General features: G+C 36.9%; 1 long non-coding RNA gene across 1 annotated transcript; it reads left to right on the top strand.

Moving 5' to 3' along the window:
* The first annotated feature begins 49,402 nt into the window (after positions 1-49,402).
* LOC121322537 lies at positions 49,403-60,448 on the top strand. Its single transcript, XR_005951049.1, has 3 exons — positions 49,403-49,437; positions 59,546-59,601; positions 60,347-60,448. It is a non-coding gene; the product is annotated as an uncharacterized LOC121322537 (long non-coding RNA).
* The last annotated feature ends 500 nt before the right edge of the window (positions 60,449-60,948 follow it).

Raw genomic sequence — 60,948 nt, forward strand, 5'->3', positions numbered from 1 at the left:
TATATCATATATATATCTATATATATATATATATACCCTGGACATCCTGGACCAGAAATTTCTGTAGATAGCAGAAAGGTGGTCAGTAAGATGAAATCAATTAAAATGTCTGGTTCTATTTTGTTACCTAAGGTGAAGTGTATGGATATTTTTTAATTGGATGACTCACTTAAGGATGTTCCCAGAGAAATTGGATGAAATGTGTCTAAAATCAATTAATTAGTCCTGTTTTCTTATTTCACTCTTTCCAAATACTGTTATATCAATTTTTGTATTAAATTTAGATTTCAAAATGAAGGCTAAAATTATTGCTCTCTTTTGACTTAAAGTGTTGCCTACATTAATACGCCAAGGCCAAACAAGAATAGAAATATACCAAACATCTCAATAAAATGAACAAATCTGATTTCTAGAGTAAAACTAGTTACCTTAACAGTGCTGTGTAGAGTTTATGTAGAAAAGGTTTTTAATCAGATTGAATATGACTATGATTTTAGCTGTCTATGATTTTATTACGCTTCACTTAAACCCTAAAGGTTTTCTAATGACCAATGGCCTAATGCCTTCTTAACTCCCACTGAAGAGAGGCACTAGACAGGGCTGTCTGCTTTTCTCTTCTCTCTTCAGCTGCACATTACAGTAGCACTAGCAAGCAAGATTAGAGCATCTTTCAGTATCCAAGGAATACGAATTAATAACAGTGTCTAAAGTGTATATATTATGCTAATGATATAATTAGCTTTTCCTCTGATGTACAGTCCTCAGTTGCCTAATACAACTACACTGATTGAACATTTAGGTAGCCTTCTGGATGCAAAGTAAACTGGGATAAAATTGAATTTACCCCAATAAATCATGTATCCAGTCCTCTGTAGCTGACTATAAAATCAAAATATAAAATTCATGTGTAAGAGATACTTTACTGTTATTATTGCATCCCCCAGGTGCATTGTGAGTCACGAGGTGATGGCATATTCATACTGACTTAGAATTACCAAAGCTTGACCCAAAGAATTGCCCTGGTGCTTTGGAGATTAATTAGAGGATTATTTCATTATATCAGGACCTTTACATTGAATCTATATCTATTAATTCACCATTATATTACTGCACACCATTCTTTGCTTGCCTACAAATGATAATTTTGAATCGTAAATGAATTGCAAACATCGGTTTGATTTTGGTTGGTAATATTCTATTTACTACTTATCTAAATAATGCAAGATCGTAACGTTTGTTTCTGAATTGATCCAACCCTGCACTCATAGAGGAAGAAAATGTATCTTTACTAGTTCATAGCAAACGTTACCATTTTAGTAAAGGTAGCTAAAAAAAACAAGACTGGGTGATTAAAAATGTTTTTTTTGTTTTTTTTCTCAGAGCAAGTCACAAAAAGCAACTTGCATTTTTTTTCACAATGTGTTACTTCATTTTAATTTATCACAGGTACTGTAATTTTCCATAATCTGTGGTCTTATTCTGACAGAGAAAGATTAAAATTATGCACTGCAAAGTTAGCATGTACCTCAGTTTTTTTGCCTTCATATGAAAACCAAACAGGTCTCAACCCCTTTTCTGCTAGTACAGAAGCATCTCTCAGCAAAGAAACAGCCACATTACACCAAAACCTTTGACACTCCCAGCACATCTAGCAGCGCACTAAAGGAATATAGTGTATTAGAGTTTTGCAAATCCAATAAAATGTTTGTGGGTGACACATTCAATCAGTCACCGTCTGATTGCATTTGGTGCAGTTTGCAGATTGAGGTCTAGCAGGAGGCTTAGCTTTGTCAAGTCAATAAGAGAAGGGAGAAAGCAGAACATTATTTATGCATTTCCAGACCTCTACTGTGGAACCTTTCTACACATCAAATACACTACAAAAGGGCAGGCCATGATTTTCTTAACCGATTAAATGTGAAGGAAAAAAATAGCAAACAAATTTTTATCCTGCACATGATGCACAGTGGGAACGAACAGTGGCTCTACTTTTTATCATGTCACCATATTGTATTGTCCACTGTTATTTCAATGAAGTAATTCTACTTCTGGTTGTGAAATTATAAAAAATACTACTGTACAGTATATTAAATAACTTTTTTTTCCAGCCGTACATGTAATCCGTGTTGAGTATATATAAACATATTAAAGCTGTTCTTGTAGTCTGTGGTGTGGCCTCTGAATATTGAACTCACATTGTTTAATTCTTTAAATACAAAGAAAAAAGGGTCAGCACACTTAATCAATATAGAAAAAGAAAGAAGCACACGCTCAATTGTGCTCCAGAACTGTATATATTTAATTCATAAAAAAACATATCACCAACATTTCAACATTGAAGTGCCTTCATCAGGGTGAAAACAATAACATTGCCTACTTAAATGTTCCTAATACATTTTCACAATAATAACTTTCCTTAAATAAATCTAGCACTGTACACTGTTGAGGCAATATGTTCTTCTTCTTATTTGAATGCAAATATATACCAAGCACTAACTCTTTCTTCATGCATAAAAACAGCAAAAAGCACTATGCATATTGGGTGCTCTGTAAATGCATTTTTCCATAGTATGTGGCATTTTCAAACATTCTTTCTAGCCACAGATCTAATCTAAAATGTTTGATTTTGAATCCTTCATTTTTATTATCTCTGTTGAAAGTCTTGGACCTATTGGAACAAAAAAATAACAGAATATATACTTTTTTTTATTATATAATTAAGAATGTAAACAAAAAGTATTTGCTCCTGCCTATTGTAAGTGCACGTTTTTCAGGGACCATTACCATTAAATAGACAGATGCAGAAGCAGGAGTTACATTAACAATGCATAAGTAAGTTTTAAATATTTAATGAAATAGGATTTTTTTTCAAATTAAGAGTACGTTTGTAAAGATACGGGTTATCAAGGTTATCAATGCGATTCAGTCTGGTTACAGGAAATACAAATTAATGCAATTGTATGTTAAAAGTTCAATTTTCCACAAGCTTAAATTTAGTTAAAGAAAACTAGCATAAAAATCAAAATGTAGCTGTTTCTCATCTAAAAGACTGATAAGTCAGTATTCGGGTCTCATAAGAAACCCATTGTCCTGTACTGTGCCCCTTATTGTCTGCAGTGCTTATGTTTTGATCTATGATTCAGGTAACTCAAGATGAAAGACAATTAGAAAGAGGCACTAAAACTGCAACCCACAATGTAAATGTAATAGAGAAAAGCTGGTGTCATTGATATAGGCAGATTTTGAAAGTATTATGTATTTGTTGTAATAATAAACTACCGACAGCATTGCATTGTATTTTAATCAGAACAAAGATAGATTTGTAATAGGAAGATTTAGGCAGGACACACAAAACAATCATCATAAAGAAATGTTCCTCACGGCAGGTGATCTTAGAGACTTATAATAATGGCTCATCTGGTGCTACTCGAAACTGCAAGTACTTTCATAAAAGTAACCCTGTAAGATAAGCTTATGTTCTCCTTTGCCTAAGAAGTATTCCCTAATGTGAAATCAAACATGAATTGTAATTGTGTTACATGCTCCTCATTCCTTTGTGAGTCCCAGCTGCACTTTTGAAATACTTTCCTCAAAGGAAAACCCCAGTAAGACGAATGGCTTCACTGCGACCATACACCCCAGTATACACCCCCCTTGGATGTTTTCACAGTTTGTTGTGTTACAACCTGAAATCTTGATGCATTTAAATTGGATTTTTTTTTCCCCTTTGATTTACACAACTACTCAACACTTTGAAGAGGCAAGACAATTTTTATTGTGAAACAACAGTTAATGAAAAAAAAAAAAACTGAAATGTCTTAGATAAGTATCCCCCCCCCCCCCCCCCCCCCCCCCCCCCAAGTCAAGACTTGGTAGTACCACCTTTGGCAGCAATTTCAGCTGTGAGTCTTTTGGAGTAAATCTCTACCAGGTTTGCTCATCTGGATCGTGCAATATTCATCCATTCCTCTTGACAAAATTGTTCAAGCTCTGTCAAGTTGGATTGGGATCATTGGTTAACAGCAATATTGAAGTATCCATCGGAATCAGGTCTGGGCTTTGACTGGGCCACTCTAGGACATTCACTTTCTTGTTTTTAAGCCACTCTAGTGTCGCTTTGGCCTTGCACTTGGGGTCATTGTCTTGCTGAATGGTGAATCTCCGTCCCAGTCTTAGGTCTTTTGCAGGCTGAAGCAGGTTTTCCTCAAGGATTTGCCTGTATTTAGCCCCATCCATTTTGCCCTCTACCCTGACAAGCTTCCTAGTCCCTGTTGATAAAAAGCATCCCCATAGCATGATGCTGCCACCACCATGCTTCACAGTAGGGGTGGTGTTACCTGGGTGGTGTGCTGTGCTGGATTTGCGCCAGACATAACGCTTTGCTTTTAGGCCAAATAGTTCAAATAGTTTTTGCTTCATTGGACCACAGACTCTTTTGCCACATCTTTTCAGAGTCTCCCACATGCCTTTTCACAAATACCAAGCAGGATTTTACATGGATTTTTTTCAGAAATGGTTTCCTTCTTGCCACTCTTCCATACAGGCCAGATTTGTGGAGTACCTCAGCTATTGTTGACACATGGACAGTTTCTCCCATCTCAGCCATGGAACGCTGTAGGTCTTTTAGAGTTGTCATTGGCCTCTTGGTGGCTTCTCTGACCAATGGTTACTCAGCTGCTCAGTTTGGGAGGACGGCCTGCTCTAAGCAGATTCTGGGAGGTGGCTATACCTTCCATTTCTTAATGATCGACTTGACAGTGCTCCAAGGGATAGTCAATGCCTTTGAAATCTTTTTATACCCCTCCCGGAGTTGTTTTGAGAGCTCCTTGGTCTTCATGGTAGTATCTTTGCTTTGAATGCAATACCCAACTGTGGGACCTTACAGAGACAGGTGTATTTAACCTGAAATCATGTGAACCACTTTTATTATACACAGATGGACTCCACTTAACTTATTGTGTGAATTATGAAGGCATTTGGTTGCACCTGAGCTTATTTAGGAGTGTCATAGCAAAGGGGGTGAATACTTATCTAATGAAGACTTTTCAGGTTTTAATTTTTAATTTGTTTTTTAACCCCCCCCCCCCATTCTTCAAACATTGAAAGTGTTGAGTAGGTTGTGTAAATCAAGGGGGAAAAAATCCCATTTAAATGCATCAAGATTTCAGGTGGTAATACAACAAACTGAAAATGTCCAAGGGGGGTGAATACTTCCTATGGGCACTGTATATCTGGTGTAATCCATATCACACGTGAGTGCCTTAACCACTATGCAAAAAATCCCGGCTCCATAAATTTCAGCAACCGGGTTCAGAACACTTTCTGTTACAATAGCTTTCTTTTATTAAAACAGCTGAAAAAGATGAGTGGCTTAACCTCTGGGTAAGCACAGTTCTAATTAAAGTGTCTCAGAGTGTTTAAAAAGGCATTCAAACAAACAAGTCTACTTGTATCACAAAATCATGAATCCATTTATATTTTAAACTACATATACATCTAGAAATTCATGCTAGGTTGAATCTGATTTCTAGAGCATAGTTTTAATTGAAGTGTGTATATATATAGTATATATATATATAGTGGTATAGTTGGATGTCAAGAGCAGTTTTGAGGTGAGTTAACCCTTTGCGGTCCATTTATTCAGCACTTGTCAGACGCATCAGGTCCAATTTATTTTCACACGCGCTGTTTATTTTACACGCACTATTTAATTTTTTCACATACCTCTCTATAGATGTGCCTACTGATAAATCCTCTCCTGATCACTCGTTTTATCACCAAACTCCTCAATAATGCAATCCAGGTCATTATTTTATTACTATAACGTCTCAAAAAGACCTGAAAATGTCTGTGATATTGGATGCAGAAGCAGCTATCTCCTTTGTTTATGTCCGTGTCCGTGTTATCTCACTCAGCCACTGAAAGGTTTAAACTGCTTTTTCTGGAGGAAGATCAACTGGAGACCTGTGCTCTATGTCTTTTTGATGATGTCAGACAAGGTCCGACATCAAACTGGAAAGGGAAAATTGTAATGTCGAACCTGGTCCAACGTAGGACCGTTAAGGGTTAAGAGAGTATGACTTAAGGGCAATAAATGGACAAAAAATCATAAACAAAGACAGGAAGCACAAACAGTAATATTGTTGTATAAGGAAGTTTACAGGGTGATTTAGGAGTTAACACACTTGGGTCATTAAAGAAACAATTTGATACAGCCCTGGAGGCAAACTGTATGCTAGCAAAGGACAAGGTTCAGTGTTCCAAACAGTCTCTTCTGCAGCCCAGCATGTTTCATAAAAAACTGAATCTCCTTTATGTCATTTCAAGTTCACATGACATAATGTTGTTAAATAATTCACCGATGTTCACAAGTTGTAGTGGGGAAAAAAAAAGTTGTTTAAAAAAAAATATTCAGACAATTAGAAAAAAAACTCCAAAAACTACCAATACTAGTAGATGCCTGGAGAAACACAATACATCTCAGCACTAATTCTTATTAGATGTAGAGCATGTCCGAATGTCTTTTGCGATCCAGAAATAATGGAGCAGGTGGTAGCATGATCCCAGGGCTCAAATCTGCTGCCTGCTCAAATGCATGCAAATGGTACACAGCACAGCAGTCAGCGACCACTGGTGTCTTTAATCCCTAGGCTCCCATTGGCAATCGCAAAGGTCATGCAGAGATTGCAAAAATCTGCCAGACACTCCAGAAATGGCGGAGGAATACAATGTTAAGATCACCATCTCAGTAATATCCTAAACTTGCCTTGTTATGTGTAGGAGGAAGGCTCGGTCAGTGACATTTTAGGTTTAAACCGCACTGACAGGGTGGAAAAGACCAAACCTATGTAAATTCTGTACTGTTTTATACCTGACCTTGAAAAAATCTCTTTAGCAGCTATCCAGCACCATTGTCTTACACTATAATGAGATCAGGGAAATCTCCACCTAGTCTGCAATGCAAATACATTCCCATCATGAAACACCTCTGAATATGCAACAACTGCTTAGTATGCTCCGAGAGCTCCCGGATTCACACCATATGAATATCTACTGTACTGTAGTCCCAAATGGTCCCAAACTCAATAGTGGAAATGATATGATAGCACAACAGAGGACAGTCTGCTAAAGTGAAATCTGACCCTGAGAATTGAAAACACAGAACGTACTTACCAGCACCGGTCAATACCCTGGATATGAAGATCTCCATTCTGATAGCAAGGAGATGAAAACATTTACTCACTGGCTGCCCTTTTCCTGCCACTGTCGGCCATTTACTGAATCTGATATAGTATAGAAAAGCTGGTAGAACATAATTAAGAATATAATATTGACGATTTTTGTGTTAAAGAGTTAGCCATACACTGTGCTTTACAACATCAGTGGGAATTATTTATAATCATATGAAGGAGGTGTATAAAAGCAGCTGATAGACTATAAAATACAATACCCAGATCATATATGTCTAATTGTAAAAGCTGATTTTCAAAGCAATAGACATTATTTTTTTTTTTTTTTTTTTTTTTTGCAAAGCACTGTCTAAATTGTAAAGCATTGCATTCTCATGTTTTTGCTGTTGAAACATTTGTCTCACTAAAATCTGTTATTACATGAGATTCATACAAGACAAATTATGGCAAAAATAATGTAAAAAGATAGTAATAAACAGATCCACAAGGAATTTGTTGAGAAAACAAGAGTCAAATCTATGAACTGCATTATAAATCCCATAGAAGAAAATTATCTAGGAGTTTTGTCTGGGAGGAGCAGTGATGATCTGATTAGCATAAATTAAATTCATAGCTAAACACCTTTCTAATTGATCAATTTTTTAGGTTGTATATTATTATTTGTTTATTTAGCGGACACCTTTATCCAAGGTGACTTACAGAGACTAAGGTGTGTGAACTATGCATACAACAACATCTCACCCAAAAGACGGTGAGCAAGGATGTTAAGTGACATGCTCAAGGTCACACAGTTAGTCAGTGGCTGAGCCAGTATTTGAAACAGGGACCTTCTGGTTACAAGCCCTTTTTGTAACCACACAGCCTCATTACATCTGGTATTCTATAAATTTTTAGTAAAGGGGGCTTTGTCTGTATTTAAATTGAGCATGGTTTATGGGTTTGGTAATGTCATTGCATATACTTCCCCCAGTTCCAAAACTTAAATCATAAAACTTTGTTTTGTAAATAATCTTTTTGCATTATTACTGAACTAGGTTTGGAGTAGAATACTGGTAATGAAAAAAAAAATCACTATATAACAGCAGTAGGTTATTTATTTTTCTGCCTACAGGCAGTACGACTCACGGGAAAACTAATTCTGTTTATCTTCAGTATAGGAAACAACAAGTGAAAAATGCTCATTATATTAGCCTGAAAATTGTGATTGTTTTAAAAATGATAACAATGTCATTATATTATTATAATTCATGTCGGGTAAATCCGGTTCAATCAGTTCTTTATTCACATTAAGAACTGCCTGATAAAGGTACACTTTATTACATATTTTAAAATATGTACCATACTTTGTGGATGGGGGATAAGGCTTCCATCTGCCAAAGCTAACTTTGAAGCTTACTTACACAGAAGGTTTGCTTTACTTCAATGAGGATTGGGCTTATAGGAATTTAGATCTAGATACGTTTGAGGCTCCATTTTGCTGCAGCATCAACACTACTGAAGCAGAAACTAATCAATTACTAAAGAAGCCCTGGAGGTAGGTATTCTTACAGCAATTAGCAGTTCCTGACTGCAAACACCAGTCCTGTTCTTTTATATACTAGGAAACATGATGCAATTGCAGATGCAAAGCCAGAAAGTTTATGTTCATTCTCCTGAGTTGCTTGTGTTCTGCACAGTGACAGGTTGTGTCAAAATGTGCTACAGTAAATGATGCTGAATTATCACTATGAATATTTTTAGTCAACCCTTTTTTCCTAACATTGCAGCATTTACTTTTTTTTGCTGTGGAAACGGTACAATTAAAGAAAATATTCTCCTTGTCTATAAACTGTGCTGATGTTCTTGTTTAAAAACTGTAACCCAATTGATTCTATTTTTATGTACAAGAGTAAGAGAAAGGCATTATCAGCTAGACAAGAATGAAGAGGGATTTCCCATCAGAATAGCTGCCTCCTTGTACAGTACCTAACAAAGTGTTACAAGCTTGACACTGTCGTAAAGTTCAGATTAATCACCTAACCGGAGTGAAACCAAGAAAGTCTGTGATATGTAAACAAAACATGTTTTACAATACACTGGTAATTCATATACAGCTTCAATGTAAAATTAAAAAAACAATAATGAAATCTAGAAAAAGCACTGTCATAACAACTCCATACATTCTCTATGTCAATTCATATTGTGGCACCACATATGAACCATTTACTGTGGCTACATATACACTGCTTGAGGGGATTTAATTGGAAATCTTGAATGAATACATAAATAGATGGGTGTGTTAGACATGGAAAAGTAAGTAGAATAAATATTTACTGTATATTTCACCAAATTATGTTATAATAGTAGTAATACTGTACACATTATCAGGCGCATTAAAAAGTCAGGAATGAAAATTTCAAACCCTTTAAGCTTTCATATTTATGAATCCAGCACCTGGGTAACAGTAGTTTAGCCCTTGACAACCTGTGTGAAGTAATCTTGCTTGACATTTATAGGAAACCAATTGCTATCAGTATATTTAATAAAATTAATATTTAACCTGTATTGTGTTGTGAGTTCTGCTCTGTTAATTAAAGTCACCTAAGTGCTAGGTCTGCAGAGCTGGAGGAATCATTTTGAAAACCAGATTACACAAATGGGACTTCAATACCTAGATTGGCTCAAGCCAGTGAGACAATTTCTACAACAGAAAAAAGACAGCAATAAAATGAACTGCAAGGGTTAAATCGATTGACAGACAGATCTTTACGGAGGAGTGTTTTGGAAAGCATTTATACTTAATTGTAGTTTATGACCAGCATGATAACATTCAGTGTGATTGCATTTAGTCCTGTTACACGGTGTAGAATGAATAAACCTATTACAAACTCAAAACATTATGCTCCTTTAAACAAAAAATACCATTCAGTACCCTTTGAAAACAATAATAAGCAGAACCCCAAATTTAACTGCCCAGTGCTATGTCATAAACAATTCATCTGTGTAGATAATATATGCAACACAGTTCATTCACCATCACTTTTAAAATCTGAACCCCAGTAATTTCCAAATTAAAACACTTATTTAAAATGGTACTTTGTCAAGTATTTTGCACCAGATCCTTAACCCTAAAACACAGCTTTTATCAAGGTGATGGCTAGCACAGGTCAATCACAACTTAGACCCTTCAGCTGTAATGACTGCTTTTCTGCAACTCGCTACTTTCTCTCTCATTCAAGAATGTAAAACAAAAACACACTGAATAGCTTTTGATTTATGTCTGCTATTCCTACCGAGGTAGAAAGATGTTTCGGCAATAAGCTTCCTTACCTGTGTATTAGCTGTCTGTTGTTAATATCACCAGTAAGTAGCCAGTTAATAAAAGGCAGCTGCAGCTCTGTAAGCAAGGCTCTCTCATTGCACTCTTTTTTACTGAGGGGATGCTAGAGCTCCTGGAGGTGGTACCTCTCAGTTTAATGACATCTGCTTCACTCTTTAAACTCATTGGTTAACAGGGCTGATTCCCATTTATCCAGCCCCTCTCTGTCTCTCAATGAATCTGCTCACTTTATTTAGATCTCTCTCTCTCTCTCTCTCTCTCTCTCTCTCTCTCTCTCTCTCTCTCTCTCTCTCTCTCTCTCTCTCTCAGGAGATGCCTTCCTTTCTCACTCCCTCATTCCTTCTTTCTGCACCCCTCTTTCACCTGCTCTTCCTCTCCTCTCTCCCTCTGTTTCGGTCTGTCACCTCTCTCTCTCCTTTGTTTCACTCTTTTTCCTTCTCTTTCCAAAAAAAAAAAAAAACGCGAAACAAATTGTACCATCTGCAGGAAGTCATTGAACCAATCTGAATTGCTAACCTCTTGGGTGATTTTGTGTACTTCTCTTCCCCTCTAAGTGCTCTTCACTTACCACTTTTTACGCTTTTAGACTATCCAAATTCACACCCCTCGTGCATTGTGTTAAAGCGTTGTGTCATGCATTTCCTGTACATTGTCATCTGCCCTCAGTGGACTCTTTAGCAGACTATTACTTTATAACAACAAAGGAAGGATTTAGGTCATGGTATTGTTATTCTTAGAGTGTACTACATAAGTGATTGTAAATGTAATATTGAACAACATCTTTATTTGTTTTTCTCTTGGCTTTTATTCTTGCCTGGGGGTGTTAAGGGTTTCACTTCTTCTCAATTTCCCTCATTTAATAGGAGCACTGCTTCTTTCTCTGATCAGTTAGCTACTGTTTCAGCAGGACATTTGATTTGTTGATGTTGATTAACTTTGGCTCTGTAGCCGTAAGGATGGTTCACTCCATTTAACAATTTCTTGTACGAAACATGTACCGCATGTTTTATAGTACTTCTGACCCTTATTCAGAGATGATTTGATTAGATGATTGCATATAAGTGAGCAATATTTCATGCAGGGTTCCAGCAGAAAGTAAAGGTATTTTCACAAGCTCATGTTGCACCAGTGGATCAGCTGTGGACCCCTGACCGGCCGGTGGGTGTACCCCAGCGGAGTGTCTCGCTATTAAAAAGTACCTGCTGACACACACTGATAAGCTGATAAGCCAGGAACAATGGTCCTAGAGACAACACCAGTCAACACATGTTCAACCAGGGTCACTCCTTCTTAAAAGACTAGAGAATAGTTAAGGGATAAAACATCCCGCAGCAGTATATTCGAGGGTGAGTTAGAGTAGAAGGTTCCTGTAGCAGGACCTCCCTTTAGCAGTGCTTAGGCGATTATAGAACACCTTTATTTTATAGCTTTTTTTTCCACATTGTGTTTTGATTCGCATTTTTTTATTTATTTTGTTTACACTCCACTTTGTGTACATGCGCCAGTAAAATACCATTGCTGATATAGTCACATGGTCCTTCTGTCTTACCCTGTCCTAGGAGTTGCCATGGCTGGTACCCTAGTGGTGGCTTCCTGTAATTGTTTAGATCAAGAAAAACCTGTAAATATTGTCAATAAATCTTGGGCTGCTGTGTGTTACAATGTCTCTTCTTGTGTACCTCTCCCTTCTGTGAGTGAATACCGAAAATCCCTTTTCACCCGCCTATATCCCCAGAATCGGATATTCTCAATACTGCAACTTATGCTAAATGATGCTAATAACAAGTTGACAATTATATAAGCGGTTCTCCAGATATATAGAATATGTGTGAAGTGTGACAACCATGCTCTTGTCTCAGGTTGTCAATCCGTCCAGTATTAAATACTCCTTCTTGCTGTTAAAATTGTGGTCAAAGGTTAGGATTAGATTGATGTTGACATATTCCTGGAATCATTGCTGGTCCTGGAGTTGTTGGCAGAGTGAGTTGTTGCCCGGCCCACACAACAATGCTGTTGGAACCCTACTCTTTTTCACCTTGATATATACTATATATTTATCAGCCCTTATATATATATATATATATATATATATATATATATATATATATATATATATATATATATATATATATATATTTTTTTTTTTTTTTAAACTTCAAAACTATCAATCAGGATTTCAAGGTAAAACTCTATGAAATTAAGTCATGTAACCAAAAGTTTTGGCTAGTGCCTATTTCAGAGTACAATGAACAAGGCACTCAACAAAACTTTTTTTTTTTTTTTTTTTTAAATCACAGAATAACTCATGAGCAAGTTGATTTTATACTTGGAACCATCGTGGGTTCTCCGTAATGCCCCCAACAATATTGGGGTTGATAGCCTCCACCAAGAAGTGACCCCAGTTCTCTATTCACTTACTCCATGCAAGGTCCGATTGTTCAGATTGTGGTGACTTCGGGGATGTCAATGAAAGAAAACTCAGTAGAAGGGGTAGAATGTTTTATACTTTTCATTTGGGTCTTTCGCTTAAACAGTGTTTACAGCAATATAATGGATTTTGCCTTTATCTCCTTTAGGTAGCAGCTTAGTAAGTGCTCTCATCATCTTCTAGCATTCAGTCAATTTCAGTTGAAACTATGCATATCAATTTGCAATATTTAGTTTAGATGGTTTGAGTGGCTACTCACAACCCATTTTCCACAATTTTAATATTTCTCATCTGTGAATCTGGTGAAGTGTGTTTGTGTCATTATTTAGTTCTGCATATTTGCATTTGCTTTCTTTCTTATAACGATTTTCAATGTTTGTGGAAATTCATTGGCATTCCCATTGTTTCTTGCCCTGTGTCTAGTGCTTGCTGGATATAGTGATAATCTCTTTGAACCTCTGCCACTGTTACTTGAGACCTATTTGTTCTTTCTTGTACTTTTGTGAAAAACATGTTGCTTAGCTGTATTTGGTACTGTATAACTGAAATTATTATTCTATAATTATTCATTCAGCAATATAACTTCATGGTTAAGGGTATATTACAGATGTGAGTTAGATTTGTGCTGTTGCTGAGAAATCAATGAATGGCTGTGCTCCGATTGGCTAAAAACGGCCTTAAGTGTTGTTTAAAAACTATTTATATATGTCAGCCTTTGAAACACTAATAAACTCTAATAAACTAATACTATAATTTATTAACCCTTGTATTTCTTTTTGTTTTACACAGGTAATTTTGGATGCCAGGGTACCACCAGGACCACGCACAGAACAAAGGCAGGCAGACCAGGTCAATTACACATTTTATTGTCATATAGGAAAGTATTCTATACATCAAAGACTTTCCATTGCCACCAAGGTTTCAATTATGAAAATGCCATCATTAAAAGACATAACACATCAAGCTAATTATAAAACGTGATGTCTAAAACAATAAGAACAAAGTAATAAACAAAAAGTATCTATAAAATAAAGTCTTGATTTCCAGGTCTTTACGGCTTTAAACAAAAGGTGCGTTTACACTAGTACAAATATTCCGGAACAAGCAGGCATATTCCGGAATATTTTAGTAGTGGAAACGCTACCAAACGCATTCCGGAATCCATCCTCTCTTCCTCTCAAACGTTGAGTTTGTATTCCAGACTGAAAGGACGGATTCCAGTATACTTTGCCAGTGTAAATGCGCAGAGAAAATATTCTGGCAAGATTGAAGAAAATACCCAACGGGCACTGCACACCAACCAGCAACATCATCACAATGTTGCCTTCATATACAATAATTCATAAACCCAAACAAGAAAACATTTTCAACTTCTACGTCATACCGTCTAAATAAAGTAATTGCAACTTATTTCTATACATTTGTATAACAGTTAGTGATATGTTTGGTATATCTGTTTTTTAAATGCATTTGTTTTAACATTTTGCGATGTGTAGCCTGTGTAACGTTTAGCAGTTACATTTTTAAGAACGTTTCCTGAAATTGAAAAACATTCAAATATTGCGAGAGAGAGAGAGCGAGAGAGAGAGCGAGAGAGAGAGAGAGAGAGAGAGAGAGAACACAGTTGCTTATCTACCAACTACTTGCAAGGCTACATCTACACCTCTACTCCTCTTCCACCCCAACTCTGGTAAAGAAGTATAACAAGTCATTAAGCACCATAGATCTGTGCCTCAGTCATGTAGTGCTCCCGAACCTAGGCTGGCTGGAATACCAGTACTTAACTCAAACCAGAGCAGGGTTAGCTTTGGCGGTAATCGCAGTGACGGCTAACTTTGGTCTCCTTGGCATCGTGTCCTCTTCCTCATTATCTCTTGATCCTATGGGTGGCCCTCTGGGTGTACTGCACAGTTCAAGTGGGTAATACAGAGCAACAGTACTTAGTCCAAATAATCTACAACTATCTAATGGCTATTTACAAACTTCCTAACAGTTTCTTGCTCGTTAGCATACCCTACCGAAGCAACTTTGTTTTAGTTCGTTTCTGCTGATATCAATTTACCAGTTATATTTCCAAACACAAAGACAGTATACTCCCCTGGTTAATTTCCAGTGTTCTTCGTCTCTTATTTCTGGATACTGGTGCTTCATCTGGCTTTATTCTTTGGTGCTGCACTCACTGTGCACTGGACTCTCCTGCTCAGTTTACTGATCACAATGCACCTGTTTCTCCCTTTTCTCTATGTCCAGTAGGTATAATACAATTTATCTCCTATAGGTGTGCTGGAATGTTGCACCTGGAGGTGATTGATGGTGGCTGGTTCCTTAGAAGCCACATCTGTATTCCAAATGTCCCTCGCTATCCCAGTGTCAAAAGTACAAAAACAACATTTAATATTACAATTAAAACAATCAAAAGAAAATAAATTAATGGTGCACAACAAATCATAATACACAAACAACCCAAAATAATACACAAGCCATTAATCAAACCAAATATTGTGTCAATTTGCTAATTAAGTAAAATAAATAAATAAACCCCCGATCCTTGGAAACAGTTGACATATACAAAGCAAAATGATAGACAGGTCCCGTTTCTAAATGTAGAAATGTAATAATAGGATTTGTTTTTCTATCATTTATGATGCAAATTGATCAAATAAAATGAAACTAGTTTAACATGCATTTATTACACAACATTAATAATACAGTACCTACACAATTGCATGTAATTCATTGCTTTTTACCTTTAAAGCATTAATTTGGTGTTGGCCACTAAATCACCCATAATGAAGAGAAAAATACAACTGATCACTGAGTCTAAATTTACACCCAGGATTTAATCAGGCTTGCTGCACAGAAGAGATTCACTTCCCATTCGCAGGCAGATAAATCTCTCAAATACCATCAGTTATATTTCTACTTCAATTGGTTGTTCTTTTTCAACAGACTAAGCAGGGAAAAGAAGTTGGCAACTGAGTGACATGATCAATCTCTTCTAAAATCAACAAGGAGACATTCATGACCTCAATTCTGTCTCACTGATATTGCTGGAGGAGCTGTTGTATTGTGAGGCTTCGACTTATGTGAGGTACCTTACAGAACAGATGTGCAACCTGGGACACAATTCTTAATATACTACTCCTGTGAAACAATCATTGGTTGTTTTAAGCATAATGTAGAATGGTTGTAATAAACTAGTACAAGTGTAATACACTTTTGCAAGCTGTGAATTTAAAGTTTCTGTGACAGAGTGAATTAATCCTAGTCAACAATCTCCCTCCCGATCGGTGAGGGTGCTGTAGAGCAGAGTGCCTCATACTGGTTGGTCTGGCAGTTCATTCCAGGGTCAGTCGGAAGGAAGCCAGCCAGCCAGGAAGGGGGCGGTCAATGCCTGAACTCCTTGCCCTAAAGCGGTACACGATTTGTCTGTCATGGATTGAAGGAGGCTTGACTGAACTAACTGTCTCAGGAGGCGTGAATAAGGGTATAATTTGGGATGTAACGATGCAATCTGTTCTTTTGATGTGGTTACGAAACTGACCGATAACGGAAAAGGACTGTGTAAACATATCTTGAGTGATACGTGTTTTGTTTTGCTTGTGGAATCTAACTGTCTGTTTGTCACTACTAGATGGCTAACACGAGCCGGGAAGCTGTCGCTACAGGCCAGCATCAAGCCCGCACTGCACATACACCACTTGTCACTGTATACCTTTCACCAGCACCCGCACGCAGAGCACTCAATGTCAGGAGAAGTGGCTGTGGCTGTGTTGTTTGTGATTATTATTTTGGGACTGAACCCCGTGGTTTAAAGCTGGCAATACACATTGGTGTGTTGAGCCAGCGTTTATTATTTAACGGTCTCTATTATTTAAAGGAGAAACAAAATAAATGTTTTGAACCATTAACTTTGTGTTTGCCATTTTTAAAGCACCTGCATCACCTGTACCCTTGACTGTAACCCACAAGTTCACAGTTTCACACTGAATTTCACTCACTAAAAGTTAACAAGCAAATCATTTTTGGAAGCGGTATTATATCAGAGGAGTACATGACATCAGTAAAATTGACAAGAGCTTTAATCAATGTATATGGTGCTAAAGGCTTAAAATATAATGCTACACTATTTTTAAAAAAAAAGACTAATATTATTAGTTCAGCAGTTTTTGGAAGCTCCGACAGCACACTACCAGGATATTTAACATTGCAGGTGACAATTTTGTTGCAGTACATTTTGGAATCCAAGAGCTGAGTAAAACTGCAGACACAGGGAAAGGATATATCTGCAGCTAAGCAGGAAGTAATGGTGCCTGGATAAAATTACCTGCTGAAATAAAATGCCTTTTAAACAGAAAACAAAATTATGTTCTATGGTAGATAATGATTTCCATTTAGTTATACCTAAAGTTAAATCAAATAGTTTTAACGAAAATTCTGACATATGTAACACTACATGTTTTTACAAAACAGAATAACAACTCTGTAAATTTACGTATGGATATAATATATATATATATATATATTATATATATATAATAGATATAATATATATATATATATATATATATATATATACTTTACATATGATATTTACAGCATGTATCAGGCAGAGTGGTCAACTACAAGATATCTATATGCAATAATTAGGCTACAAAACAAAATATTCTATGTAGCAGTCAGAAAAACAACAAAAAAACACAAAATACTGTTTTGAACTGAGAATCATATACAGAGGAGTGGCTGTATGTATATGTTGTAGGTATACTGTAACTATTTAATGCAATAATAAAACAACCCCTTAGGAAACATATATGGCACAATCATGCTGATAGAATTTCTATACCATTGGGTTAAAATCAGAACACCCTCGTTAACACATATTGTTAACTAAACTTTTTTTTTTTTTTTTTTTTTAAACTGTGAGACTATGGGAGAAATTACTTGTTAATGAGACAGGCAGAATTTAGAGAGATTAAAATAGGTCTGGACATAAAGAAAAAATACACTGGCATGTAATAGTTTTATATTCATGTATTATATTATTTGCTGTGGGGTGCAATGTATAAACAGGCAAATACATGTTAGAATAAACTAAAGCATGAAAATATTAAATCTGTTTAATCTCAGTAGAATGAGACCCATGTCTTCGTGACAATGTGCTAATTTCTTTTAACGTTGCGGTTATTTCCAGTGCAGCCCATTGATTTTCAACTGTATTATTTCCCAAGCACACGTAATAGTTATTATAAAACACGAGGCTGTCTCGTGGCATAATACCTTACTTATGTTTTTATCTTTATGTATTTATTATTATTATTATTATTATTATTATTATTATTATTATTATTATTATTATTATTATTATTATTATTATTATTATAAAATTTAAAAATTATCAGGACGCGAAATAATCGACGGCAATTGCCGTGCTGCCCGACAGTTTTTCCGCAATGCCTCTCCAAATTTAAAAAACATGTGGCAAAAGTTGCCTCCGTGCCCGCAGTGATTGCCAACGGCCGGTCACGAGCACATCTGTTCTACAACCCATTCACAAACTTGCTCAACGTCAGCTGGCCCCTTCTGTCATATTTAAATTCTCTCACGCCTAATCTCATCATGTGCGAAAATTATCATTATTATTGTTGCCATTGTTTTTACTATACACCTCCCAGCACTAAGCCACGAGAACGATGTATCATTAGTAAATAAAGGGCTAACAGAGGCAGGGGCGCTATTAGTTGTAAGACTGAGCTGAATTTGACCGCGCTTAAATTCCAGGGATTTCAGTCACAGAGTTGCTGTCTGGCACTGTCTCTGCAGTTGTGTGGTTTTTCCTGACCGTGAGCAATGCCAAACCAACAGCGAATTAAAAGAATGAAGGAAGCGTCAGCTACGTATTCCAGAATTGATGTGATGTTCAGGAAGGAAAGCCATCCCCCAATTAAAATAATAATAATAATAATAATAATTAATAATAATAATAATAATAATTAAATTTAATCTACAAATCTCACCCCCTCCCAGTCCCCTCTCAAATGTTTAAGTCCAAATGTTTGGTCCAATAGCTGTTTATTTATAGTGTACATTAAAAAAAAAATACATTTGTACAAAATACAAATACATTAATTTTAATGAATAGAGCAAATTACCACAGTGTATATAAATGAGAATGTTCCATAGGACCACATTATACTAACTGAAGTAAAGTGATCTGTATATGTATGGATTTGTGAATATGCTTCAAACATATGTACTGTATATATTTTAATTTACAGCTTAGTAAAAATCGCCTATCGTATATCGCATTATACAAATGTGTTCTATGATCATATGTGGTATAAGGAGATCTGTTTCTATGCTTCAAATTTAAATACTTTCAAACACAATGTGCAATATGCATTATAACTTCTTTTGGGTCTTCAGCATATATAAATTGCTCATTTACAGTATATGGACACTTCAATGACCTTTGCTGGGTTATTCCTCAGAAAACACCCACACTAAATATGAACACAATAAGTAAATAATAATTAATTTTGTTCAAATTCAAGGAGCTAGTAGCTATGACATGCGTTATGAAATGAGTTGGACAGAACAACTAGTAACGTGTGCTTTCATGAAAGTGGTTCAAATGAGTATTCTCAAAAGCAGCATTCCACTTTTTTCTTGAATCGAGCGTCCAAATTGAACCAGTCACTCGTCTGATGGCCGCCAATAAATTCAAAATTATTTAAGTTTAACGAACGTGCTTGTTATTATTATTATTATTATTATTATTATTATTATTATTATTATTATTATTATTATTTTATTATTTATTATTGCTTAGCAGACACCATTATCCATCCTTTATAATTTAATTTTTTTGATAAAACATAATCACTTCCATATATAAAATAAACCCTCTACACAGTGCATTATTTTCTCCTGGATATAATAATAACTTCAGTTTATATAGTGCCTTTCATGCCATAGCAATTAAATAAAGCCAGAAATACATAACAAGGGAGCTGTTAAACTAGTGACATGCATATTGCTGCCTATTTTACAAGAGAGTACAACTTTAATGACTAACTTTTGGTCTCTGTGGTACTGGTACATTTCTAGATTATTCATAATTTGTATAATTTTGCTTCTAGAGAACATATGTGCAGGAGTGCAACCAATTGTTAACAGGCACAACAGTATCTGCAAGAACAGAACCTCTACATGTACAATGCCTATAGAAAGTGTACATCCCCTTCCAAAATTTTCACCTTTTGTTGCCTTATAGCCTGGAATAAAATGCTTTTTTTTTTTTCATTTATCTACACATCCTACCCCACAACTTCCAAGTGAAAAAAAAAATTCTAGAAATTTGTAGAAAATTATTAAAAATAAAAACTGAAATAGCTTGGTTGGATAAGTGTCCACCCCCTTGTAATAGCAATCCTAGGTTAGCTAAGGTGTAACCAACCACCTTCAAAATCACACACCAAGTTAAGTGGCCTCCCCCTGTGTTAAATTGTAGTGATTCACATGATTTCAGGATAAATTCAGCAGTTCCTGTAGGTTCCATCTGCTGGGTAGTGCATTTCAAAGCAAAGACTCAACTATGCTGCTGCCCTCTGCAACAAAGCTGAAACTGGGACAGAAGTTCACCTTTCAGCATGACAACAACCCAAAGCACACAGCCAAAGCTACAATGGAGTGGCTAAGGAACAAAAAGGTAAATGTACTTGAGTGACCCAGTCAGAGCCCGACCTAAATCCAATCAAAAATTTGTGGCATGACTTGAAGATTGCTGTCCATCAATGCTCTCCAAGGAACATGACAGAGCTTGAACAGTTTTGTAAAGAAGAATGGTAAAATATTGCCAAATCTAGGTGTGCAAAGTTGGTAGAGACCTATCCCAACAGACTCCTGGTTGTAATTGCTGCCAAAGGTGCTTCCACCAAGTATTAACTTGGGGGGGAGGGGGACCTGGGGGGGACTGATCAATTATGATCTTTCAGTTTTGTATTTTTAATATATAATTTTTTTCTCAATAAAAACTTTTTTCCCCTTAACAGTGTGGAGTATGGTGTGTAAATAAGTGGGAAAAAAACCCTCATTTAAATGCATGAAACTCTGAGGCACTGACACAACAAAATGTGAAAAAAGTTCAAGGGGGTGTAGACTTTCTTAGGCACTGTATTTTAAAAAATGGACAGAACAAAAAACTTCACAAAAGAAAATGAATCTCAAGGTAGGGAATTAAATCAAAGCAAAATAAAAAAGAAATACTTTATAGAAGCAGCAAAACTATAAAAGAACAAGAAGAGGTTACTGACCAAACTTTTACTCTGTCAGTCGACTATTTTCACATACAGTACTGTATGAAATCCCTTCTGACTTAACACACAACCAGTATAAACCTTACCATTAACTATTTACAAAAACCATCTCAATTAGATTGGAATGCAAGTGAATGAAATAACGATAGAAAACAGAAGCAGCAAAATCATTCAAAGCAACATGAAACAATTTTACTCTGATCCAATTTAACCTTGGCAGTGATCCAATCTATTTTAATTGGTCTATTTCCTGCGTGTAAAGTGCCTGTCTGATTTAATTGGACATTTTGTATTGCTACTAACATTGAAATTGAAAGTAATAGAACAATAACAGCGACAGTTACTGACTTATATACTCAGTTGCCCCTCAACACTTTAAAGATGGAAGAATAAGTATTGCTTGGTCAGTATAAATCTGGATTCACGCTAAAATAAAAATATAGAACATAACAAATATTTGAGAACGTTCTTCAATTTGGCCAACTAAGTATATATTGCTTTCTGTAGCACAAATCACTGCCCTGCAGTCACATTTCAAAGACTATAAATGCCACCTTGTTTATAGTTCTCTGAATATCCAGTAAAGACTATTATGTATAGCTCCCTCCTCTCTTCTTGTATTGGGTGAAATGAAGATGGTAGCTACAAAATAGTGAATTTGAACAAGGCAGGGAAATTAAAAAAAAAAATATTCACAAAAAATCCTATATTACTTTACAGATCAGCATTTTCCTTCTAAATATCCCAACGTACTGTATATCTACCTGTTTATAACTGAATTCAAAGGGTCATATTTTAGCCTGATTGGGTCAGTCAATAACCTTTTTTTCTTTTCCATATTGGCTCAAAACAAAACAAAGTCCCTGCAACACATTTCAATTGTCACAAGAGCCTGTGGTACTGAAAACATTTGTGCTGCCCTCCAGCTTCCATGGATTTATTTCATTTTGATGGCTTCTTTTCAGGCACAAGACAGCAATGTTATTGGGCCAATCACTTTCCTTTTTCCTTCAATGGCTTGTCAGCAGACTCGTACAGGGAGCTGTCACTAAATCTTTAGTCACTGTCACAAGCTGACTCTGCTAAGCTCTCTTATATTTACCAGTAATTAGCATTGATAAATTGGATAATGACTTTCATCTCATTTTTTTTTTTTTTTTTTTTTTTTTAATGTTGTTCCAATTATAATTGGTGTTGTAGAATCTAGGATCCCTGCAAGCAAAAATCTCAATTAACTCATTTCCCATAAAAAAAAGACACTTTGTGTTCTTACCTAAGTATGTATCACTCTTACAGTATGTTTTCCTTGAATATGCCCTGGAATTTATACAGAACAAATCCCAAAAAACAAAAACAAAAAACTTTCACAAAGTTTCACAAAGTAACACACTTAATACTTTAAAACAGTGGATCCCAACCTGGGGTCCGTGAGGACATCAGACGGGGTCCACGGGAAAACAATATAAAAATAGCCTTCCCACACCGACAAGTCCGATATTTCACAACGCAAATCACCTCCGGCCTAATGTAGCAGCCACCGTTGTATTAGAACTGCGCACGCGTTATACTAGGTGCGGCCAGTTGCAGCGTGTGACGTGTTTTAGCCTGGGGGATAAATCACTTCAAACGCTACAACTCAACACAGTTAAAAGCAACCCCACGTGGTTCGTCCCACTAGTGGGAAGCATCAGCAATGGATTGCTTGGATAAAAACAGGCACTAAGAGGAAAGCGAGTGAAAAGGAAGCAAGTGGCAGTGGAGTACAGAGGCGACTCGTAAATGGCCTGACCAAGAATTACCAGCTAAAAAAACATTTTGCATATTGTTTTTATATAATTTAGAAATATAGACACATTTAAGCAGTTACGCATGTATATATTAAATAAAATGTAAGTCCACAGAAGTGCTAGTGACATTATTTAAAAGTTAGAACTCGCTTTCACCAGAAATGAAAGCACAACGCCAGAAAGCTGGAACAATGTAGTGCTGCCGCACTGCTGCAGACCTTCCTGTGGCACTGGAATGATATTTCTGTGGGTGCTGAAAGCAATTGAACAAAACTGTAACCCCTGTAAATGATAAAAGCCATACAAAGCCAAGGGGCCGCTACCGCACCCCCAGCACCCCTAGTTCCAGCGCCCTTGAGACCTTCAGGCAAAAACCTGAGCACCCCACAAAGCTGCTTGTTACCTACTACCATGGCAACTCACCATGCTGGGGTCCCTTTCTGAAGGTGTTGCTATGGTAACCACAGCATGGTGAGGCACCTACTGGATTTGGAGCCATTTGAATTTGTGTGATTTAAATTTTTTCAATAATGGCTTTATTTGAATCTGATATTATATACAACCTGAGGAAAATAAGATTTACAGTAAGATCCCAAGAAGAGAGATGTTCAATTGTTAAGGATGGCAGAATAACACTAGCACTGGAGATTTTGAAGAAAGACGGTAATCGAACATGGCAATGAGTCTATAAAATGGTAGGCAACGCTGTGCACTAACTATTGTTGGCCATGTTTCCTTCTTTCAAATAAATAAGGTAAGGTTATCTGTTTTAATGGACATAACTGTCAATATCTTGCCACGTCATGACGAATTGCTTTGTTCATTTTGAAATAATGATTTTGTGTTGATGGGGGGTATATTTTACATAATGACTGCAATCTTTTATTTGAATGTATGAAATGCTCTCCGCGGAGGTACAGTATATATGAAATCAGCTGAACAAAGTAAATGGACTTTTAGTATGTTAGCCATTGTGCCTCATCTGTCAAAAAAGTCATCGAGCATCCACTGGTGCAGCATGGATTAGTGAAAAGGAGCCGCGACCACTGTGTGTTATAAAGTCTTCTGAACAAAAGCTTGAAGCCATCTAATCTTTGGCGCCACTTAGAAACTAAACAAAGTGACCCTGACTCCAAAAACGAGTCGATCAGAAACCCATTTGTGAATGTTGACAGTAAAATACACATAAACTTGACATCAAAAAAGTAAGAGCCTACCAGAGCCTTCGTGTGACAGCTCTTTAGTCAGCCATCTCATTAGGTAAGTGAATCTATTTCCTTTATGGTATCGTTATCAATTGCCTCACTATAGTGGAAAGCAAATTAACAGAATGTCCTTGATAGTGGCCGTGTGTCACTATGATAGTATGTGCATGAGGGTCTACAAAATTTTTGGAGGTTCAGGAGGGATCCACACAGCCAAAAAGGTTGGGAACCACTGCTTTAAAACATCTTAAACCCTGGTCTGATGCCTAAAACATTGACCTAAATACAAAGTAAATGTCATAGGGGGACTTACATCAGTAGAAGATCTGCAGTTAATTACTGAGTCTCTTCGCTCCCTTACTGAGTGAAATAATCAAGGGAAGTTTGTCCCATTTAGGGCTATCCATGGTCAATATAGCCCTGTGCTATAATTGTCATAATTATCACACTTGTCACCTTTAACTGCTTTTGACCACTGTACTGCTTTAAATAGCATGGAATTGTCATTGCCTACTCTAAATGCTTTAGATAATAAACTGCAGCATCGCTCTGGGGAGTCCCACTGCAATGAACTAGCTGTATAAAAAGACTGCATTGCTCACTAGAAAAACCCTTGAGTCTTCTAGTAGATGGGAGGGTAGGTTGATAAATTAATTTTATAAAGTAAAATGAACAGGTGGCTAGCTTAGACAGAATACACTAATGGGCTGCAATGGCACATTGAAAGAAGCCTCAATCCTGCTATCAAAAGAAAACATCCATAGAGCCTCTTAGGCTTGCATTGCCATATTTTGCTGCAGGGCAGTATACATTCTTCTTGTACAAATGCATGTTAAGTTGATATTCTTTAAAAAGCTTCTGAAATTCCTAGTTTATACAGCTAGTAAAATCTTAAATAATAGGGGATGCCTTAGCTATGAGAATGTACACTGGAACCAGCCCTTTGGAAACAATGAAAAAGGTAGGGATAATGACAATGAGTGATTTGTACCAGTTATCCATTACACTGAAACATAGGGATTGTGGGACATATTCCCTGAATATGATAATACACGAACATGTATGAAATGTAACTGGATTCATTAATGAAACTATGTGTCTTGAGAAACAGGGCAAACTGCTGTGTCTTGAGAAGGGGGCCTCTGGCTTGCAGACACATTGAACTATGTGACCTCCTTATTAGGTGACCGGTGCCTGAACTGGATTAGGCCGAGCAGGCAGTTGAATTATGTACAGATAATTCACACGTACAAAAACAATCGTTTTGACACAAGGAAGACATGAACTAGCGATGTCCTGGTCTAAAAGGACATTAAAACATCAAAGGACTGGGAGTTGTGTGAGTTTTAAAAAAGGCAAGATACACAAATGATCTCCTGAAAGTGGCTATTTAGCAGAGTGAAAAAGACTGTAAATATCCAAGCAAAACTAAACATTTTTCTAAACAAGGTGCTGTCACTCTGCTAAGCAAAGCTGCAACTCCGGGACTCCACCTGAAACGGACCCAAAATGAGGAAGCTAGCTGCAAGCAAGTCAACGACCACAAGCAACAAGACTGAGGCCCGGTTATTGCCGTAAAACTTACAGAGACTGTTGTCAGACAAACCAGCCTAGGTCTGCTGTACACTTAACACCACATTATCCAAAAGAAACTGTCCTGCTACCTGCATGTCTAAAAGATTCAGCGAAGAGGACAGAGCAGATGGGCGAGGTTGTGGATCCTATGTGTTGCAGCTGTTTGTTGATTCTATCGAGAATTGAAAGCTTAGTTGCCAAGTTTGATCCAACATGGGATTGAAGACTTTGTTGCTGAGAGAAGAGATTTTGTATTAGACACTTCAACAGATTGAGTTTCCCAACCAGCAGACCAAAAGTCTAAGCTTCAAGGAACCACTGAGTATAATTCCAGTTGCATTATTTAAATGTAAACTTGCCATATCCTTAATCTATCTATCATCTATCATTAATAAGCTTAATGTGATATATTCTAAGAATGTCTGCATCATTTCAGTTTGTATGTGGGCGTGTATGTGTGTGTGCATGTTACTAGCTATGTCACAGCTTTCTTGAGCTGCTGAATGCTGCTGCGTGTGGATTAAACATTCCATGTGAATGTATGTTCATAGTAAATCCTCAATCTTTGTAACATGTCAATTAAATATTATTAATAAGATAACTAATCAACCCAGATAAACATTAAATTATCAATTATTGAATTGTTCCTAGAGGATCATATGCAGGAATATTACACTAACCCCTTCGTTCTCTTCCTACAGATGGACGGCACTAGGAATCTACTACTTGACAGAATCCAATTAATAACAGCAGCCATTTTACCTCTCAAATCATGTCAATGACCTGCTAAATTGCACTATGTCAACATCAGTCAATACCTTCTGCTTTGCCAGGGGTCCTGGGATGTTGCGTCATACTTTCACTTTAAATTCATGGTCTGGTCAAAGTGTTTGTGTTTTGTTTAAACTGTTTATTTTGTTCATTTAATAAACGCGCAGGCAGCGGATTTATCATTTCACTTGCTTTCTCTGGGTCTGACGTCATCACTTCAAACCATTCATGGCAGGGTAACATCATCTGTTCTAAATATTTAATGGTAACAAGTAATATCAGAAGCAAATGTGGCATAAAGACTGACAAGAAGGCTGAGCTGGAATAAACAGATAGCAATGCCCTCAGTTCACATCCCAGTTGCCTAATACAAGTTCACATGAACAGCGTGGATTGTTATCTGGTTTCAGGTCCAGTAAGTTGTGCCCTGTGACATCCACTGCAGCGCTTTGATTTCTAAACCTGTTGTCTTTAAACATTTTAGTACTTTAGGCTCCAGTCACAAAATGGTTCTTGAACCAATAAAACTGAGACTAGGGGAAGCAGTGAGACATCTAATGGAAAAATGAAAGTGTGCAATGCCTCCGAAACCCCTTCATCGTTTTATAATCGCTGTGCTTACAGCTCCATTGCTAATCAAGCAATCGTGCAGAATTTTTATAGACATATGCACATTTCTAACATTATTATTAGGATTTGTACAGACTTCAGAAAATTACGGACTGGCAAATAGTGCAGGTGGGTTTATGCCATTGCACAGGTTGTTTTTTTATTGTGCTTTTTTTAAAAAGATTGAATTAAACAGACATTGCCAGAACTGAAAAACTCACCTCCAGTGGGCAATTGTTTTCCACTATACGCCTCAATTTCAGTATTTATTTGTAAAATATAAAAAATGGCTCTGCCGCTTTAAAAGGTTCAGTGATTGTGCGCAGGTCAATTGTAGTACCAGTATGCTTAATCTATGTTACAAAAGTACTGTAAAAGATACTGTAAAATTTTCTGTTTTGATTACTTAATCGCAGCAGAAATTGTTGAACCACAGATTTATTCCTCATTCTTTTTATTGTTTATTTTACTTCACAATCTTAAATTACAGTCAGCCTGCTATAAACAATATTTACTTTACTGCCTTAAGATGTGATATTGCTTGCTGGAAAAAAAAGAATCAGATGTAGTCTAATCTAGGACCTACGTGTCTACACATCCATCTTGGATGACCATATCACTTCTCCAGAGATTATCAAAGCTGTTCTAAGAGGATAATGTGCCAATCCACAGGGCTAGGATGTTCACTCAGTGCCAGTAAAACTGATAAGGTGCATCTCCTGTAACCCTGACCTTAACCTAAAATGAATCCCTGTGGGATATTTCTGAGAGCTTACTCCAGGAAAGACAATCATCATCAAGCACATTAGAGCATCTGTAAGTTTTACTAGAAGAATTGGAAGAAATGCTTTCTTCTTCTTCTTCTTCTTCTTCTTTCTTCTTCTTCTTCTTCTTCTTCTTCTTCTTCTTCTTCTTCTTCTTCTTCTTCTAATAGTGAATATTCCTCATTTGCTAATTCCTAAATGTTATTGAAATCTGTTATTGAAAACTATGTCCCTCAATGTATATTCCATCCTTTCTAAATTACATCATTCTAGAGTTGTTTTGAGTGTTTTTAAATATAATGTGCATCAGTAGCTCCATCACTTCTTGATGTGAATATGTGCATTCCAGAATCCCAGTGCACCTCTTGTTTGAATAGTAGGTTGACAGGCAGCACAAGGGACTTCAATTCATAACTGTATGACTGAAAGCAAAGTAAAGACATTTTAATGCCAGTGTTGTTAAAGAAAATAATATTCACTGACTGTGATCTTCAGTTAATATTGCCAACTGTGAGTTTAAATCTGATGGATCAGCTAGTTTATTTTTCTCTGAATATTTTTTCTTCAACAGGCTCTGACATGTATAAGCATTAGATACAATAAATAATTAAACAATAGCCAATCCCTTTACAAATCTCATATTCATTTAATAGAGGAAAACAAATGTTCAAGTATTCCTGTAAACTATAGACTGTTCCTTTCACCTGGTTTGTTTAAAGGAGGTTGCAATGTTATGGTTTTCCTTAATGATCAATCAGTTGAGTTAAGTTTGCCTGCAGAATTACAGTGGAATATTGTTAAGATATGAACATTTATAAATAATGCAACATTACCTTATGATACCAATTACTTACTCAAATTTGTAAACAACTCCCACAATCAAATGTAAAGTTTTAGTTTTAAGGTACACTATTATTTTTCATTAAAAAAAAAAGCAATTTACAGTATCAGTATGAAAAACCAATACTTACATGCCAAGTCATTTGTATAAATCTGAATGATGGATTACTGAATCAACAATCAGCAGTTGGAGAAACTGTGGTGTGCAACAAGGCTGATCGAGATGCATCAAGGAACCACAGCACCATACCTGAGAATTTGTGAACACTGTTAAAAGAAGTGTGTTTACATGACAACAGTTCAGAACAGGCAGTCAAGGTGGTGTTTAAATTCCTAAAAAAAAAAACACAATCAGAATATTTTGATACATTTCAGATTTAAGGACTTTTGAAGATCACAATAACCGTTCAGAAAAAAGAAAAAAAATGGAATTGTTACATTCATATAAATGCTCTAATTGTCTTTTTCAGCAGAGAGAGGACAGGTGATTCTTCTTTGCCACTGACAGCACTGAAGAAAAGAAGATCCCTTCCAATCATAAAAAATTTCATATTAAGCTCTCCAATTAACATCAAAGCCATCACTTAACAAGTCCCTGGGCAGCATACCCATTAGCAGTACTTCTGACAACCACAAAGACCATCGTAACCAGCCTTATGTTGTTTTCCACCCAGGGACAGAATTTGTTATTTATTCATTTTCTTGACAATTTGTTCAATGAATGCTAACCCAAGAGTAAATAAGTCAATGTTAATGTTTCATGTGTTGAACTCGTGTACCAGATCCCCTGGTGAGGGGATAATCCAATGCATAGGTGAAGATGGGCATGAACTTGATTCATGGCTGCTTGGCTCTTAACCACTGTATCAAACAGCCTAGCTCATTTGAAGGAGCAAATGCAGAAATTCTTATTTGCCTTCTCTGTTATCAGGTGGAAAGGAGACTCCACAGTTTGACCTCCTGGAGATTACCCAACGCTGAGGCATATCTATCTGAAGCTTCACACCCACAACCACAACATTTCCAACACCTTTCGAGCTACCAGAGAAAACATTATTACCTTCTCAATAACTGACAGACCTTTCAGCCACCTCAGCAGATTCCCAGTTCCTAAAAGAAATGGGCAACTATTAAAGTGTTCACTTGAGCTCAACTATTTTTTTTTTGCATGTCAGAGGTCACATCTCATAACTCATCGGTGATTATATGGTACTGCTTCTGTATACCAGCATCTACATTCCTTGTATAGAACTTGACTACAGACCTTCATCCTAAATATGCCTTGAAATTCTATTTTCCCAATACAGTCATTCAGGTTTCTAATCAGATTAAACGAACAAATAGCTTAAACAAATGAACCAGCTGTCGAATGCTCCAGTATGTTTATATATATACAGTATATATATATATATATATATATATATATATATATATATATATATATATATAGATAGAGAGAGAGAGAGAGAGAGAGAGAGAGAGAGAGAGAGAGAGAGAGAGAGAGAGACACACACATTTATGCCAGCCCATTTTTATTTATGGTGCATTGAAATACGCATCTCTGTTTTTGAGAGAAAAATAAAAAATTTGGGCCATAAAAACAACTATTCATTGAAATTCTGTCTTGGAAATCTTAAAAGTTTCCGTTTTACCAACCGCTCTGTCCTTTCAGTCTGTCTGGTTGTAAATACAGTTAATGTGCTGAGCCTGCACTGCACAAACACCACAGCTATTAATGCTGACATGAATTATCTTAGCGATTCTTACTACAATTGAGATATGAATCCTGGTGCTGCAAACTGGAGAAATATTGTTCTTTTATCCCAGCATGATGCTTTTGTTACCCAATAGTGTGAAAAACAATTAGGTAACTTTTATTTTTGGGGAAATTTTTCCTTTTCCTAAAATGAACTGACTAATATGAATCGAGATTAGGACACGTACAAAAACGATCATTACTGATGTTGGATAGTGTGTTGTGTCAGTATTCACACTGCAGAAGAAACATGGTTAGGTGTTTCAACACTGAAAATGTGAGAAAGTCAATTGAGAGGTGTAGTCATTTACTGCTCAAGCCTCCCACCAACAATGTATTTAATGCATCTCTGGATACCTGTCTGACAGGCAGAGCAGACACTCCTACGTGACTGTATGAAGTCTATACTTATTAGCTACTGGCCTCTTGATATTGCAAGGGTTGTGTATTAGTTGTGTCGATACACAATAAATGGGTTCAGATGGTTTTAGTGGGAGAGCACACAGTATTAGGAGGTGTACAGAGCCGAAGGGAGAGTGCACCTGTGTATTTGCTTCATTTTTATTTATTTTTTTGATTACTGTATAATTTGACCAAAAAAAAAAAAAAAAAACATTTTTCCTCATGATTTCTGTGGGTGAATTTTAATTTGGAGGTACCCCCCTTCATAATTGTGACCGCCTCTGCAAGGTTGAATACCATAGCAAAGTTCAATGAACTGCTAACCCACGTACCCTCCATCTCCCAGCTGTGGATCATATGTGTTTGTTAAAGTGGGTTCTTGTCTGATAAGGGCAGTCGCCTTGCATCAATGTCTTATATGTTAATCTATCCGAAGCAGCACTCACCAAAAGTAATTTGTGCTAGATCAACATTATGGTTCCCAGCGAAATGGAATTCTCACAACAAAGTATTGTTAGTTCGGAGGCCAGCTATAAATTTAAGTTGTGTACATGCAGTGTAGTCAGGGGGTTGGTAAGGACTTAAAAGAAATAATTGAAAAGGTAAAATGCATACAATACTTCTTTCCAAAATGTGAAGCTCAAAGAACATTTGAAATGGATTGAAACAAGCATAGGATTTATGAGCATTTAGTGCAGACAACACAAAAAGAACATTTAAGCAGACGGTTTCCAATTACCAACCAGGTTACATTTACTGATATTTTTACCCTAAGTAAAAAGAAACAGGTGCCAGGATAATGCTTACAGAAGATCGAATAAAGACAACAAGGAATTATTTGCAGTACTGGTGCTTTGAAATTGTGTTTAGCTACCATGTGATCTCAAGCCAAGGGTACAATATCCTTCATGGAGCTGTTGTCAATAGCTCCTTTGGGAAAGACAGAAAGACTCCAATCAATGCAGAAGAAGCAGTCTTGAGTTTGTTGGTCTAGCCATATTGCAAGAAGCAAAACATTAAACATTCCCAATAAAATAGTGTTTATCATATTCATATTATCAATCATATTTCAGAGCTGCAGCAACTACTCGGCATTTAGTGAGATAAAAATGTTTAGGATTTTTAGGGATAAGGTATGTGTATGGTAAGTGTTTTTGAAGGGTATGTTGTATTAGGGGTTCATTTCTGAATCGGAAGTCCCAGAACACCAATAATCAACAGGAATCTAAGAGCAATTTATATCTGTGATGTTATCAGTTTCTGGTAATAAGTGTTAATTGGGTTAAGGTCAGAATTCAGGCTAGGGCCAGGTAACAAAAGTACATAATCCAAATAGAATAATGTATGGGTCAGAGTATACTATCACCTAATAATATATGTCTTGAGTTGGTTTTGGGCAGTAATGCACGAGTATAATGTATGAAATATAAAATGGTTGCTGCACAGACTCTCCGTGCTTGGACAAAACAATGCTGAGTGAAATGGACATATGGGATGTTAAAACTAAAGGGGGTATTATATTATAACTCTCATATACATAAAGATGTATAGTGAATTATTTTGTTTCTCTTGTTTCTCCCACAGAATGCAAATCCAACTTCATATCAGGAAGTGATTGTTTTCCTTGTATTTTCATTTTCTTCCTGTTTAATAAAACATCTCTGTGACTGGATGTGACTGGTGTGGTAATGAAGGGATAATGTAAAGCCAGTACTACAGTGATAAACGTCTGTGTTTATTTTAATAAATAATACAGCCGCCACCTCTACCAACAATGGTATCCAGAGTACATAGTGGGTTACAGTCCCAAACAGAAAATACAATCGAATCCAAGTCCATGGTGCACAAAACTGTTCTCCAAACCGGGGATGTGGTGCGTGTTTATGAAGTGCAGTGAGGGTAGGGCTCAGGGGTTTGTGCTGGCTCCATGGTGGCAGCTCTCATCCCCTAATCCTCCTCTGCAATAGAAAACAAACAAACAAAACAAACAGCTCTCTGGCTTGTTACTCTCATTCAGCGTAATGGGCCGTACTCACGTAGCTGCATCCACCTATGCACTGCCAAACTCTTCCCTGTAATCAGCCCGACCCCACGGTCTATCCAATCACTGCCTGCACCACAGCTGATCACAATGGATTTGTTTAGCAAACTTGCAGCTACATGCTTTCTCCAAAATGGCCGACTACCAGTTGCCACCTACCACTGAGTCGCCCCATCTATGGGAAAGCATACCACCAACCTTAGACAGCGCCCTTTTTGGCCAGGGGGAAGATTTGCAGCTCAGATTCCTTCTCTCTCTGTCAGTCTCTTTAAATTATTCTGTTATTGTTTCGAGTTCTATTCATTGTTTTGTTCCATGTTTTTAATTTAAGTTTATTATTTTGTCTTTGTTGTTTTGTGCCTGTTGAAGCGAGAGTGATAATGGCGGTGGTTTGTTTTTAAATGAAGCTGCTGACCAGGGCTCATCATGACGTAGTAACATGTATGTTATATTATATTATGCATTTTTACGTGTACCTACAAATGTACATGAAGACTAGAAGGATTTTTTTTTCTTTTTTTCAACATCGCTTTCTGTTTCCTTGGCAACATAGAATATAAAATAATATCCAGCTAACATAAAAAAAAATCCTTTGTACAACCAAAGCTATTCAGTTTCCATTCAGACAGGAATAACCAAAGCAATTCCTGTGAAAAGAAAAACAGCTTTCTTTAAAGGCTAACAGGAAGTGTGTATGTGTGTGTGTGTGTGTGTGTGTGTGTGTGTGTGTGTGTGTGTGTGTGTGTGTGTGTGTGTGTGTGTGTGTGTGTGTACGTGTGTGTGTGCGAGAAAGTCTGATGAAAAAGTGTTCAGAGACCTTAGCAACATATACTGGAGCTAATAGTAAAGCAAAATTAATACTTAAATCTTTGTGAAAACAAATTGCATTGTTGCAGCCAACTCTCTCTTCTTTCAGGAATATAGTCCCAGAGAGATCAGTGCAAGGCATATTACAAAAGTATGAGGCTCAGAAAAAAAGTATCCCTTGGTTATAAACCTTTAACAGCCTGTCAGTCTGTATCCCAGTAAATCAGTTCTGCATTTGTCCAACTGTGTAGGATCCTGACAGAAATAACTCTCTTGAAGAATTAGTTACAGGAGAAATACAGTGTCTAGATTAAGGGTGTTGAATTGGATGATAAAGTGAACCATCACAGTAGGAATAAGGTTAATAATCCATAAACTATTAATTTAAAAAAGTGTAGCTAGTGACCGCGCATAGCCTTAGGAAATCCACATTTAATTAAAAAAAAAAATGTCAACAAGCCCTCTTCAGCTGCCTATGCTGTTTATTGTCCAGCATTGAGAGCAACATCAACTCTCATAGGTTATTAAAACAAACTCAGGTTTAGATTCAATAGTATCCTTAACAGAATAAAATGATTTGTCCATCGATGACAAAAAAAAATAATAATCTCAGACTGTCACATGATAAGCCTCAACATGTACTGGAGCTCTTCTTGTTTGTGTCTCTCTTCATTACACTCCTGTGATTAGTCTTGTCCACCTGTTTGTCAGCTTTCTGTAGAAGATGTCAGATCCTTTCCAATCTACATCTCTTAGCTTTTTCATGAATGGCTCTTGCTTTGGTTTGCTTCCACATCCAGTGTGTAGTCTCTCTTTATTTCATCATTCTGAGACAAGTTTGCAGCAATGGCTTTACTTTCTTTGTTCAGCCTAGTTTTGAATGAATGAAAGAATGAATGAAAGTCAACCATTTTCTCCCTGCATTTTTGTTTTCCTCTTACCCATATGAACTTTCCTGATTTGGTTAGTGTGATATCTGGAATCAGGAGGTAGATAGTAATGTAACGGTAGGGGTGCCAAACGACAGTTCAAAATCAGTGTGGTATAGCTCATCCCTATACTGTAAGTGTTACTGTAATACATGCCACAATTATTTTAATAATACCAGCATCCTGTGGATTGTGTGCATAACTGGGCAGTTTCATTTAGCATGCCTTGCATAACATACATCCCTGATAAAACATGCAGAGGGGTAAAGAAAAGAATAATACTTAGCTGGAGCAATCAAGCTTTATTATCACTGTATCAATTCAATTAAGCATACACTGGACACTGAAGCATCGGCTTTTTCTCGTTGTGGTGAAGATAAACATGTCAACTGCACGTATGTTAATGGTTATTTGTTATATTCTAGAAATTATGACAATTGATTAATATGACATCCATTGGTCTCCTGGAGGGTCCCCTCGCTTAAAGAGTAAATTGCGGGGTTCCAAAAAACATTTACACGTTTACACATCCCTATGTGCTGCTACAACCGTTTAAATAACATACCTGTCATTTTTCTTTTCATTGTTAACAGCCTGACAACTTTTTACACTTATAAATTTAAAGATGGTTTCAAAGCCCTTTTCAAAATGGCCGCTCTAGTGCACTGATAGTGTCAGGATTATTACCCACATTGTCAAACAGGTAACATGGCAATAACGAGCCATGATGTGGTGTGGAAAAGAAAACCCAGAGCATTTGTTGTTATGGTTTTTTGAGGTTTTTATTTTATTTTATTTTTTTTAGTCTCTCTTCCTGCAGTGATTTAGAGCACAGAACTCAAACCCCATTGCACTACAGTGGCCATTTTGCAACAGATTTTAAAGTTCTAAGTCTAAAAAGCTGTCAGGATCTTAACAATGAAAAGAAACATTACAGGTATGTTATTTAAACAGTTGTAGCAACATGTGGGGACGTATAACGTTATATTTTTCGGAACCCCTCTACTTACTCTTTAAGATTGCAAAATGCCACTAAGAGGGCAATGAATTGGAGAAAAGGATTGGGGGGTGCATATATTGGTGTTATCAATGTGAACTCTGCCAACTTCACCTTTTATGATGAATATAACCAGAAACTATTAGCAGACCTGTCAACTCTCCCGTATTCACCTGGATTCTCCCATATATTGGACCCTTCTGGACATCTCCCAGGACAGATTTTCTTCTGTATTCTACTGTAAACTGCCTAATGTCTACAGTTCTACTATTAAACTTTTAATGTCTACAAAATTCATGGCCGGTGTGTGATTACTGCAATCGATGTCTGTACTAGCAGGGTTTAGGACCCAGGAGAGTCCTGTGGCAGGCATGCATTCAGTACGTGAGGCAAGTTCACATACTTAGCCATGCACCTTCATCCCCTGCTCTCCCTTTTGTATTTTCAAAAACTGACAGGTATAAGATTTTAGTTTACAAAAGCTCTCGTATTATGAAAGCTCAGTGTTGACAGGTATGTTTTAGATTTTTTTTTTTTTCACGCTTTTAGTCAGCCATTCCTTGTTCACTTTCACAACTCAATAGTGAAGATAATACAGCCATAATTCCAAATCAATATCCATTTCATTTAATGCATTACAATTGTAACTAGATTTTTCAAGGCAACAATGGTTTGAAGTCAATGGTTTGGCTAACAAAATATATTTCAGCATCTGTTTTCAAATCACGGCATTTGCAACAATAAGAAATAAATCCTTGAATAAAGTTTTTTTGGGAGCTAACCGTCTTCTACTTTCCTGATGAGAGGCTGTTATCTTTCAGCATACTGTAGCATAGAACTGTATAGATTAGGTGGAGCCATCAGAGTTGAAGGTTAAAATCTCAGAGGACTTTCTGGACTTTCTAATGTATTTTTGGTCATGCTACAACATATTAATTAATGTGTTTCCAGTAGATGAATCCAATAAATACATACATCACATTTCAGTAATAAAACGCGGAAACCCAGAGTACAGTGCAGAACGCCCTCTTCAAAGTATGCAAAATGGCTCATCGGGGGATTCAAATACTTAGCATTATATAAATATCTAAAATATTTTCAATTTATTTGAGCATATTCTTAAATGCAATGACAGATGAAAGACTAATTGGAAGTATTTCAGTGAAATCTGATTAAACTCATTAATTTGCCCAACTTGCATATGGAAGATTGACAGCTCATTGTACTGCATTATTAATATTTGATCTCACTGCGCAAAACGCTTTATGGAATTTCGTATGCTTGGAAGGTTTTATTTCAATAACAGAAAATGTAAAGTAGATTACACTGAATATTTATGATTCTCCATTCCATAAGCAAGGATACTGGTTACAACTGAACAAATGAGGTATATCACAGCTGCATAAGATTTAAAGCATGCCAGAAAAAAAAAAGACTAGCTTGCATCTTATGCCACTTGCTTATTGGTTTGTGGTACAAGTACAATGTACTGGTAAATAGTTATGCCTGTGTTTGGAAATTAAATAACTAAAACCATTCCGTAGGCATAAAAAACTAAACTAAATGTATTCAACAAAGACATGTCCTTAATAGAGAGAATTAATAATGTTCATGTTTAAATAGCTATTCACTTTTTGGCAGTCATTTTTACTGTGAAAAGAGGTGTTGTTATTTCCCTTCAAAAAGTTTTTTAAAAAAGGTAAAGAAATAAAGAAGGGACAGTGAAAATTGCAAGATGTAAATTGTGGTTTTTTTATGTTTTAATTGCGTTGCAGGCACAGGCTTCACAAAACCATTCACAGAAAAAAAAATAGAACAACAAAAATAAAGAAAACATGTGAACTACATTAGAGATCACTGACCTGTCTTACAATTCCAATCAATATGAAAAACTAACACTGCTCTGTGCTGTTAAGGCACTGTTATTGTATTTGATTTAACTGTGCCATCTCATTTCAGAAAGTGAGACATTGCACCTAGTAGTTTAAAAAAAAAAAAGTGTATTATATATTTTAATCACCCTTGCATTGTGTATAATGATTATACAAATACAATACAATGCAAAACAACTTATTACTAGAGCTTGATAAATTACTTTGTTAAAATATTTTTTATAAATGTAATTTGATGGTGGTTAATGCTCAGTTTAATGAAGGCAGCATTGTTAAATATTATTCATTAATAAAAAGATCAATTAGCATAGTAGGGCAATACAACCCAAGAATTCACCACATTTTGGATTCTGATCAGCCACCAGCATGGAGACTCCCTGGAGCAATGAACCTGCACTAAAATGTTGGTCTTCTTAAATATTTCATGAGTCCTGAACATAAGCTACAGTTGGTTACTTTTAATATAAACATAAAAACCAGATAACGTTGAAAAACGTTTCTAAGGTTGGAGCCCTAGAGCTTTGAAGCATCCCTTGTATCCTACGATGACATTGTGTAAGAGTGGTATGGTACAGAGGAAGACAAAGTCTGCTTTCCACAAGACTGCTCCTGAAGAGATGAACCAAGAGCATCAAACTTCTGGGAGGCTGTTAAAATGGAATAAAAACAATTGGACAGGATCTTTGACTTTTGTAATTTAAATTACAATGTGGACCTTGAGATCATTTTGACCTCTAGATATAAACTTATATTGTGTTAATCCTTATGATGACAGATAGATAAACAGGAGGCTGTGTGGTCCAAAAAAAGAGAGAGAACAGGCAACATTATAGGCAAGTACATAATTTACTTTATATAAAAAAAAGCTGTGAACATTTTTTGTCAGGTTAATGGAGAAAAGACAGTCAATTAGGTTTCCTTGGCTAAAACATTTTAATCTATAACTCCCTTTTTCAAAAGTACATTTGTGCAGATCAATAGCATTAGCAGAAACCATTATTTTTCTTTTATTAAGCTTTTTCAATGTGTGGACTCAAGGTAAACTAATATGTGACCCTGCCTAACCTGCATCCCTGTTTATAACTGTGCAGTTTCATTGAAGCTGTAGTCTCTTGCAGTCTTTCTTTCAGTTTCTAAATTGATTATTCATCAGGGATCTGCAGACAGCAGTTAGAGAGAGAGTCAGTATCAACTATAGCTTTGACAACAAAATACTACAGTATATTGCCTGTTTGTCCTAACCCTGGTACATCATCTATTGTATTTTTTTAAAATTCAGCTTCAAACAGTAGAGATGTGTTAACTGAAAGGAAAATCTTCCATGGAAGTGTAGTGCAGTCGAGTGCTCCCATTAAGCAGGAATGGTAAATTTGGAACATGCTGTAACAATGAATTTCCTTCTGACCCTACAATGTCCTTGTTTCAATAATTGTGATCTCATTGATCTGGACTACACAGTCCTGGTTTAGTGAAGTGCTCCCTCATTATAATCCTAATGCTGCAGGTCACAAATCTATGAATAACTAAACTCTCACTTTAATTTATAAGTAGTACAATGGAAAAAAGCCTGCCATAGATATGTTACATACGCTAGATCAGACAAAGAGTCTTTATCCACAAGCAGTCAGATGTGTGTTTTTTATTGCTTATTGATATTGCTTTATCCTGGTTGAGTCTAACATTTTAACAGCCCATTATCACTGCACCAATTCTCCTTGTTCCAGTAGAGCTGTCATGACAACACAACAGAGTTTGTCCTTCTGTCTACAGCAATGCTATACAATTCAGCATGTCCATTTTTTGTGTTGTGCTGTAAAATGTTTTGTCTGACAAATTAATAAAAATTAATTTAAAAAATCGAACCATTTCTTTCATGCCGTAGTTGTCGGAGTGAGGCTCAGCTCATTATACTAATCTTATTAGTTCTTCAGTTTATATAGTCCAGGCTCACTTTCCAATACTTGTTCTTCAAGCCTTTCTCCTCCAACACCCCTCCTTTGCAACTATCTCTCTTCTGGGGGTCGGTGGTCCTCTATCACTCGGCCTTATTTAGCTCTGACCAACATCGGAGGTCGCACCACAAAAGAGGGCATCTCTTCTCGGTCCAGAAGGCGAGAATAGTCAATCATCCCATATTACATTAATTTGTACTATGTTGCTATTTGGAATCTTGCAGTGCTGTAGAAAAGTTAATTTTGATTTTACAAGAACATAATGTAGCTAATCTAAAATTGCAGCTCATGCTGTCGTTAATCATGAAAATTGTTTTTGTGTCATTTCATCTTATCAAATACATTTGAATAAGCATGAATAGAACCTTGTTATTATTTTTGACAGCGTATTACTCAACCTGGCAAACTTGACATCATACAGCTTTTCAAAGCAGCCCTCAAAGTCCCTGATGAAATAGTATCTTTGCAAAAATGGATTTATAGCATTGCAGAAGTTGCTAAAGGTGTTTTGTTTTTTTCTGTTTGGTGACCACAAGTTAGAAAGTAGGCCAAATTATATTCATGTTTTGTAAAAGAGATGGATATTGTTGTTGTTGTGTTTTTGATGAATATGTTATAACTAAAACTTGGATATGTCAGTGCCAACCTTTTTTAAATTCTTGATCAAAATCATATTGTGCTTACCTTCCCCTCATCCATCCTGTAGAATTTCCGTTCATCATCTTGCACTATGGCGTAATCAAATCTATCTCAGAGGTGTGCAGCACTCATTTTAATTGAATTTCAGCTGTCTACTTCATATCTAAAGACATTTTGTTGACAGCTACATTGTAACAAAGACCTTCAGATTCACTTCCATAAGGCAACAACTAATGTAACACAATTTTAAACAACTGCCTGCTAGAAATATATAGAGAATGTAGTATTCCTCTGTTTGGTATGATTTCAGTTTTAAATGTGTCTATATATATAACTGCTTAAACTAAATATTGTCTGCAAACATCTCCCACAGGAAACAAAAAGCATGTAGTAGCCAAAGGCAAAACAAAAAAAAAAAAAAAAAAACATAAAAGCTGTCAGAACATTTCACCGCGAATGGTTGAAACCTGAGTGACAAGGTAGAGGCATTCTACTGCAACCTGACAGAAAAACACCTTAGCATTGTACACCACAATGATCATTTCAAATAAATAAAATCCTTAACATGGATAGTTGTATACATTTTAGGCATATAGTTTAAAGAGGTTTTAGGTAATCACAAAAACATCCAAAATTTCACTGATTTTATTTGTCATACATACAACCAGAGATATATATATATATATATATATATATATATATATATATATATATATATATATATATGCAGCCAGATTCCAGGTAACATTAGTGAAGCTGTCAACTCCAAGTTGGTTGATGTCTACTTTACAGCAGTACCTGGAGGCGATCTGTTGCTGTAGCTCTTTCCAAAGGAGGCAAGCTTTCAAAGTTGGACAGGAGTTGAAGTCAGGTGGATTCAGAAGTTGTTCTTATCTAAGATCACTGTGTACCATGTTGGGTCAAACCCTTTCACATAGTTGATTAGGATGAGGCCTTCTGGTTCAGGTGTAAACATCCTGGATTTCTACTTAGTGAAACATGGTTTTGTGCAAAGGGCATAGAGACCAGTATTAAACCTGCATTAGCAATCAGTCACCCAGACTAAGCTGAAAATATCCATGTGTATCAAATACAAATATATAACAGTAACAGAACACCCCTGTTAAAATGATACATAAGTCATAAATAAATCTAACTTTGCCTGTCGCTGGAAAACCTCTAGCAACCAAACTCTTGCCTGTGCTACTGTAAATGTACACCTTCATCACCAAGTACAAATGGTGTACTCAGTTGTATATCATATAATAGGTCAATGTAAACAAAATAAATATATACATAAATAAACTGAGCATACTGCCATCTTGTGGAGACATCAGTCCAAGCAGCACCACTTTCGAAACATCATAAGTAAAATCAACATCAGAGAAAAACAAAACATGCAGAAGCAGCAAGACTGGTTTCATTTCTCTTAACTGCAAATGTCTTTGACAGGGTCAGACAGCATGTAATCAAAAGCCTATTTCTTTTTTCTTCAAAGTATGTGTTTTATAATGTTAAGCTTTTAGTAAAGCTTTTTTTCAAGTGCAGAAAACGTTAAGTGTTTCTGTCACTATTCCAGGCAGCCTCAATGAGTTAAAAGTTTGCAGCTGCCAGTCAAATGAACAACTTGATGGCTAAACTACCATTCGCTGTTGACTGTGATTGCACAGCGACCGAGGGACAAAACAAGTCACTTTTCTAGTTCACCAGGAAGCAGCAGTCCAACATACACATTTTAAAATAAAATAAATAATTATAATATGTATTTATTAAAAATGCCATTTACAGAAAGCAAATTATAAAGCCAGGCTAATTGTTAACATGGCAGCATTTGATGATAGCACAAATGTTAGCACAATATTGCAGCTTAACACTAGACTTAACTCAGAAATGTCTGATGAGAAGATATCATGGTTAGATCAAGACGATGTATGGCAACCACAGTTTTTACGTGCCAGTCCTGTAGCCCTTACAGCATGCTATTTCATACAATACTTCAATAATAGATAATACCATTAAAGGAATAGTCACTTTATTAAATTAATACATTTTAAAAACAATAGAACAATTGAAGTAAACAAATTGGACTTCAAAAATGTCTCAAAATGTTCTAAACTTTTCAAAGTAGAGCTGTAATAGTATTGCTTAATTGACAGATGGCCAGGCCAATCCAGCTTTAAATTGTTATTTAAACCCCTTTGGCACAAAATAGCAGTATTTCAGAAAGCCTGGAAAGCTACTCAGTTCTCAAACTAATTCAGTTCTAATTGCATCAGTGAGCAGAAAGTTTAATATTACAGAAACTGTTGTAGAGGAAAGGGTATATGTAAGTGCATCACAGAAAGTAAAGAATGTGAAGAAATTACTTTTTAAAGTTTTGCATCTTATGTGGACCAAGATTCCAATTTTAAGAAATGTCTTTTCACATCAAATAGGATTTCCTACAGCATAACTGTTATAATAATTTATAAAATGTAACACGATACTGGAATCAAATGATAAAATACTTTGTGAACATGTTTATTGTAAAAATATTTTTTCATTGTTTTTTTTTTTTGTATTCAGAATTGGGATTTCAACTGCGCTTTATGGTTTGTACTGTTTTTTTTTTTTGGGGGGGGGGGGGGGGGGGGGGGGGGGGGGGGGTTGATGGTTGAAATGCCCTCAAATGTAAATAAAACCAAGCAATGTGTAAACTACTATATTTTAGGAATTATGCTTAATTATGTGATATGTACCCAACAGAGAACATCAATTTACAGTCTGAGATATCTAAACAAATGAAATAGAGGGCAGTTTAATTTTCCTTGGTTCAGAATTCAAGCTATGTGAAAAAATGGCAGATATAAATGTTTTATTTACATATTATACAGATTAAATCTATTGATAACCTTAACATGAAACTTACAAATTCTATTTAAAAATGTATTTGGGGCAAGCCAAGTGTTTGTCCAATTAACAGAATTAAATTATTCCAGCTTTTTCGGCTTATTGGTTTCACTATCAAAAATTAACTACAGGTATTCTTTTTAATCTCCTATTAAATCTCCAGACAAAAATCTGTCACTGAATAACAATAGGCTGCTTCCAACAATATCACGCAGCATTTCTTGTATGAAGGATGCTGGCGTGTGGTGCTGAATTTTGATATGTTCATTAAAGTAATGTTTTAAAATGAGACAGTGGTCTGCTGCAATATAATTTATCAACACAGGGGCTGAGATAATTTAATTAACAGAACTGAACAGCTGATACACATAATTAAACAATACTAATTACTGTTCATAATTAAACAGCAAATCATAGAAGCATTGAACATTTTACCACATTGCGTTTTCAAGGATAATATTGTTTCTGAAAGTTTGAAATGTGGTTCAAATCAGGTTGATAATAAGATATTAATGAGTTAAGAATAGTTCAAATTCAGGCCTGACAGAATGTGTGTGGCACCTTTATATTTTATGTTGGCTGCTGTGGTGCCATAGTTTTGATTTAATCCAGTTATCAGTTTTATTTAAATACTTTTCAATTACTGATAGAATAAACAATAAAAATGTATATTAATAGCCCCTTTGGTAATTGTTAATAACAAGCTTCATAGCATGTTAATAGGTAGTGACATATTTAACATTTTTAGGTAAAGAGTTGATGTTAGTAATGCAATGGTAATAGTTGAGTGGGCTTAAGGAAAAAAAAAAATAATAAACAAACAATGTTGCACCTGGCAGCTGGTTGAACAACACATGTGCAACATTTAGACATGTGCTTACTTTATGACTACTAGCTTCATGTCAGTTGCGGGCCTTAAATGTAGGATGTCCTGAGAAGCAAGAGGCTTTTAACCAGCCAAACTGCGCCCTTAAGATGCTGTTTAAAAGATGAAATATGTAAGAGGACACCAGCATGAGGTATGTGCATGAAAAGATTACAGTCCAGGTGAGATTACACAGAGATAACGAGACTCCTCCCTTCAAATGATTAATGTTGTTCCTCTGCCAGTTTAAATGGGTACTATATGGTTGAAGTGCGAATGAATAGCATATGTCAGTGGAAGTGCTTGTGATAGCTTTGTGTTAAGTTTGATGTGTACAGAAGATTCTAATTATAGTTGGCAACAAGTATGGAAATTGCAGCAAGAAATTAACAAACCAACTGTCTGATTGCAAAGGCACTGTCAACCTGAAAATAATCTGCAATTACAACAGAAAAAAAACACAAAAAAGATTATATTCCAGATTAACAGCCTTCTTGGTTCTTGTTTGGGTTGTGTTTAAATATAGAATGTATTCATTTTATATACAATACATTCTGGGCATTGCCATCCTATATGCAAGTTTTACATTATGAACATTGATCACATAGGCCATGTTAATTAGCCCAGTTTATTGTGTTCAAAATCAGAAACAACAAAGTTTGTTGCATGTAATTGAGCCTCACTAAACTTTCTGTATCATCCTATTCTCCAGGGTGAAAATGCATCAGCGAGGGACACTTGCAGATAGATGGAAAAAAAGAAAGGAACCTGTTCTAGCGGGACAGCAATAGGTATTAAAGCTGGCCTTTGGATTTAGGACTTTGAGAGCTCTCTTTACCTACTGAATTGGTAAACACCATTGATCAATCCCGAATCTTTTTCCAAATGTGTGTTATTTAAAAAAAAAAAAAAAAAAAAAGACTAAGAACTGTTAATAAAAGGATTTATACTATAACAAAATATATACCTAAAAATGAATAAAAATGTGATATCAGAGTAAAAACACAATCACAATGAAAAAAAAAGAATCCTTTAGATTATATGAACACAAAACTGTAGATGTTTGTCTGCTTTATATTGTAAGTCCTCTCCAAGACTTGTAAAAGTTGTAAAAATTGAACTTTCTTCCATGTGATTAAAATAATAATATGATCTGTCATTTACAAGGTACAATATGGAGCCAATAAATAATTTGCATATATTAATAAAAATACTTAAAACACTTTCCTCCTCTGCATGACACAGCTAGGGACAACGGTGCATTCTTAAATAACATAACACAGTTTAATTGACTGCATTTGAATTTGAAGCAATTCATTATAAAATAGGATAGGTGCAATTACAATTTTATACTACCAAGGTTCATTATATTTAATTACATAATTGCATTTTCCACCTAATTTTGTTCATCAATATCAGTGAATGGCATGTGTCTCAATCTGACTGACATACATTATAGCTGGTAGATCAGAGTTTCCCAGGGTTTCCCAGACACTATGAACTGTGTTATGGTAATGCCACAATAAATAATACCTTTCACATGCCTATTTCCTGTAATCTATCAATAAGTATTAATGTGGAAAAGAGGGTGTTGGTCAATCATATAAAAAATCTGCTAACCAGAGTGTTTGCAATCACATTGATACTTGACAGTACATCATTTATTATTTTTCAAAAGAACATCTCCTGGTTACGCAAAGATGCAGACTGAAAATACATCACCTAGCCTCTTGTCTTCCTCTGGGGACCTTGAATCGAATATGTAGTAAAACCACATTTGCAGTTTGACATCATTGCCAGCAGTCTTGCTTGAGAAAGACTAAACATAAGGAGTCTTCTGCGGTGACTAGTTACCTTCATTTAGAGATGTGTTTTAATGTGTTTTGATATTCGGTGGTAACGTCTTAACATAATGAATACAAACCTAACCCAGACTGCCCCATAAACACATGCACCCATCCAATATAGGATCCATATGAATAATATATTGAAACAGTGCTGATCTTGTGGTGTGGTCTACTAAGAAAAACTGAAAACATCTGCTGCATACTCAAAAAGGCTCCATAATACCAGCCTTCAATATCTTCAATTCACTTTGTACAAGTCAATGCTATGCGTTGCAAATTATTTGAGACAACAAAAGTAAATAAATAAATCAATCACTAAATTAATTAATAAATCTATCCCGGAAAATATGTGTAAAGAAAACCATTATTAGACAATCTGTTCTAGTAACTGAGCAACTGTATGCTACCAGGAGCTGCTCAGGCAGGACACTATAGCCTGCATGTAGCTGCATACATGGGGAAACTTCGTATGCTTCAAACTGTATCCAATCTAAATCTGCAATTCAATTTGTAACCTTCAAAGACCGGTCTGGATACATTTGAACCTGGGCCTCAGAAGTGTTCTAATATGCCAAGCCGCCCTGATACCCTGTGTTCTATCAGGTCATTGTTAGCAGAGACTTGAACTGTTTTACCACTCAGGCACAAAAGAAACCTGAAGAGTCAAAGAGGAATGCAAACTGGTCTCTGGTACATAGCAACCTCATATCCCTCATTCACCTTGCAACAAATTGGCTGCCACAGAGGTCACAGAAGATCAAACTGCTGTAAATGAAGACAGAAGTCACACAGATGGCCTACCAATTTATTTTCAATACTGGAGGACAAACAGGTCCCCAGACTTTCAGACTCCAATTCCCACAGCTATTAAATGAATCTAAATCGATATAGGGAGAAGGAAATTGTTAAATAACATACTGTCAAGTTCCAGGTTTTAAGAATTTGCTGATATTCAAAAAATGTTATTTCTTGGAGAGGCACGATCAAATATGTGCGTCATTGATTAAGCAGGAGAAAAGCAAAGCGGTTTGTTGATTAAAGTGGTTGTTCAGTACACCATTCCTGTCAGATGAATTTCCATTTCATTTAGATTAATGTTGTTCTAGCTTTATCCCATCTGCCTCTTTGTGTTTTTTATTTACCATTGAAGCTCCTATTTGGATGATGGAAAACAAATCTGGGCAGTCTGAATCACAAGCACCTGATAAAGTTATTTCTCATGGGATTTTTTTTTTTTTTTCCTAAATCTGTACACGATAAAATAAATATTTACAGAAAAACCCTGTCACTAAGGATGACGTGACAAATGCAGAATATTAACCTTTATATGTGCAGAATCTTTATTTCAAAAGCACAGCATTCAAGTAATTTATTAGTCTCAATCCAATGATTATTTTTTAGGATTCTCACCAGCATACAGCTGGGAAAGGGCAGGTTACAGGGCATCATTACAATGCAGTGCTGTCCCTCGGTGCTCTTTTCAATAAGATGACTTCATCGCGATTGTTTATACACTAGAAGAACACCTCAAATAAATGAAACAATAGGCCCTGTTTAGTATATGCAGGAATGTTTTTTGCATTTTAATTTGAAGTGCAAATTGTACGTCTTATCAAGTTATCTTTCAACAAAACAGCAATGACTCTGTGTATGTAATACAATATGACTTCATGATGAATTAAATGAGTTTGTAACTGTTCTAATAAAACCTTTTAAAAAACAATGTATTGACTGAGCTACAGAATCTGAAGAAATGCTATACTGTAATGCATATGCTTCTCTGTAGTACAAAATATGTGTGCTGCTTACACTAGTGGGTGTGTGAGTGGCCAGAACATTTAGTGATTCTGCCAGCAATGTTTGCATAGACAATATCTCTTAAGAAGGGTTAGTAAAGGATATGAAGAATTACTATGTGTGCCTTGATAAAACATCATAATATAAAAAACTCTATTCATTAAAAGTTTTCAGTTTCTCTTTTTCATAAAAGAAACTTAAAAATGATAAAGTTTTCAGTTTATTTAATAAAATGTTGGGATAAAGTTTGAAAGTTTATTGGATAATTTCACATTTTTAAAAGTTAATCAAAAGTAAAAATGGCATGTTTTTGTTGTGGAGCCCTATTTTGCTTGTAGTAGCCTCATGGTGGTCCCCATCTTGAAAAATTAAAAACTTAATGTCACAGAGATGGCCGAAGTGGGCGGCGTCAGAACCAGGAATGAATGAAAAACAAAGACAGGACAGTGAAGAGAAATGATGATGGCTTCAAGGGGCCCACAAGTCGTAAGGTTGTCAGCAGCAATGCTGACAGCGGGGTGGCATACTCCTGCCAGGGTAGTCCTGGCAGTGGAAAGACTGCTTGGGGGTTGGTCTCCTGACCTCCCTCCTTCTTCGAAGCCGGCAGCTCCCCTTGGTGGGGCTCCGACCACAGTACTTCCTGCAGCGAAGCAACTGCAGTGGGAGCAGGTCTCCTGACCCCCCCCCCCCAGATCTCCGGCAGCGAAACTGCTGCAGTGGGAGCAGGTCGCCGGACCTCCCCCACGATCTCCGGCAGCGAAACTGCTGCTGGGGTTGGTGGTCTCCAGACCTCCTCCCCCTTCTTTGTGGCCGGCAGCTCTCCATGGTGGGGTTCCGGCCACAGTACTTCCTGCTATGATGCAGAGCAACAGGCAACCCCAGGCAAAGCAGTCCCAGCGACCACAGCCGATGCAGAGCAGTGAGCAACCCCAGGCGATGCGGAGCGGCGGGCAACCCTGGGCGATGCCAGCCAGGCATCCTTTGGCGAAGCGTGGCAGGCATCCTTGGGCGAAGAGTAAAAGGCATCCTTGGGCAAGCGCGGCAGGGAATCAGGACAAGCTGGGGTGCGGGTGTTGGCCTTCTTTTCGGCCACTGCGGCAGGGCGGTTCTTCCCCGTGCTTCCCTCAGCAGCCTATGCAAGGGCTGCTGAGGACCACCAGCATCCAGTCCTGGTCCTTCTGATGAAGGTAGAGGCAGCTCCTGCTCCTCTCCCCCTGATGATGAGGGAGGCAGAGGCTGCTCCAGCTCCTCTCCTTGTGATGGTGGGGGAAGTGATACCAGCAGGCATTCACCCTCTGCTGGTGGGGGAAGTGATACCAGCAGGCATTCACCCTCTGCTGGTGGGGGGGAAGTGATACCAGCAGGCATTCACCCTCTGCTGGTGGGGGAAGTGATACCAGCAGGCATTCACCCTCTGCTGGTGGAAGGGGACCCAGCAGGCATTCACCCTCTGCTGGTAGAGGTGGCGAAGGCAGAGGCAGCTCTGCTCCTGGTAATCCAATTTTTTTTTTTTTTTTTTTTTTTTTTTTAAAAACCAAAAACACCTCTCCTTGTCTGACGCTTGGAGGCGCTGTTATCTCACGCAGGACACCACGTGTCACAGAGACGGCCGAAGTGGGCGGTGTCAGAACCAGGAAGGAATGAAATACAAAGACAGGACAGTGAAGTGAAATGATGATGGCGCTTGCTTGCGCCGGTTTATTACAAAATAGCAGGTTTAAATAAACAGAAAACAACAGGACACGGCACTCTATGCCAAAATAAAAAGACAAACAGAAACGGACTATACTTAAAACTGTGCACGGACAGACAAACACGGTGAGTTGATAAATTAACAAGTGTCGTGCGGGTCCTACCAGCACGCAATAGCAATTATAACTAATTTCTCCTCTGTCTCCCATTCTCCACTCACCGAACACCCAACCAACGAGTGAGTGAAAACGTGCTGTTTTTATGCAGCTGTACCAGGTCTCGATTGCTAATCAATCATTCAATTGGAGTCGCGGTACAACTGCACGTGAATTAATAAAGTGCAATTCCCCGTGCTCACATATTATTACTTTTTACTTGCACGTGAAGTGCTGTGCAATCCTCGTGCCTAAATACAAATACACATTTTAAACACTCGTGTTACACAGACCCGTTCATATCCCGTGTAGCAATGACTATACACCAACATTAACACACAACATATGACAGAAAATATACACAGGGGCGGGCACTTTGTCACACGTAACTATTTAAAAAAAAAAAAAAAAAAAGGTGGGGATAGGTGTGGCTTCTTCACAGGGTATGGCTGGCTTTGCATTATTTTGTTTTTTAAACAATTTTATCAATATATCAAGATAACATTTAAATGAACAAAGTCTATTGTCTAGAAGTATGTGTGTTCATGTGTACAGTTATCTGTGATAGTACTGAAAATAGCATTGAGAAAAACGTGGAGTGTCTGTTTAAATCATTTAATCAGGAATGGTATCTGATCTGCTGCCATTTAAGAGGTACACAGAACATTTTGCGCTGTAATCACTCGGCACTAACACCTGGATTGGATGATATATATGGCATTCTGTCTGTTTCAAGCACTATTGCTGGTAATTATCCATGTAAATCTGTCTGACCCTATTGCAGATTGGGTGAGATACTTGCATGCAGGTGGACAGATGTGTTTATCTTCAGTTGCTCTGGGCTGGTACATGGGTTATACTGGGGAGATGTCATTTAACTCAAGCCTTTCAAATTGAGGAGCAACATGGACAAAAAACTGATAAAAATTGGTAACTTTAATGATAAACAAAATTAAATTCAAAAATATATATTTAATTAAATTGACACAACGTGTTGTTACTTTTCTTTACGCGTATATAATATATCTAATAATATAAAATATAATATATATATATATATAAAAATACACAACTGTTGTTTTTTCTTAGTTACAAAGTTTTTTTCTTTTTTTTCTTTTGAGGGGGTGGGTGTACAAACCCTTTATAACCGTTGTCTTGCAGCTGTTTTTACAAATGTTCTTTGATAAAATGTTCCATAAACCAACCCGTGCAGAGAGTGCAGTGCTTCATTAATTTCAATGCTCTATTGAACATAACCGAAAGATGACGCACATACTGTATCCAGACACGTGATTTTGCATAATCTCATCTACAATGGCTTCCTTTGGGTTCCTTTTTAGTCACCTTAAGGTGCTTTGAATTCAGCACTAGCACCTGCTGGAATACCATACAAAACATGAGAAAATTTGGAGTGCCTATTTAAATAATTTAATCTGGAATGGTATCTGATCTGTTGCCATTAAACGGGCACAACAAAACATCACTCAGCACTAACATGTGGATTGCCATATGTAGCCAGGTGTTTGTTTTTTTTCCCCATAAAAAAGAAGAAATGCAGGTTGCAGCCTGTATTAGAATCTAGGTGAATTGTTGCAGTTCAGATCTTTGATTATCAGGAAGCTGTAGAATCTGAATTTAGCAAACAGGTAAGTGCATTATTGGAGCAGTTCTTGTATTATGCCACTAGATGGCTCTGACAACCATTATCTGGAAAAATACAGAAAACTGAGAGGGGCCTGAAGATGTAATTTATAATATGGCAGGACACATGGTAGAGCATCAATGGTACAGCAAAGCATAGCTGTTAATAATAATAATTAATTAATTAAATCAGAGAACATACCCTTGTGTGCTTTTAATGTTGAACACTTTTCATTTAAAAGGAAATAGCACTGAGCAGTACAATCCATTACAAACACATATTAATGGTAACCGTTTCTCACGCTCCCTGAATGAATCATTGAATTAATACAAATTGAATATAGAATTATATAGTACTATTTGTCATTATGGTCAAAGTAAAGCAAATTGCAGACAGCCATAACTGAGGAAAGAAATACTCTGCAAAAGGACCTTGGTTAACTTTTATTGTGGGTTGTATGAATAATAGTACAGTGTAGTAAAAGAAGCTTGGCATAATGTGCTTCATAAACATCAGCAAGCCGCCAGGGACCAATCCTTGCATCACGAGAAAGCAGCAGAACAGACTGTTCTCCAATATCAGGAAATGTGTGTGGTTTAACTTTCTGTTGCTCACTCTGTGATCTCTATGTACCACCACAACCTACCGTCCTTTGTTGTACATTTCACATATTGCATTTGAAACAATGTTTACTTGAAAGTAGATTTGCTGAAAATATTTTCAACTATATCATATACGTATTTTTTTTTAAAATACATCTTTGAATGTTGCAAACATGATATATATGACATTCTGTCTGTTTCAAGCACTATTACTGGTAATTACCCATGTATATCTGTCTGACCCTATTGCAGATTGGGTCAGATACTTGCATGAAGGTAGACAGATGTGTTTATCTTCAGTTGCTCTGGGCTGGTACGTGGGTTATATTGGGGAGATGTCATTTAAATCAGGTCTTTCAAATTGGGGAGCAACATGGACTAAAATTTTTTGGGTATGTTTAACAATTGAAATTTATTTATTTATGTATATTTAATTGATGTTATTCTTTAAAGCAATATTACACACACACACACACACACACACACACACACACACACACACACACACACACACACACACACACACACACACACACACACAGTACCGTGAAAATGTATTTGCCCCTGTCAAATTTTCTGCATTTTTGCATATTTGACATTGAATGTTAACAGCTCTTCAATCAAAATCTAATATTAGATAAAAGGGACCATGATTGAACAAATAACACAAAATTTGGTACTTTTTTCATTTATTTATTAAAGAAAGTTATGCAACACCCAATGCCCCAGTGTGAAAAAAACTCAATAACTGGTTACGCCACATTTAGCAGCGATAACTGCAACAAACACTTCCTGTAGTTATTGATCAGTCTCTCACAGCGCCGTGGAGGAATTTTGGCCCACTCCTTCATGCAGAACTGCTTCAACTCAATGACATTTGTGGGTTTTCGAGCATAAACTGCTCGTTTCAGGTCCTGCCACAACATCTCAGTGGGGTTTAGGTCTGGACTTTGACTAGGCCGTTTCAAAACTTTAAATTTCTTATTCTTCAACCATTCTGATGTAGACTTGCTTATGTGTTTCGGATCATTGTCTTGCTGCATGACCCAGCTGCGCTTCAGCTTCAGCTCATGGATGGATGGCCTGACATTCTCCTGTAGAATTCTCTGATACAGAGCAGAATTCATGGTTCCTTCAACGATGGCAAGTCGTCCAGGTCCTGATGCAGCAAAACATTCTCAAATCATGACACTACCACCACCATGTTTAACTGTTGGTATGAAGTTCTTACTGTGGAATGCAGTGTTTGGTTTTCGCCAGACATAATGGAGCCCATGTTGGCCAAAAAGTTCCACTTTTGACTCATCTGTCCATAGAACATTGTTCCAGAACTCTTGAAGATCATCCAGGTGCTTTTTGGCAAACTTGAGACGAGCATTCATGTTCTTCTTAGTGAGCAGTGGTTTCCGCCTTGCTACTCTGCCATGTTTTTGCCCAGTGTCTTTCTGATGGTGGAGTCATGAACACTGACCTTAGCCAAGGCGAGAGAGGCCTGCAGATCCCTGGATGTTGTTCTAGGGTTCTTTGTGACTTCCTAGACGCTTTTACGCCTTGCTCTTGGAGAGATTTTGGTAGGACAGCCACTCCTGGGAAGATTCACTACTGTCCCAAACTTTTTCCATATGGACAAAATGGCTCTGACTGTGATTTGGTGGAGCCCAGAACCTTAGAAATGGTTTTGTAACCCTTTCCAGACTGATAGGCATCAACAACTTTTTTTTCGGAGGTCTTCAGGAATTTCTTTTGATCGTGGCATGATGTGCCTCTAGAACCTGTGTGCTGACAACTTCACTCTGAAGATAAGGGCCAAAGTTATTCAGATTTATATTGAGCAGGGCTGGCCCAAAGCAGGCCTGATTGTTAACCAAAGTATTTAAACAGCTGACCCTAATTATCCCTTTAATTGGGTTGAGTTAACTAGGGGGGGGGGGGGGGCAGTAACTTTTTCACACCTGAAGATGTGTTTGATGCATGTTTGATTACCTTGCACACCAAACAACCAAAACCAAGTGTTCTACGTCTGCGTTAGTCGACAGGTTTCTAATACTTATTCGGCACACTATGTTATAACAACGTGACATATTGTTTAACACAATACCTCTCATTTAACTTGAGTTCGGAAAGTTAACTCCTCGTTTGTACCTGCATTTTTTGGTATTTTTAACAATTTAAATTTATTTACTTAATAAATGATTTAATTTATATTTATTTAAATTAAGTTTAACGAATATATATAGATATATATATATATATATATATATATATAATATATATATATATATATATATATATATATATATATATATAAACTACACAACTGTTGGTTTTTCTTAGTTACAAAGTGTCTTTGTTTGTTTGTTTTTGAGGGGGTGGGTGTACAAACCCTTTATAACCGTTGTCTTGCAGCTGTTTTTACAAATGTTCTTTGATAAAAAGTTCCATAAACCAACCCGTGCAGACAGTGCAGTGCTTCATTAATTTCAATGCTCTATTGGACATAACCGAAAGATGAAGCATATACTGAATCCAGACACGTGATTTTGCATAATCTCATCTACAATGGCTTCCTTTGGGTTCCTTTTTAGTCACCTTAAGGTGCTTTGAATTCAGCACTAGCACCTGCTGGGATACCATTCAAAACAAACATTTTTATTCGAGTTGCCTTCTGGTGACACCTCTGACTGCTGCTAGTAACAGCCCCAATCACTAAACAGGGGTGCAACAGGGAATAGTTGTTTGCATGTGTAGTTATTCTGCTGTACAGAATGTGTTTTTGTGTAACTGTATTTTGGCTCAGGTTACTGCCACAACGCAGTTTATTACAAGTCTTTATACCACTTTATTTTTGTTTTATTTAATACATATCCCAATGTAAGATTCTAGTTGGGGCAGAACCTATAAAAATTGCAACTTAAGCATTATGTAAAAAAAATATTTTGAAAGTTTCAGCTTGCAACCAATCTAACATCTTCCATAAACCCAGTAGTATTGCGATCATATCTGATAACTACCACTGTTTAAACTGTTATGCAGGAAACTGTTTTCTTGCTCAAAGAGAATTTAGGTAAGTTAGGTTCTACTGCAGGGCAAACTATCCCAACTTTGCAAAGTTCACTTAGAAGAGTGTATTGAAAAAATAATAGGTAGGTTTTGAAAATGTCCATTTCATTAGAAACCAGATCTTGTTGGTTTGCCCATTTTGTTTTTATTCCCTGTGGGTGGTTTCAGCTGCAGAATCACACTGGTACCTACAACAGCAAGAGGGCTGCAGTATTTGAGACCTGCAGAAGCAACATATAAATGTAACAAGTGGAATAAAGAGGATCTCCTTTTTTCCAAATGGTATTTTTGATAAACATGCAAACATTTAAGAGGAACCCAGACGGAAAAACAGATTGCAAATTACTAAAATCATATTACGAGAGTTTTAAATAGCATATTGATTAAAACACCAGTTTATATTAGTTTTCTATTAAATTGCTAATATCATCCAATTTATTAACGTTAAAAACATAATTTTGCAAAAATGTAAATAGACTCAGTTCATCTCAAGCACCTAAAATACTTCACATGTTCCCTTAATGTCTGCAAATCCTTAGTTGAGATTTGTAGATAATCATTCAAAACTGTTTGTTTTTTTTTTTCAATTAAAAACCATGTACATTTTAGATGTGTACAGATGTTTATTTATCGATCTACTTGGAATATGCCATTTCTTGAACAGATTTCTAATAATCATATTGCAAGTAATATAAGAAGGTATTATAACTCAGAGTCCACAGTGAACACCTCAAAGGAAATATCTGGGAGGACTGGTGTATAGTATGGATTTGTAGCTTCAAAAGATTCTGTGATTTCAACATTCCGTTAATTGGGTGCATTCAAATTAAATTACTAAATGTGTTATAATGTTAGCAGCAGCAAAGTCAAGTACATGTATACTTGTTTGCCAGACCATTCTATATGATAACCTGTCACTGTGGATCATAGGATCCATCTGGAATTTCAAGGTGTGTCAAATAATACTTTGTGCAGTGACATCAGTTTAGATGGATAATAGCTTGTGTGAGGCTTCCTTATATGAGATGCCATCATACAAAAGTACGATGAATGAGGGCTGTACGCCTAAACAAAAGTAAAAAGATGGCAAGCGATAAGCATAAAGACAACTTATTTTCTTTCAATGCACATAAGTGAAACACGACCCATTCTATAATTGGTAACAAACACTGTCCGAAACAGGCACATAACAGTATAAACACCTAGACCACCTGCTAAATCTTTCAGGTCCATTGGGCACAAAAACAAAAACACATATAGTTGCCTACATTAGCGTGACAGCTATAAATAGTTATTATACCTGAAATATAGTGCATTCTTTCAGTGTTATAAATATCAGCAGGAATGTTAGAAAAGGAGAAAAAGTATTTGATCCCCTTATTAAAGTTTTCCACAGTAAAAGCATAGCAAAGTGTAAATAAAGCAGTGAAAGAATGGTACAGCATAAGTATTGTAAAACCCAGCGAGGTATAGTAAACCACATTTTAAAACATGGCAAAAAAATCAACTCCCAGAGTGACACACCACTTCATATACTTGGTATTCACCACAACCAAAATTAAAATTCTTTATTATGGAAAAAAAAGGGGGGAAGTGTGAATAAAACTAGCCTTGTGATCATCACACACTTCTCAGCAGCTTTTCTAACCCCTGATCATTCCTGCTGTAACAGTAAACAACAATGTAGAGTCGCATACATGAGTGACGCCTCGTCTGTTGTCTTTTCGTCACTGTCTAGAAAGCAGGAAATCAGACAGTTCAACTTGTATCAACAAGTTGAATCTGAGTTCATGGGTGAACAGGGTTGTTTTTGTTTGTTATGGGAGAACAAATCTTGTCTTAATCATGCTTCTCTGAAGCAATATGCTGATCTCTGCAGTTGTATCGTTTATATTATTTTCAGTGGATCAACCATGACATCTTATAATCTTTGAATAAGGGTTGTAACTTGACCCATCTTTATCAAGCCACCCCAAGTGTTCTATTACACTGGTAAATAATCTCTTATGACCTCAGGTGCCAATAGAATGCATTTTATCTTGTACTGTTATTGAATACAATATGGGGCCATGCTGATTAACTGATTCAAATCACTATTTAGTTAACGATATCTCTCAACCTGCTTCCAAAGAAGTATCCATCTTGGCCCACCCACCTACATCATACACCAATTCAATGTTCCTTCATTAATACTTCCAAGCAATTTAAAAAATATGGAATATCTTGAGTTGAGTTTGCCTAAATAAAACAATTAAAAATAGATTCTCAACAAATAGGTGTTGCAAAAACAGTTGTCTACATGTGTTGGGAATGGTACATATATGAGTAATATATCAGAGTGTGTCTATAGAAGTTTTACAAAAACTACATAAAATAATTCAACTGTATATTTTACAAGCTGAGAAGAATCAATGTGTCTCAAAACCTATGCACACCAATGTGTTGAGGAATAACCATTATTATCCATGTAATTACTGTTAATGTTCAAACAATATGATTACAGTATCCTCACATGGAAGTAAGCAATATGAGCACTATGACTAATACAGCACCTGATGGTATCTATTGCCAAACAGGCTCCACCCATAAATCTCTTTTTTTAAAAGCAACATTGGGATCATAGGTCCTCATTCTGCTTGATAAGCAATAATAATGTTTCCAGTAAACTATGTTTAAGAAGGCATGATCCATAATGAACCCAACGGAATGCACTGTAATGAGTTTTGTTTTGTTTTGTGTTTGCAAACTTCTGCCTCTAAACAGCCTGCATCATATAAAGCTGAAAAGTCCTATTTGTTTCATTCTAAAGGTGTGGGGCAGAGGGAAAAAAAGTGGTTTGTATCTTGATGCTCACTTAGTGTTGGCATGAGGCTGACAAAAATTACATAAAGTTTCCTAACTGATAATCTGTCGGTCTCACTAAATAATATGCCAATCAGCATCAAAGGGTCTCATTATATGGTAATCACAGTAGCTGTGACTTGTGTACTTGATTTGTATTCACTACGAAGAGCACTTTGTCTTCCCTTGATACTGAGGCATATAATGGATGCTAAGCTTCTAACTGCTCATAAAACTTTAGGTATGCTCCAGAGATGGTGTAAAAGTACGCTGAATGTTAAAAACGCGCCCTTGTTTTCCAGACCATTAATGTCAGTTTATGGAAATGATAATTAGTTCAATATTTCTTGTTCTATGTGTTGTCTGACAGTAAGAAATCAGGCTGTAAGTATGAACAGAGAGACAGAGAAAGAGAGAGAGAGAGAGAGAGAGAGAGAGAGAGAGAGAGAGAGAGAGAGAGAAAGAGAGAGAGTTATGCCCTGCTTTGTTAAATGAAAGAAAACAACTGATGTTATTTAATTGTCAGTCTAGATTCCAGTGCACTCTCTCCTACTGAATTCATTACACAAAGATAACCCAGGACACCAACACAATCTGTCTGTAACTCTTTACCAGCAGCAGTGCACACATGAGAATTTTCAGACACGAAGTACAAAAAAAAGCATCAGAGAACAGTAGATCTGAATTTAACATTGGCCTAGTCTGGCCTTTTTATTTAACAGCCTTTGGATGGACAATTCCCTGTTAAAGGTCTTCTGGCAGTTTTTGAACAGCAGATAAACACTTCAAAGGAGCACGTATTCATTTCAATACACATGACAAGCACAGCATACACGTAACAGTATGGTTTAATGAACTTTTCCAGTGTTTACTCTTCCTCTAGCATGTACAATTCTCTTTATTTCACCTCACATCCACAGAATTTCACTGGAGTAGAAACTTCCCCAATTCCAAGTCACGCAAATGTCTCAGACTGTTCCATCGCTTTTATTGTCTTCCCTCAGCTTGCCTCGTGCTCCTAACGCCTCCCTGTCCTGATAAACCTCTTGTCGTCTCTGTTCTCCACTCCTGAACTTAGGCAAACACAAGTCAACACAAATCTCCTGTTTCCAAATTCACACAACACTCTGTTCAATATCTTCTTTCAATCCATGTTAGGTCTATTTGCTTGACATCGTCTCTGTATTTCTCTAACCCTGTCCAGGCCCATTAAAGTTGTTTTGTACCACCAGTATATGTTTTGTTTGCTATTTAAAATTGGAAAGTTCATGCCAACAGTTAATACAAATTATGTTACATTCCTTGATCTGGCTAAGAGTGTATGAAGACAGCTGTTTGGCTTTTAGTTATATTTGGAAATGACAGAAAATTGTATCTGCCACTAGATGGCTCTAGATGTAATAGAGGCCTGGGGACAACCAACTTGCGTTCTGATTTTGACAGATCTGAGAAGATAACAAGGTTGGGTCTGGTCAGGGCTTTGATAGATCACTTCCAACTCAAGAAACAGCAGGTGCTGCAGAAAGTGATGTTAATGGTTGGGGGGCACCGGGCTTTCAGAGGGGCTGTCTTAATCTGACACAATTAAGATGTATCATTCCTTTGAAGAAGAACCTGACTAAATGCTAAAACAGGGCAAAGTGTGCAAAATGAACGTAGGAGCCACACACTTATCTATCAACTTTACATTCAGATACTCATTACACAGAATTGGAGACAAGAGGTTTCCATGACTACTAGACAATGTTTGTAAGTGTTATTATTTAAAGGGAGCCAATAGTCACAATGTTTTTAAGTTTATTTCTTATTGTAAATACTGCATGTGTATATGTATATGTATAGAAAAGCATGTATGTACTTTATTTAAAATTATACAGTAATTCAAGTCACAGTCTTTAATTTAAATAAACATTTGCTTGCATCCCTGTTTCTAGTATAAATGGGAGACAATCATTAATATGCCTGAGAGGTGCCAAAGCTGTGATTGGGGGTAAGTATAAGCATGTCCTTGGTCTGTCTATCGAATGCTTGGATGGGTTGCTACCCTGACAGTTTTTAAGCAACTTACTTGCAAGACATTTATAACTCATGGTAAAATATATGTAAAATACATTATTGTACAGCAGCACTTTTAAAATGTTAACGTCACTTTGAACTATTGTATCTATATGAACGTATGTGTGTTCTCCAGCAATGTATCCAGTGTCCTCCAGATCATTCAATTCTCCCATCCTCTCTCGCTGACCTCGGAATCTCTGGCACTGCTCTGACTTGGTTCTCTTCCTACCTTTCTGACCACACCGACCAGCTAACCTGGCATGGCTCAACCTCCACACCTCACCCTCTCTCAACAGGAGTCCCCCAAGGATCAGTCTTGGGTCCTTTCCTGTTGTCTCCCTACACCCACTCTCTGGGCCCCCTCATCGCATCCTATGGTTTCTCATACTATTTCTATGCTGATGATGCTCAGATCTTCCCCCCCCCCCCCCCCCCATCTCCCCCCCCCCCCCCCCCCAGACCCTAGTATTCTACGACCCCCCCCCTGGAGATTCCCACCATCCCCTCCCGCATCTCTACCTGTCTGTCTGCTATCTCCTCCTGGATGCACTCGCATCACCTCAAACTCAACCTCTCTAAATCTGACCTCCTTTTCTTCCCCTCCTCATCTTCCCCCTCTTCTGATCTCTCTAGTTCAATTTCTCTGGAATCTACCATGCTCTCTCCCTCCTACTCAGCCAAGAACCTCTGAGTAACCCTGGACCACTGCCTCTCCTACTCCCAGCCCATCTCCACTCTAGCATGCACCTGTCGATTCTTCCTGAGCAACATACGAAGAATCCAACCCTTCCTCACCAACTATTCCATGCAACTCCTCGTCCAGGCCCTTTTACTGTCCCGCATAGACTACTGCAACTCCCTCCTGGCCGGCCTCCCTGCATCCACCACCCATCCGCTCCAGCTCATCCAGAACTCCACTGCTCGCCTGGTGTTCTCTCTGCCTCACTTCTCCCACGCTCACTCTACTGGCTGCTAATCAGTGCTCACATCCAGTTCAAGACTCCTGTACTCCCCTACTGATGCCTAGAAGACTGGCTGTACCTCCTCTACACTCCCCTGCCTCCAGAGCCCGATCCTTCCTCACCCTCGCCCCCGCAGTAGTGAAATGACCTTCCTACTGATGTCAGGACTGCCCAGTCCCTGACCAGCTTCAGGCGTCTCCTCAAGACACACATCTTCAGACAACACTGAATTTTAACTTGCACTTATCTGCTCCCTATTTTACTGTATTTAATCCTGCACTTAACCCAGTCTGTAGTGTTTTGTATTTCACTTGCAC

This window comes from Polyodon spathula, chromosome 11 (assembly GCF_017654505.1).
Source record: "Polyodon spathula isolate WHYD16114869_AA chromosome 11, ASM1765450v1, whole genome shotgun sequence".
Lineage (NCBI taxonomy): Eukaryota > Metazoa > Chordata > Actinopteri > Acipenseriformes > Polyodontidae > Polyodon > Polyodon spathula.